Below are 72089 nucleotides of genomic sequence, written 5' to 3' on the forward strand. Positions count from 1 at the left end.
TAATTTTGCAAATATGTGTGTGTGTTGCCAATCCTAAGCTAACATATATTTGGCTCATATCTAGACCTGAAAAACTAAACATGTACAAATTGAACTCTCGATGATCAAAATTGCCTTTCTTGTTGATTCCGAGGGCGTGAGATATGACAAAGCTACACAATGTCTGTTAAGGCATCAACATGAGCAATACTTAATAAGATTGGACTACAAAACTAACATTTAAGAATCAAATGAATGATATCTTATAACAACATATTCTTTAAACGTTATATAGAACAATTTAATCTGAAAGAATAAACCATAGTTAACAGTTGCAATTTGAATCATCTGAATAGTATAACAAGACTAGTGATATGTGGTATTCTTTTCAACAAAATAAATCAAATCAGATATATGATTCCAAGATTAAAACAATAAATTTGATTCTTGTGATCAATGATATATTATATCCACATTTGCCGCTTCGTCAGTATTTCTGAATAATTTAAAATCGAGAATGGAAATGGGAAATATGTAAGAGATAACAATCCGACTAAAGATTGGTCTTCAATGCAACCATGGCAACGAAGTAACGCATCCGGAGGTGGGCAATAGCTGGCCAAATAAAAATGAATACTAGTTCAGTTAAAATGAATTCATCTCGTTCCTCAATGTCAATAAAAAAAACAAAGATTTTTAAAAAGATTTGTTTACATCAATTTCTGAAACTGAGCTAACATAAGAATAACGACCAGTTGATAAAATAATGCAAATTCAGGAACATACACAATTCATAGCTATATGTACATAAAAAAAAGGAATTAATCCTTTTTTTACTGACCTATTACTATGCAATAAAAATTTTCGTCATTGCATGTAATGGTCTAGTTCAAACCTAAAGTTAATTTTGACCTAATCCCAAGATTGAACAATTCGTGAATCATTGACATACATCGTTGTGATGGTCCTATAGCACATTTATGTATCGTGTTTTACGTGAGTTATTTTAAACATATTATTTACAGTGGATTTCAAAAACAAGTGATTACAACTTATAAGAATTCCTTTCCACATTGCTAGTGCGAGTGCTGCCTTGTAAAAGTATAATTCTCATCATGTAAGAAATCAACAAGGGTGTGTTTGCGTGTAAGATCTATGTTTCTGCCTTAACACGGTTCAGCCATATATCGCCCCCTTGCGACGGATACTCATCCGATGCGCTAACCACTTCACCACGGCTTTCTTGAGTTTGTCAGTCTATTATTGCCTTTTAAGTTTTGATTCTCCCTTTAATGCCCCTTTTAAACATTTTTTAATTCGAGCATCACTGATGAGTCTTTTGTAGACGAAACGCGCGTCTGGTGTAAATATAAATTTTAATTCTGTTATCTATAATGACTTTATTTGGTATAGTCTGCTTTTTTTCTGAAGTATGACATTTTATTGAGTCAACAACAAAATGGTGGCCGAGCCATTTCGTTATTTTCTATCACAGCTTTACCCTGCAATATACAGTTACATAGGTTATTTTCTATCACAATTGCGAGATATTTCGGCACATCTATAACTGAATACAAACGAGTTACAATAATTTATATTATATCAAAGAAAAGTAATAATCATGTTCAACAAACGGATGACCTGTGTAATTTCTCAAAAGAATATTTTGAAATATGCAAAATAACAAATACCGATTACGTTCGCAGTCATACTTATATGATCATAAAAAGTAAAATCACAAAAATACTGAACTTAGAGGAAAATCAATTCGGAAAGTCCATAATCACATGGCAAAATCAAATAACAAAATGCATCAAAAACGAATGAACAAGAACTGTCATATTCCTGACTTGGTACAGGCATTTTGAAACGTAGAAAATGGTGGATTAAACCTGGTTTTATAGCGCTAACCCTCTCACTTCTTTAATGACAGCCTCATCAAATTCCTTTATATTTACATTGATGTGTAAACTAAACAGACACAATAAATAAAATAGTCAAAATATGGAAACATACCTTTCAAAATAATATATCAATTGATATAAAGCCAAAAAGGTTTATGTCCCGAAGAGCGTTCTAATTTTGAGCCTCTTTGATTTGTGTTTATTTGAATGACGATGGATTAAAAGTAAAAAAGTAAAAAGTAAAAGTTTTACTAATTAATTTCGGGAATAACGTCTTCTTAAAGCATAACTGAATTTTATCATTATGGACACAAACAACTCTTGTACGAATATTTACGTTGACACTGTGTTGTGCGATACCCAAAGGAAAGTACTTGCAAATTATACACATAATAAGTAAAGCAAAATGTTTGAATTGTTCTGGCAAAAAGTATGTATTCTATAGAGTTTGAAATTAATACCATGTATATGAATACTACGCATAGCAAAAATAATTTCATAGTTATATAAAAGTACAAAAACGGCTTAATTGTTTATCAGCTATGCATTTTTGTTTTCGTCTGTCGTCTGATTGCGTCATAGTTATTTTTACTGATCATTCATCTTAGTGAACAGCTCGCAATCCTTTATTATAAAGTCTGGAAAGCTCCTGAAATCTGCACAATCACTGGAAACAGCGTGTTATGTTTTCACGTGGTAAGCTATGACAACGATAGATATACGTATAGTAATCAGCATTAAAATGGACCGTTCTTACAACTCAATTTAGAGCAAGTTCAATGTGTACTTCTTTTTTAACTGATAGAACACGAAGACTGTGCATAGTTATTACATCAAAAACATATTACTACTGTGGATTCATTATTAATCGTTGGATAACAATTTTCGTGTTTTTCGTTGGTTCAGGTAAACCACGAATTCAAATGTTCCACGAATATCATATTTTCAATAGGCTTTGTATACAGAGATTGGCAAACCACGAAATCAAATATCCACGAATATGCAAGTTTTCAGCTACCCACGAAATTTGGTACCCACGAATATAAATGAATCCACAGTATATCAAAGGAAAGCTACTGTCACTATTTTACAGAAATTAGAAAAGTGCATGTACACGCATGATGTGGATTGCTAAATTTACGAAATACACTCCAGTCAATGAAGGTCAAACATAAAAATTAAAAGCAGTCACATATGGATCTTAGTTTCACAATGGTAACTGTCAATTTGAAAATTTATAAAGAAATGTTGTAAAATCGAAAAGATTTCTACGGACCTATAGGCTATAGCATTTAGACTTATACGTTGAAAATAAACTGACAATGCTAAGGCTTAAACCTAAAAGACAAACAGACAAACAATAGTACACAAAACACAAAATATCAAACTAAAGACTGAGCAACACGAACCCCTCTAAAAAAAATGGTTATTCTGAGGTGTTCATAAAGGGTAACCAAATCCTGTTCCACATGTGGTATAAGACGTGTTAATTGAATAGGTAATGGTAAAGATAGTATTTACAACAAAATTGCAGGTATTTTTTAATTAAAGAATCAAAATGGAGGTTGTTAGACCACACGGTGAGTTTAGGACGATGAACAGCAAGAAGAACGATGTTCTTTTGATCCTGGATTTCCCGTCTGTTTGTAGAGTCCTTGTCAAGTATTTATACACTATAACTTATATTCTGTTCTATTAACTATGCAGACGTGTCATGTACCGTCAACCTTTATGATCTTCATTTTTTATTTTGTGAATAATCTAGTAGGAGATCGTTTGCGTTTGGCCATAGTATGATTTTGTTGAGCAGATAAGATAAGGTCAGATGAGCGCACAAACCGCCGATTCATTATTTTTGACAAGTCTGTGCGTCACTGGAACCTACTGAAGACTACAAAGCAAACATTCCCAAAAAGATATGTTTTGTTTGCAATCTGTTATAAGAGAAAATCAGAGCTCCAAACTGACATCAATTCGGGAGCTGGTCTCTATCGAACATTCCAAGAAGACCCAATATATATCAACTACTTAAGTTTTTGTTAACCTGTTTTGGAATTGGTGTCATATTTAGAAATCAATATGCTTATTATATTAACGATATCAAAATATTGTCTTTATATCTTATATCCATCTTTATATCGCTACTGATTGCATAACTATTTGTTAAATTAAGATATAAACAAACTCAACGTAGATATAAGGATGGTTACCCAGACTCAATACCCAATAATTTTTTTTTTAAAGTATTTCGATCCATATGCCAGGTGATTCGCTGTCAAAATTATACAATTTTCTGCTGCATGGGTGGGGCTTTTAAAAGAATATTTATTACTCAAAGAACATTCATATTTGTAGGCAATAGTGGGTGCCTAATACACGAATGGCACTTTCTTCGTATAGCGATTTTGTGATTATTATAGCTTGTCGTTATGTAATACATGTAGCTGATAACGACTGTCTCGAGGGAGAAAGTTAGATATGAAATTTCAAACTTCAATTTGGTAAACAAAGACATTTGGTATTCACAGTTCCTTAAACATTTATGATTATAAAATTTCCGTTGAGCAAATCTTTAGAACTGTATAATATTTGTCTTATCTGCGCAGTATCGGTAATCCAAGACGATCCGGTATATATTAAATTGCTAGTTGGTCCTTTTAAAGACTTTAATATAATTTCAATATACAGATAAGATCAAATTTTACTCTTTTCTATGATCATCTCTGTTATTTTTCGTTAGTTTTGGTAATGATTTTCTTGTCGGCTCAGTATAAGGTTATAACACTTAATATTATCTTTAAGCTACTATAAATTATGTCATTCACATCAATACAGCAAACAACGTAGAAACTTCCTTCATAATTAGATGCTCTTTATATAAAAAATAAAAAAAGAGAAGATTTGGTATGATTGCCAAGGAGACAACTCTACACAAGAGACCAAATTAACACATAAATTAACAATTATAGGTTACTGTACGGTTTAAACGATGACCAAAGCCCATACCGCATAGTCAGCTATAACAGACCCAAAATTGACAATGTAAAACAATTCAAACGAGAAAACTAACGGCGTAATTTATGATAAAATTGAACAAAAACAAATATGCAACACTTAAACAAACGACAAACACTGACTTACAGGCTCCTGACTTGGGACAGGCACATACATACAGTGACTGGATCGCAACCATCCCCCTAGTCTGGGACAGTGGTAAAATAGTCTTCCTCCAAATGCTAGTTTCATTGCTATAAAGAATAACCTAAATTCAAATTGAACCCCAGAATTGTATAAGTGTTACTCATTAGACAAGCACGTGAACCTATAGCATGTGTTTTACCAATACAAACTAGTGTAACGATTTTCAAGAGCATTATGTAACAGAGACGACAAGAATGTTTCATTTATCTTGATACTAAGATAAAGTAGCTTTTTAATTACATATCAATTTCCATCTGAAACATATCTTTTAACGAAGAATGTATGTTGTTTTATTTCTTCCGTTTATCAAAAACCTATATGCCACCAGCGCTAATAAGGTATCTTATTTCTCTATAACAAGAAATGCATTAAAGGATTTCGTTTTGTTTTTTATATATATCTCTACGCGAGTATTAGCAATGTTCAAGCATATAGGTCAACTACGTCGTGTCATTAAACAGCGCTAGTTTCTTTTTGGATACAAATATGAAACGTATAAAATCTATTAGTTTGAAATTCATAGTTCTTAATAGTTTCAACAACACTTTAATTGAAGACTTTCGAGGTGTTCTGCGGTGTAGATATTTTAATGTGCATGCAGTTTTAAATTGTTTATTTTTAATATACATTTCTCTGTGCAAAGTGTTCTTGTATTTGCATTGACTGTATCCTGTCGCGTATTTTTGTCATTTTAGCGATATGATTAAACATCACTATATAAGCAGAATGTTTAGCTAGCCATACAATTAGGTTCAACCAACCATTTTTTTCTTAAAATGTCCTATACAAAGTCAGAAATATGGAACTTGTTATCAAATAGTCCGTGTCTATGTACCTTTGGGTTTGTTTTTGTTGCATTTCGGTCTTTTTATTGTTCCGTTATTTTATGTCACGATTTTCTTTACATTATGCAACAAGTCGTTCTTTTATTTTATATAGATAGCAATGTTTGACAAGAAAATTGCTATCTGTGTTAAATGATTTTAAGTTTTAATTTTCAAAATAAAAACTTCAAAATTGGATTGTTTTAGCAATTATAGTATCAACTATATTACAGATACAGTGTCATATGTAGAATTAATCAATATCTGGTGAAGAATTTTTGAAAATTTCCCATTTGTCAAACAAGGACATTTAAGATTATAACGACTACAATTAACATGTGTTATACATCTTTAAAACAAACCCATATATGCACATAGTGCAAACGCTTACAATTTCAAGAAGAAATTATTTTTGCAAACTACTCTTTTATAAAAAAAAAAAAAAAAAAAGAATTAGCCGACCATACAACTTAATGTTTATTCCTTTGTCCGTTAGTAGTTTTTCATTTTTTTCTAATTGTTTTAGGCATTTCCACAATGATCGTCACCATTGTGAGATTTTGTTTCATTTGTGAATGTCAAAATGTAAATATTTGATCTTAACTAAATAACATGCATTTCATTAAAAATAACGCATCCAAAGCTCGTGTATCTGTACGTTTCTATTATCTGTAATTTGTGAGAATTGATTGTATTTGACACAATAATGATATGCTTATAAAGAAATAAACAGTCATGGCCTTCGTGTTCTAACAGTACAATACGAGAAGGTGCGATGTTTCTTGCTATTGATTGAATAGTATTCGGGCCATTTCATACTGATTACTAGCACTATATTTATATTATACTTTATCACAGGTAAGCACGTGAAAAAACAACACGCTTTTTTTTAACTGCCAATTACTATCTTGGCCAGATTTATTTCGACAAAGTTAGCGTTAGGGTTTTACAGAAACGACAATGCATTGACATCATGTTCTTACATTTAAATGGAGTTTACAGAACGAGGAAACTATTATATCGACGACATATTTCATGATGATAAAATGTGTATATATATTACTTTATAACAGTTAATAAAATGATTTTTTTTTAATATAATAGGCTTTATCTTATGCTATTATTTTTTTTTTTACATTTTTCAAGAGGTTTATATAAGCAAAAAGACACGACGGTTGACTTCAGTGGAATAAGGATGGCTGTTTCCAACTAAGTACAATGGAATGGAAATTTAAAAGTTAATAACCAGTGGATATTAATGCGACACAATGTAACGGTTAATCAACTTTGACGAAAAATTAGACCAGTTAAAGTTGGTTTTTTTAACTTTAATTCTATAATTTCTTATGACAATCATGTTTTTCTAGGATCAACCATGTCAACAGTCGAATACTTGGAATCAATCTTAATCCCAACAGAAGAAATATCTGTTCTGTTAGAATGTAATTTGTTTTCGTCAACTATTTTTGTTACATGATTTTCATTTCCCTTTGCTCATTATGAACGTAATTTCCATGTATATTCCACTAGGGATCTCCGTCATAAAATGTTAGCGTCAAATTGTGCAGGGATTGTTTGTCGTAATTTCTTTAAAATTCAATCATGTTAATAAAAATAATAATTTTTTCTATACTATATGCAGTTCTTAATTACTGTTTGGTGCATTATAATTTGAAATAATCTACCCAAAATCCATTATCACTCATACAACGACCTGAAACAACCTTTACTTGGAAATGTCGTCCAGAACGTGACCATTTACAAAGTATAATGGTATATCAATCGAGTATTGCCCTTTAGTATCAATATATTTTAATTTTTTTCATTTTTACAAAATATGACTTAGAACGAAATTGGTAGTTTTATTATTTTAATATTGAAAATATTCTTTTTCAGATGTTACAAAGCTGCAACCATGAGTAAGGTCATTGTTTTAAAAGAAGGACGAAAGAAACCAAAGGGACAGTCAAACGTGTATTGACACTTAGCACATTCATTAGTTTGATGTAATAGTTGTAAATGTAGTGGAGTTTTAATTCGTTGGGGGTATCACCAGCCCATGGTCACCACTGCCGTGCTCACATAAATTATCATAGATATGGTCATAAATTAACTGTTTACACAACTTTTGAATTTTTCAAATACTAAGGCTTTTCTACCTCAGGAATAGATTACCTTAGCTGTAATTGGCAAACTTTTAGGAATTGTGGTCATCAATGCTCTTTAACTTCGTACTTTATTTGGCCGTTTTAACTTTTTTTGGAATGATGATTCTTTTGTAGACGAAACGCGGAAATACAAAATTTTATCATGCTATTTATGATGAGAGTGTATTTGGTGCTGAGTCACAGTAGTGACGGAACAGTTTACAGTACTTTTGAGAAAAAACGGTTGCAGAGTATATCCAAGGAAGAATCGTATTTCAAAATCCAAAGAGAGTCTGACAATGGCATAGCAAGACACATTAAAGATGAGTAAGACTTTTTTTTATTTTTATTATCTCAGTTTGTATCATCGTTTAGTTTTGTTTATGATTTCATCTATCTAATTTGCTTGTCTCGCCATGCTACATTATGTATGTTACTCAGAGACGTTCAAACTAAGCGTTGGAATCCTGATTGTTAGTTTTCAACTTCGTGTTTTACGTGTACAAATATCAGTAAACTTATGTTGCTTTAATGATACAAAAATCAATGAAGATACTAGGATAAAGATTTTGATCGCCGGACGCTCATTTCGTTTACATAATTTACGAATCATTAGTTACACCAGAACCTAGAAATATAAAGTGGCAAAATAAAAAACGAATTTGAACGGCATTTATGACCAAAATTCAGCAATTTTTAGCCAAATACAAACAATATAAGAATGAAAATGATTTCATCTATCTAAACCCGCCGCATTTTTGCGCCTGTCCCAAGTCAGAAGCCTCAGGCCTTTGTTAGTCTTGTATTTTTATAATTTTAGTTTCTTGTGTACAATTTGGAAATTAGTATGGCGTTCATTATCACTGAACTAGTATATATTTGTTTAGGGGCCAGCTGAAGGACGCCTCCAGGTGCGGGAATTTATCGCTACATTGAAGACCTGTTGGTGACCTTCTGCTGTTATTATTGTGTTTTTTTTATATGGTTGGGTTGTTGTCTCTTTGACACATTCCCCATTTCCATTCTCAATTTTATGGTATGTTTTCCACTGAGTCAACTGTCCCCATGAGACCCTAATGATACGAAAATTAAGAAATATAGGTCACCTTAGGGCCTTCAACGACTAATTTTACCCATACCGCATAGTTTGCTATATAAGGCCTCTAGAGGAGCAATGACTTGTATACAATTAAAACGAGAAAATAAGTCACGGGCTGGTTTATGTTTTTTATCAGTTAATTTATAATTAAGACCATTTCGATGATAATTGATGTCAACAAAAGTGTTGCCTTATCAATACAAATAAACAAGATCCTGATGTTTATACTAATTCTTGAATGGCCTATTTCTTTAAGCAACAAAAACTACAATTGTCAACATGCATTTTATATAACCAGACTCGTGAAAAAAACAAGATCAATGTTCACGCGCCTCAAAATACTTTTGAAATGAAAAACAAGAAGTGTTATCTTCATGAGACGAATATTGATTGTTTCATTCGATATATTTTAACTCGAGAGTGCGATATTTGATAAATGTTTGTTATATAAGATTTGGCTTCATCAGCAATAAATATAAACTATAATTTTCTCGACTCTTCGGAAATAATCTTTCATTTTACTATTTGAAAGAATAAGAATTATTTTACTCTGGCGAATTGTTTTGAATGAAGCGCCAATAGAGTATAATGTCATCCTGTTCAGTCTATAACTTAATACAGACTTGGGTGTTGTTACGAACATGCAAACTTTTGGCTACTTTAACTTGGAAATTTCAGTCTCAAAACGATGTAACTAAATTCCTTGCTTTTTCTTCTCAATGTTTTAAAGCATGTTCCAGTCATTTTTAAGAACCTTATCATATGTTCAATGATATTCAATTAATCAATCAACTCTGTTTAATCGATCTTTTTACTTGTATGCTGTGATGTTTGTCTGGTATGATTTTTAATATTAATTCATTTATATGTTTAGGAGTTTTATATGAGGTCGAATTGTACTGAACTAGTACACATTTTTGTTTAGGGGCCAGCTGCTCTCCTTCGGCTGATTTGGTTTACTCTTTGGTCGGGTTGTTGTCTCTTGGACACATTTCCCATTTCCATTCTCTATTTTTATTTGGTGTTACACATTCGTTTGCTGTGTGTGAGCGTTCGCTTTTGTGATTTGATAAGGGACTTTCCGATTTAAATTGTCCTTGAAGTTCGGTATTTTTTTGTTATTTTACCTATTTATCCTTATTGTTTACTACCAATCACGTGAAAATGTAACACGCGTGTTCCTATCGAATTAATCAATTTTCAAGCGCTGTTATAATATCGTTACGGAAAAACACGAGAAGTTATATCTTGTTGATACGAATATAAAATTGTTTCATTAGATAGCATCCACCCCAAGTGTTATATTCAGTAACTAAATATCATATAAGATACGCTACATCATAGATAAAAAATAATACATATCTAATCACGACTCTCCTGACATAATATTTGGGTTTAACGATTAGAATTATGATATTCTAGTGAGCTATTTTGTTTAACCGCCGATATCAATTTTCCTTTTAACAACTAGATAAATTAATTCCCATGGAATTCAAACATTTAACAGTACATATATAGAGGGAATAAATATCACTCAGTTTATTTGGCAATGTTAGTCTTCATCTCGTTTATCAAAGTCATCATAGTTTGCCAATGGGCAATTGTGCCGTTGATATGCACTAACAAATATATGTGACAAATTGTCATCGGTATGCCCTTCCGTTATTGCAGCGAAAACAAATATAAAAGATCAACTGGTAAAATATGATGAAGATTTATTCATGATTATATATAAATGATAACATGAATTATCAAAATATTCGATAGAGCTTTTTAACTATCAACTGTATCGAGACATTAGGCGTACACTTCTATAAAAACAGCGAATAACACATGGCCCATATACATGTAGCATGCATTGGTACAGGTACGTGGGATGTATTTGGAGTTAAACCAGTTTTACTTATTCACAACTACCTCTTTTAATTTTTTTCCTCAATAATCTATAAGGCAAAGTGCACAATGAAAGAAACTTCTGAACATATACAAACATGATGACCACTAACTTGGACTAAGAGCACATTATTTCTATGTTATTATTTTATAGACGCTCTATTAACGTGAGCAGCAAAAGCTGCAGCTTTCATCATTGCATAAAAATAAGCAAGTGAACCATAAAACGCGGGCTCCAATGCAACAAAATCAATTAACACAAACTTTAAAAGGAACAACAAGAGAAATGTGACTAGTATTTTGATGAGACGAGTATCGATTGTTTCATAAGATTGAATTTCTATTCCAAGTGTTACATTTGATATTAAGTGAATGTGATATAACATTTTGCTAGATCAGCAATAAAAAAAAAAAGAATATTCTCGACTCTCCTGACAAAATCATTGTTTTCTCTTTAATTTTTAAGAATATGAATAATAAACTCTAGCGGTTTATTTGGTGTATAACTCAATTACAGAATTATGCCATACTGTTCACCCTGTAATGTAATACCAATTTTAATGTCGCATCGAACATGCAAACGTTTTATTACTGAAACTGTATCAAAATGATGTAACAAATGACCTTCCTTTGTAGACAAAATTTAGAAGTAAGTAATTTGCCCACCAACTGAAACACTTTTCCTTTTTAATTATAAATGGAGATAGTTGATATTCAACGAAAGTGCTGATACTAACAGTGGTTCAAAATATGTTCATCATCTTTACTTGACATTCTGTCTCTAACGTTTGTGATAGCGTATTCGATATGAGTGCGGAATGTCGTTGATTCGAAACCCGGCCGAATCTAAAATAGGTATGTGCTGCTTATCTGCTACCACTTTTATAAATTTCCTGTTTACCAAACTTTGAATGTTTCGAAAAACTAAGAATTTTCTTATCCAAGGAATAGATTACCTTGGCCGTAATTGGTACAACTTTTTGGAATGTTTGATCCTCAATGCTCTTCAACTTTGTATTTGTTTGGCTTTATAAATATTTTTATATGAGCGTCCCTGATGAGTCTTTGTAGACGAAACGCGCGTCTTGCGTGCTAAATTATAAGCCTGGTACCTTTGATATCCATTTACACCACTGGTTAGATGCCACTGCTGGTGGACATTTCGTCGCCAAGTAGTCAACACTTTGGTGTTGACATGAATATCAATAATGTGGTCATTTGTATGAATTTTCTGTTTTCCAAACTTTGAATTTTTCGAAAAACTAAGGTTTTTCTAATCCCAGGCATAGATTACCTTAGCCGTATTTGGCACAACTTTTCGAATTTTGGATCCTCAATGCTCTTCAACTTTGTATTTGTTTGGCTTTATAAATATATTGATATGAGCGTCATTGATGAGTCTTTTGTAGACGAAACGCGCGTCTGGCGTACTAAATTATAATCTTGGTACCTTTGATAACTATTTACACCCGTGGTTCAATGCCACTGCCGGTAGACGTTTCGTCCCCGAGGGTATCATCAGCCAAGTAGTCAACACTTCGGTGTTGACATGAATATCAATAATGCGGTCATTTTCATAAACTTCCTGTTTACCAAACTTTCAATTTTTCATAAAACTAAGGATTTTTTTATCCCAGGCATAGATTACCTTAGCCGTATTTAGCAAAACTTTTGGAATTTTGGATCCTCAATGCTCTTCAACTTTGCATTTGTTTGGCTTTATAAATATTTTGATATGAGCGTCACTGGTGAGTCTTTTGTAAATTATAATCTGGGTACCTTTAATAACTATTATCTGCTATCACGCGATATTAATACAGGTCGGCTCGTAGTCCAAATGATGTAATGGTATATGTAAATGTATACCAGTGGTCTCTTATACCTTTTGAAAAATCATGTTAAAACTTCCTCTCAGATGGCCAATCTAGTACAAAGCAGGGGAAATGTCCATATCACATCAACATGTTATCGTTCTGCAATTATTTGCCGCTGGACGTTAAACATTTATCTATTACCATCATCAGCATCATCTTTACTTGACTGATGTACAAAATATTTGTCAAATGTTACAAAAGATATGTCACTGATTTCTGATTTGAAAAATATATACATTTTCTGCTCTCCTCCTTCACAAGTAATCGCTAGGTTTTTACACGTATTGATCCACAGGTCTGATTGAAATTTAGATAATTTTCTATTAAATGTTTGATGGACTGTGTTTGGGGTGGATATTTAATTGTCTCGTCTCTTTGTAACCAGTGGTCTCTTATACCTTTTCATTTTTAGCCATGGCGTTGTCAGTTTGTTTTAGATTTACGAGTTTGACTGTCCCTTTGGTATCTTTCGTCCCTCTTTTTGTATCTTTTCATAAAACATGGTTCTGGGGTTACTCAATTAAACTAAATAACCGAAGAAAAAGTCAGATATTTTTTTTTTAAAAGACTAGGAAAATGTGGAATGAATGGCAATTAAGCAACTCCCTAAATTTTCAAAACGATGAATACTTACTGAAATATATTATCTTTATATATATGTCGATGATCATATAGTGCGCTAAAGCTAATGTGTTCTTCTTAACCAGTGCAAATATATGTCTGTTATTCATATAAATCACATAAGTCTTGAAGGTAAAACAGAAAGTACCCTATAATTGTTCAGTATTATTCTACATGTTCAATGGAAGAGAAACACAAATTCATTAAGCATCAAGTCCATTGTGTTAATATCTATTACAGTTCAATTTTGAAGTCTGTCGGCATAGCCGTTATATAATGTAAGAAAATTGTACGCAAAGAAATTAATGAAATGTCAGCATTCAACTTAATTGTACTTAAACTGAAAAGATGACAAACTTTTTTATGTTTATTGGATTATTTGATTATGTCTTTGAATTATAGTAGACTATCTGTTAGAATTATAAAATCCAGTGTCTGCTAGAGAAATGGAATTTGATGGAAAATAATCCCACGGTCTATAAAAAGAAATCGATTTCTTAGCTCAGCTTCAAGGATAATAAAAAATAAAGTATCAAATGGGCAGCTTACATTGCTTCTTATACTTTTCAAAGACAACCGTCATAAAGATGCAATATATACGATTTGCCAATAAAATATTCATTTGAGTTTTTAATGTGTAATGTACTAGACTGGTGTAGGTTGTCTTGTACATATAAGTTATGTGCCATTGTTCTAGTGTTTTCTTTATTCTGGTACACAGACCTATTTTATTTTATTTTTTGTAGCCGTTCTTTATAGATATTGAAAACTTGATACTTAAGTTTATTTGTTTTTTTTTAAAGTAGCTCAAGGGTAATGTCATTGGCTTTATAGGTGAAATGCTCCCCTACATAATTACAAAGTATAGAAAATATTTGCGGGATTTGCCTTTCCTTGAACGAAATTCAGAGGGAATTTAAATACATTTTGGAACCTGTAATAATTGCAAATTATATATTAGATTCTATGTAAAGGAAAGATGAATCTCACACCACTTGCAAAATAAATAGATTGATGGTACTTTGTTTCTTTCTAATTCATTTTACTTGTATTGCGCTTTTATAAAAACAAATACACTTCAAATCGACGATGAACCTTTAGATTGTGAAATATTGCTAAATTATGCATATATGAGCTGATTGCAAAAACAAATGCTTAGTATTTTTATACACAGAGAAGGAAACAAAGAACGTTCACCAAATATTTTACTATAAGCTATGATAATTTCGCCACATAATAGCAATTTCATATATACAGAGAGGCAAACAAAAGACATTCATTCAACCTTTTACTGAACGCTACAATGTTTACGCCAAATAATGATAACGACAATGACGATGAGATACACAAGAAAGGAAACAAAAACAATCCTACAACATTTTTACGCAAAATAATGGCAATGAGATACTTATAAAAGAAAACAAAAGACAATCATTCAAAGTTATATTGTACATACACTTTTAGATAACATCAACTGCAGCAGGATTAAACGATTTCTCATTAAAAAATTATCGAGTAGAAAAAAATGAATGCAAAACTTGTTCAATATGACGACATCCATGTGTCAAGCTCAATGTTATCAAGATGTTGTCTTGTATATGTATATGAAATATTTGCCATTGTACGTTCGTTATCAAGATGTTGTCTTGTATATGTATATGAAATATTTGCCATTGTACGTTCGTTATCAAGATGTTGTCTTGTATATGTATATGAAATATTTGCCATTGTACGTTCGTTATCAAGATGTTGTCTTGTATATGTATATGAAATATTTGCCATTGTACGTTCGTTATCAAGATGTTGTCTTGTATATGTATATGAAATATTTGTCATTGTACGTTCGTTATCAAGATGTTGTCTTGTATATGTATATGAAATATTTGCCATTGTACGTTCGTTATCAAGATGTTGTCTTGTATATGTATATGAAATATTTTCCATTGTACGTTAACCAACTAGAATGGTCGATTGTTTATTGTATGGCTAACGTCAATAAGTTGATATTTAAAGGACATTAAAGACAATCAAGTAAAAATCCAATTTGATAGTAGGATAAGAAATTTAGAAACTTTTCAGTGAGTTGCGTTAACTTTTATTCGAAGTGCTAAGTGCAAAGACGAGGTATAGCGTATTTCCATTGTTTCCGACCGAACATGATTTTCTTTGTTTGCAAATTACAAAAACGGATGTTCCTCACCACACGATAACCACAGCCGGACTTGGATTTCCAAGAAATAATATTTCTAATCCCTAACCACTTTTGGGGCATCAAGAAAATACTCAACCAATAAACAAATTCGTGTAAAAATCAAAATTAAACTTATAACGAGATATTATTTACACTAAATGTTCATAGACATGCGAAATGGGAATCAGAAAAAAAAAGAACTTTTTATTTTTGTTTTCGTCTGTTTGATTTCATGAAATACTACAGATGAAATACAGTTATTAGTTTATATGTAATTAAAAGATGTAAATGTAGAATTGTAATTCACAGAAATATGACGCATCAATACCAAGAATTAATCTAACACCATATTTAAAGTGCATTTCAGAAGTGACGTTTAAAACAAATGAACCAATCAATAACCTACTTTAAAAAAACTATATTTCGTCCTTACAGGCATACATATAAAATAATGAGATGTATGCTATTATGTTTATGCTATACATAAGCAATGAGAAACTGAAATAATGGAACAAAAGAAAATCCTTCAGCATTGAGAATTTCTACTGTACGCTATAATGTGAACGCCAAGTTAGAGCAACGATATACACAGTGAAGGCAACAGAGACAATCCGTCAACATTCTTCTGTACGCTTTGGAAGATAACATCAACTGCAGCAGGATTAAACGATTTCATAATATCCGTGAGACCTCTTCTTGTCTCATAAATAAAATATCGAGTAGAAGAAAATACATCAAAACGATAAAAATGTAAACAGCATAAGATCAATCCTTTCATATTGCATAACGATATGAAAAAATGATCAAAGGAATAAATATAACTTTTTTTAAATTACATATACATAACTTGACTTCTAATTTAAAAGACATTGTAGAAAAATGGCTTATTCTAGGTATCTCGATATCCGGGGAAATGTTACAGAAAAACTTAAAGAGAAATAAAGTAATATAATCGGATTATCTGCTTAGTAAGTCTCGTCCCTTGCGTTCTATTAACCGATAAATATACAAATTTGACATTTTATGAATAGTTTGTAATTCACTTAGATATGACATATATATACGACGTGAGATCTATGGCATTAGATGACACTCAAATCTCACAATGAACGTAAAAAATCATAATTGTTTTTATTGTTACAATTATTGTAGGAAAGTATTGTGCCTACAAAAACAATAGTCACATCTAATTTGGCTCTAAATCGCAAAATGTATAAATGATTTTTTATCGACTGTCACATGAAATCGTTCATTATTCGTGTGAACTGTAAGTGTTATGACTCTTTAACACACTTTTTATAGACCTTGTCGCATTACTTTAGTCACCAACCACTCATTTTCATGTTATTGGGGGCGTTTGTTCGACTTTTTTTTCAACTGAAATATGTAACACAAATGCTGTTTGTAGTAATCATATACAGAGGACAGGAATTCTTTAAATAGTCGCTTATGTTTTTTATTAATATTTACACATTTTCATTGTACATTTGTACATGTTTATCCAAGAAATGCGTTAATACAAAAATTATCTTTTTATTAATAAGTTGGAAAAAAACATGCTTTTCTACACAGAAGATGGATAAAGGGTGCCTTTGAATTGCTATTACATCAGTTGTCCCGTATTAGTGTTCTCTTCTACATTGGTAGCCGAGTTCACATTTGCTGTATTGTCAACGCACATACGTTTTTAATTTGACTTTGAAAATTATAAAAGAAAGAACGGTTTTGTATTGAGCATTTATTAAATTTCATTTACAAAAGGTGTTTCATTTTTTAAAGAAATTTGAATTCATTGTAAAATATATACAGACAGTACCTTGACCTTAAATGGTTTACTCTTATACATTGTGACTTGGATAGAGAGTTGTTTCATTGGCACTCATGCCACATCTTCCTATAACTGTATGTTTCAGATTAAATTTTTTTCCTAATTATTATATTACAATGTACGTAGTCATAATGTCGAATTATATTAGTAAATTATTATTAGATTTTCTTTTTTCATGAAACTAATTATTTAGTATGTTGAAGGCCCTTTTGTCTGATTTATAAACAATACCATTGTAAAAATTTTGGAAATAGTTTACGGCGCGATATCGTGACTGTCATGCAGTTTTTTTTTGGCACGGGACGTTTGCGCTTTTTCATAGGACATTTGCGCTGCTTCAAATCATAGGACATTTGCGCTTTTTACATAAGACATTTGCGCTTTTGCAATATTTGGTTTTTATGACTATTCTTACCTGGCTGAGTTAAAGTTATATTTTCCTTTATGGTTATAAACATCAAAATCACTTCATAGCACATTTCATAGCACATTCATGTCATAGCACTTTGACATATATTTAAAGATAATATAGAGCTAAAAGTAAATATTTTAAAGATATTAAATCACGTATAGCCATCACAGATCAGTTTTCGCTTGATATCTGATGTCCAAAGAGTGAACAAATTTAGCCCTTGTTATCTGTATTCAACATTTCAAATAAATAATTAAGTTTCTCTTTCTCAATTCTTGCATGACTGGGGTGCCGATCATCATAAGAACGAATCTTAATGTAATTCGCCGACTGTTGTTAAATGATACTCTTCAAATATATATTTAAAAATAAATTGGATGAGTTGAGTAGAACTGTTCATTATAGTGGACATTGAAGGATTCTGGACCATTTGTCTACTAAAATGAATTGATAAATACATGTTTCAGTTAAATATATTTGCAGGTAGACTACTGTAAGGAAAAAGCGCAAATGTCCGGTCAATTTATTACAGGTGAATCGAAATTAAAAGCGCAAATGTCCATAGTATTTGAAGCGCAAATGTCCTATCGTTTTACAGGTAAAAAAGCACAAACGTCCTGTGCCCGTTGTTTTAAGGAATGATCGTAAAAAAAAAGAAAAATTTGCGACAAGGTTAAGAACGTTCTGGTACGTGAGCGTGAAGGCTTACTGAGAAAACAAGTGCAAGATCATTTAAAAGAAAAGAAAAATGTAAACGAACATGATTGTTTTCGTGATTTGTGAGTACTTTTAAAAATACTTGGACCTTTGGTCTAATTTCAAAAACAATACTTATTGTAGAATATATTTAAAATGGTTCGTGATATCGCGACTGTCATTCGGTTTATCAAGGAAAATATTCGTCAAGAAGTGGGGTATAACATTTGCGCCCTGTTTGTGAATTACACTTTTTTCATTTGCGCAAACACAAATTTTCAATTGTGCAAATTGTGATTTTTTTTATTTCTGACCAGTTAATTTGAACAATATCTGATACATTTTAGACTTGCATTGCGAAAAAAAAAGATACAAAGATGGCGGCAGGGGTAGGAGTTGTGAAATATTGTGTAGAGACTAAAAGTAATATAAAGAAGTTATAAGTGGTGTTATAACACAATGATCAGTTATTTTGTGTGAAACATTGATCGAACTAATGATCCAACTATATTATGAAGAACTTTATCTGGTATGAATCATAATAAACGAAAAACAACAGATACTCCGTCCCCAAACAAACTAAACAAGATGGCCGACCTGAACGACTCAGGTTCAAAACAGTACTCCTTACCTCCAACACTAATGCAAGCATGTAATAATCAATATTCAACACCGAACTTAAATGATACTCCGCTATCTAGTAATGTAATTTCCACATCTAGACAAATTCTTTATGGAGCAGACAATGGCTATGCATTCACCCCATATCACTTACAAGCCCCACATACAACACCAGCTCAGATGGGACATCAGACAGCGTCAGTGCCAATCCCTATGATGCACCCTATATCAACTCCACCTCATCCTGATTTAGTAATGTTTATGCATGAAGTTAGAGAAAAATTGCAAAAACTTGACATTTTGGAAGATATACTATCAAGGCTAGTAGATATGGAAGAACATTGTAATAAGCTGGACAGTGAAATTTGTGGCATCAAAACTAATTTAAAAGCACAAACATCAAATATTGTGTCATTAGACAAGGGTCTTGGTGGTCTACATTCAAAACTACAAGAAATTGAAACACAAAATATAACATTAACTGATGAAAATTATATAAACTACAGGAACAAATCATTGATCAGCAAAAAAGGTCTATGAGAGACAATCTTATATTTAAAGGCATTTATGATGATCATGATCCAACAGAAAACACAGAAGAAACAGTAAAAAACTTTATTAAAACAGAACTGGGACTTGAAAGTAAAGATATAAATTTTCATGTTGTGCACAGGCTTAGGCCCAGACAGGACAGAGGTCCACGCAATATACTTGCAAAGTTTGAAAGGAGAAAAGACAGAAATAGAGTTTTGGAAGCAGCAAAAAAAGAACTTAAACAAAAACACCAATATTATGTTCATGAACAATTTCCAGTAGAAATAATAGAAAGGAGGCGTGAACTTATACCAATTCTGAAAGATGCTCGTGAAAAGGGACATGAAGCAGTATTGGTAGAGGATAAATTGTTTATCAATAAAAGGCGTTTCGATCCACGTCAATGTGTGCCTCAGATAAACCAACAACATCAACAAGGACCCCGACAACCACCATCTGATCATGGACCTCAACAGCCACCATCTGACCAACACACTCCGATGTCTGTAACTGGGAACAACAGGACCATGCCGATCAATCCTATAGAGTCTATACCACCACAGAACACCACAGGACACTAGGACAGGCGTACAAAAGGACAAGGGAAACGAAACAATATTGTATTGAATCAAAATAAACACTTATCTGGACTGAATGTTTACTATCTTAATGTATGTGGTTTACAGTCTAAACTAAAATTTACTGAATTTTCAAACATATTTCAAACATATGATGTATTAGTTTTTGTTGAAACTAAATTAGATGATTTAGATATAATTGATCTTCCTGATGGTTTTTCATATGTAACAAAGAATAGAAAGGGTGCAACTAAAAAGTCAGGTGGAATTGTAATTATATACAAAAATATTTTGAAACAGTTCATCAGTTTTATTGAAAGTGAAAGTCAATATGTACATTGGTTTAAATTCCAAAAATGTCTACTAAACTGTGAAAAAGATGTTTTATTTGGTGCTGTTTATATACCACCGGAAAATTCTAAATATGCAAATACTGATGCATTTGAAGAAATTGAAATTGAATTATTGACATTTGCTGATAAATTTGATTCATATGTCTCTCTTATTGGAGATTTTAATGCAAAAACGGGAACACGAGATGATTTTATTGTTCCTGATGAGTCATTGATTGGTATTTTTGAGTTAGAAAGTGATGATGAAATTTTGTCATACATGTTAGATTATGAACAATTGAAGCTTCAAAATATACCGTTATCTCGAATGTCAGAGTGTCATTGCAATATTAATAATTATGGTCATAAACTGTTGGATATGTGTAAAAAACTCAATGTTTATATAGCTAACTCCAGACTTGGTTCTGATATAGGTATTGGACGTACTACTTGTAAAGATATCAGTGTTATTGATTATTTGCTTTTATCATCCAAATTGTTTTCTTTAGTATATGAATTTGAGATACTTGATTTTGTACCACTTTTTTCTGATGTTCACAATGCAATACACATTGTTTTTAAATCAGTATTACCACATGATGAAATTACACATGATACATCACAAAACTCAACTTCAATCAAGTGGAACGACAATAACAGAAACGAATTTGTAAATACATTTCACAATAGTCAAGATCAGCTGACCAATATAATGAATGACCTTGAAAACATACACACACGTGATACATGCACTCAACAAGACATAGACAACATCACCGGAGAAATAAATGAGCTTTTCCAAAATACTGCAAAGGCGACACTTTCAAAACCGCACTACAAATCAAGAAAAAAAACGAACTCAAAACCCTGGTACACAAATAAATGTCTCACTTCGAGAAAACAATTTCATAAAGCCAGAAAACGTTATAACACTCATAAAAATGAAGTAACACGCAAACAACTACTAGAGACAAGTAAATCATACAAGATGGTTACAAACCAAGCATACACAAACTATCAATTTGACTTTGAACAAAAATTGAGAAATACATCAAAAAAACAAGGGAAAGAGTTTTGGAAAATTTTGAATAAATTTGTTAAAAATAAAGATCAGAAATCTGAAATATCTGTAGAAACATTACATGATTATTTTAAATCCATGAATGAAAATAATGTACATGATGAAATTGATATAGATATTGATGTTAATAATTTACCACCAGATATAGAAGAATTGTTAAATTCTCCAATAACAGTAGAAGAAATAAAATGTGCTGTAAAAAAATTAAAGAATAATAAATCTGCTGGATATGATAATATATTAAATGAATATATTAAATGTACATTAGATGATATGATTAATGTGTATGTAATGTTATTTAACATTGTGTTAGATACAGGTATTATACCAGAATGTTGGACCAAAGGAATAATGGTTCCAATTTTCAAGAACAAGGGTTCCAAATCTGACCCGAATTCTGACAGAGGTATTACTCTCAATTCATGTCTTAGTAAAACATTCACTGCTGTGCTCAACAATAGATTGAATAAATTGTCAGATGAAATAGGCTTAATTACAGGAGCACAGGCTGGGTTCAGAAAAGGGTTTTCTACTATGGATAATATTTTTATTTTACATTCACTTATTTCTCTATATTTTTCATTTGGTAAAAAAATATTTTGCTCGTTCATTGATTTCAAAAGTGCATTTGATACAGTTTGGAGAGCTGGACTTTGGCAAAAGATGCTACAATATAATATTCAAGGCAAAATATTGAGAGTTATACATAATATGTATCAGAATATCCAGACATGTATTAGAATGGGAAAGGATATTTCTGCATTTGTTAGTTGTAATATAGGAGTGAAACAAGGGGAGAATTTATCTCCCTTTCTGTTTTCTCTCTTTTTGAATGATCTGGAGAAATTTTTACTAGATAATGATGTTAAAGACCTTGAAAATATATCTGATAAATGCAAAGAAACCTTATTATGTTATGTAAAAATATTTATAATATTATATGCAGATGACACAGTTATTTTATCTGAGTCAGAGGAGGATCTGCAACATGCATTGAAAGTTTTTGAGCAATATTGTAATGAGTGGAAACTCACAGTTAATACAAGTAAAACAAAAATTGTAATTTTCAGCAATAAGAAATTCAAGGTTAAAGCAGATTTTGAAATCTATGGTAAAAATATTGATGTATTAGACTCATATACTTATCTGGGTATTGTATTTAATTATAACGGCTCTTTTTGTTCAGCTAGAAAGAAATTATTGGAACAGTCCAATAAAGCATTGTATGCACTATATAGAAAGATTAGAAATATTGCAATACCCGTAGATATACAGCTTAAGCTTTTTGATTGTCTTATCTTACCTATAATGATTTACTCTAGTGAAGTATGGGGATTTGAAAATAAGCAGCGATTGGAACGGATGCACTTGCAGTTTTGTAAAAATATTCTGCACGTGAGGAAAAGTACGCCAAATTTCATGGTTTACGGGGAACTGGGTCGTTATCCCATTGATATTACTATTAAGCTACGTATGGTTATGTTTTGGAATGATATGCTCTCAAGTGAGAATAAATTATCTAATACATTATATAGACTTATGATACAACTTCACCAGAGTAAACCCACACATTTTAAATGGGTTACGTACATTAAATCCATTTTTGATGAATGTGGTCTTACTTTTATATGGAATGATCAAATACCTATGAATAGAGAAATATTGAAATCTCTTGTCAAACAAAAACTTGTTGATCAGTTTATACAACAATGGTTTTCTGTAATTAACAATTCTTCTAGAGGAGAATTCTATGGTAAATTCAAAAGTATATTTGAATTAGAACCCTATCTACTTCGATTGGGAAATACTGATAGATTGTATATGGCTAAATTTAGATGCTCAAATCTTAAATTCCCAATTGAAACGGGAAGATGGAAAAATATTTTAAAAGAAAATAGGATATGTCATCTATGTAATCAAAATATTGGCGACGAATATCACTATTTGTGTGTTTGTTCACATCCTAGTATATCACTTCTTAGACAAAATCGTGTACCTAATTATTACCTACAATATCCCTCAAGGCAAAAATTGATCGGTTTACTCTCATTTTGCAACATAAAGGTGTACAGGAAAGTATGTACTTTCCTTAGAAAGATTACTTATTTTTTGTAGATGCAATTTTTATACATTTATATATATTTATGTACTCACAATCACTGATAAATAAGAATGAATTCTGTACATATGTAATCCTTTAAACTCAATAGGTAATATATAAAATGTATAGACGTCTCAATGTCATGAAAATCACGTGCTATTATCGTACACTACTCTGCTGTCGATTTATATGTATACTTTATTATGTTTTGACCTCTTGTACACGTTCGTGTCTGAGGAAATAAAATATTTTGTCTTTGTCTTGTCTTGCGACAGGATCGAGAATGTTCTGGTGACCTTGAGGGAAATCTTACCGGGAAGACACATACACGGTTAATAAATAATCTAATCAGGACAAATTTTGAAGAAGAAAAAATAAAGCTGTCTGTCAAAATGGTTAAATAAAATTTTCAGTTTCTTAGAAAATTAGAGTTTTAAATATACCCATGTAAACAAAATCACAAAGGGTACCGTAGATTGCTCTTCAACATTTCAATGTTAAGACATTGAGGTCGTGCACAAAATAATGCTAAAATCCTTAATTATTAATTATATGTATGACAAAAATCAGTGCAGACAATACGAACTTTTCCATGATGACGATATACATGCATCCATGTTCTTGTGATATCCAATTTATCAAAATGCTTCATGTCTAACATGAATTATTACTGATATGCTAATATTTATAAATAAACTGTTTACAAAACTTGAAATTTTTAAATAATAGGGATTTTCTACCTCAGTAATTTATTACCTTAGAAATTCTGGTTCTCAATGCCCTTCAACTTAGTTTTTTGTCTGGCCTTTTTAACTTTTTTGGATTCGAGTGTCACTGATGAGTCTTTTGTAGACGAAACGCGCGTCTGGCGTAGACACAATTTAATCCTGGTATCTATGATGAGTATATTGTATATATCTGAAATCAACTAGAATGATATATTGGTTGATGCTTGTCTAACGTTTAATATGTGATAATAAAGGTACATTAAAGACTAGAAAAAAATGGTATGGAGTAAGATTACAATGATATTAACATTCAAAATGTCATCTAGAAACCTCTCATTAAGTTGAATAAACTATCATCTAAAGTGCAAACAGGTCTAAATCGATGTAATGAACTTATTGTCTTTATTGTCGAACGGACATGACATTGCTTATTATAACATACAAATTATAGAAACGGATGTTCCTCACCGCATGATTCTCGCAGCCGGACATGGAATTCTATTACCAAGACAGTTGAATTCACCTTTGTGCACCAGGATACCAAGGAAATACTCAACCAATTAACATTTTTTTAAATTATCCATTTTGGTAAAAATGTAAATTAGACTCATAACGAGATATCATGTATACTAAATGTTTATAGACATGCGACATGGGCATAGGAAAACAAGAACTTCTTTGTTTTCGTCTGTTCGATTTCATAAAAACACTACAGATGATATACAGTTATGCGTTAAACATAGATTACCTTAGCCGTATTTGGCACAACTTTTTAAACCTTTTGATTTAAATACTCTTCAACTTTGTTCTTATTTGGCTTTATAAATATTTTGATATGAGCGTCACTGGTGAGTCTTATGTAGACGAAACATGCGTCTAGCATACTAAATCATAATCCTGGTACCTTTGATAACTATTTATATTTAATTAATAGATTCAAAAATATAATTGTAATCCGAAAAAAAAAATGACGCATTAATACAAACACTTAATATACAATCATACTAAAAGTGCGTTTCAGACGTGACATTTGATACAACTAACCAATCAATCAATAACTTAACTTATAAATTACTATACAACTAATGAGGGACTGTAAGTCCATTTAGGCTTTAATTGAAATGACAATTACAAAATGGGTTTAGTTAGATATTTGATCATAAGTGGTGCTTTTAAGGAGGCTAGCGGGTATAAGATTTTCAGAAGAAAAAAAAAACCACATTTATTTTTCATTACAAATTTCATTTATTACCTTGAGAAGTTGTTACTTTATCATATGGTACAAAAAAATAATTCCAAAAAACAATTCGTGTTGGCCCCAGGTGACTTTTACAATGTAGATATCATTGCAAAAGCTCCAAATTATCTCCCTTTGGTGCAACCATGCCATTTTTGGACATTGAAATTGAAATATATTTTTTAAATCATCGGTGACCTATATTTTTATTGTAGTTTTCGAATAAGCTGTACATAAACTAAATAATTGTAAAATATAAGCGATTTCTGTAAAAAAAAATATTTTTTATTTCGATATTACCGCTATTACTCCTATTAGAAAAAAAAGGACATAAACAAAAATGTATGCTTCTTTCAAAGGCAGATTGTGAGCGTAAATGAATGGTGACCCACTTGTTTTATTTCATTTTTCAATACGTATCACATAAAGTTCGTTTATAGAAAAATAAAGCAAAATCCTATTTCAAATATAAAAAAATGTTTAGACCCGCGAGCCCCCTTAACAGATGTGTTTTTCTCTGATGAAAGCGAGATAATTCAGACTGATATTGCCAAAGTCTCTAAACAGAATTTCTGACGAAGAAAAAAACATATATTGTAACACCAGAACTTTCGTTACAAAAAAGAAATTGAAGTCAGTCAATTCAACATCTCAGATGGACCAAGGACTATTACATCTTGAGGCTATTGGTGTAGGTATGCCACAACCTTTGGCCGTAAAAATTTAATCCGTAACTAACAAACAATACAAATTACTCTTATGAAAGACATTTAGTTGAAATGACTTGTGTGTATTCAATTCAATCTTGTTATGTCGACACCCATGAACCCGTTCTTCTGAATTTATCGAATTTATCAAAATGCTGTTCTCCTGTATATATTTGAAATATTTGCCACAGTGACTAAACGACAATTAAAGTTAGAATGGTCGATTAATTGTTGTTTTCCTAATAAATGTTCAGTATTTGAGTCATTAAACATATCGAGGACTTTGAAAAACAATAACAATAACTCATTGTTGAGTAAGATAAGAAATTACAGCCTTACAAAGGGTCACCTATTTACATCTCATTTAGTTGCATCACTTATTCTTTAAAGTGTAAAAAGGTCAAGCGCGAGGAATTGAACGCATTGCCATAATTACTAACCGGATATGACATTGTTTACTGTAACATGCAAATTATAAAGACGGATGTTCCAAACCGCACGATTCTCTCAGACTGATATTGAATTCCAAGAAAAAAACATTTCTGATACTTAACAACCTTTAGGCAACGGGATTTCAAGAAAACACTCAACCAATAAGCGATTTTTAAAATGTTTACAATTTGGAAAAAATGTAAATTTAAGGCAAAACAGATATCATTTATTCTAAATGTCTATAGACATGCGAATTTGGAATAAAAGCAAGAACATTTTACTTTTTTGCTGTCCGTTTGTCAGATGTTATATTTTGATAATGCGTTTGCATGTAATTAAAGGATGTAAATATAAAATAACAATTCACGGAAATATAACGCGTTAAAACAAATAATTAATTTCCCACCATATCAAAAGTGCGTTTCAGACGTGACATTTGACACTTTTACCTGACCGATCAATATTCCAACTTATAAAAGACTTTAAAATAAATAGTTTGATAAAATAAATTCTTTGTTTAGATAAATTCACTGTTTTAAAAATAAAAATGAAAGAATGCAGTCATCGTCTGGTTTCTTCAAGAAAAGCACATGATTATTTAGAATATACGGGTACAAATATAAAAAATAAAGAGATGTAGAATGATTGCCAATGGGATACATTTGTACCTATCAAAAATTCCCGACGGACAAGGATGTGAAAAAATACAGATCACCGGCCGGCCTTTAACATTTAGAAAAGCCCATATCGAATAGCTATAAGGGAGCAACCATTTAACTTCCAACGGAGCGGGGATATATTTGTTTTGGTCGTCAGAAAAAATATAGAGCCAGACGCGCAGTTCGATAAATGACGCCTCTTCGTTGATGCTCGACCACAACTATCGGAATATCCAAAATTCAATGCGAATTCCTAATAGGCAAAAACGTCCCAAAAAAATCTAGAACAAGGATTCAATGCATACATGAAGCGAATCTCTTAATTTCAAATGATTTTCTATAATTGATACCAATATGTTCGTATTTTCATGCAAGTATACAGAAGTATAGTGTGTCCCTGATATTCCCGAAAATATCAATTATAAATGAGATAAAATGCTAAACCCTGATCAATCACTGTAAACCCTAAGTCGCATACGTTCTTGCCAATTTGATATATCTGAAATAACATTTTGTACTAAATCAGAAACTTATAATCCATTTATGCATTGATTCAAAATATCATATCGTTTGTTGTGTTTTTACTTAGTATATTCATTCGCTTTTTGAAAGTTGGATAATTTGGTGTGGACAAATGTGCCTCGTAAAAGGACCATACATGTATGTCTGTATGTTTCTAAAGGGATGCATTATATTATAAAGCATATAATGAAGCCTATCCAACAGTGGGCACATTTTGACAGGTATATATATTTTTTCCTCTGGTAGAAGCGAGATAATCCAACCTGTTATTGCAATACCAAACTTATCAAAACAAACTTTCTGAGAGACTTATTTCAACAGCAGTAATTCCGTTTCAAACAGTGAAAATCATCTCACTACCAAACCAAAATCACAGATAGACAAAACACTAGAACACTTTAAGGCTGATGATATGCCTTTGACTGCAGATGATACAACAGTACGTTAATATAAATATTCTCAGTAACAATACTTTTAAGTAATAGCTTCCTATACAAATTTGTGTATTTGCGATGTTAGGCAAACAACAATAAATCATGCAGTCAGTAGTCATTACAAATTTTCAAGAAACAAAGAACCTTCAAGTTATAATAATAGTTTGAAATCAAGTCGTAATTCACAGAAGTGGAATTGGGATTCCTTCAAAATAAAAGGCTCTAAAATAATAGCTTTCGAGTAAGTAATACACACCTTGAACACACACAACACCAAGCTTAAGGTGTGAGTTGGCATAAAAAAAATCAAAACAATTGTCCTTTACTGTGCATGGTTTATGCATACATTTGTATTTGATAAAATGGTCTTTTGAAAAGTCTCATTGTAATTGTATTTGCTGTAACTCGTTTAAAGCCTTTTTCTGTAACGAAAAAGGAAAGTATGCTAGATACACTTACTGGGAATGTGAGGATATGATTGAAGCTTTAAATTTTCTGTTAAATAACATTTATGTACGTTTCTGCAATAAAATGTATCTTCAGGTAGTAGGTATTTCTATGGGCACTAACTGTGCCCCTTTAATAGCAGATTTATTTCTATATTGCTATGAATCTCAGTTTATGACCAAACTTTGTAAAGACCCATCATTGTTATATTTAGTGGATACATTCAAAAATACCTACCGTTCAATGGATGATATTTTTTCGTTGAATAATCCAGAGTTACTGCATACTACAATTTACGACAAAAGAGACCGTCACCGTCACGATGATTCATTTCATATTGTTAATTTTCCTTTTTATGCGATGTGCCTTTGGTTCCATCATATGATGTTTATACATGTATATTCAAACTCGTTCGGTATCTCTATGTGTGTTCTGATGTCATATATTTTAACGAACGTAATCAATGGATCACTGAGAAATTATTGTGTCAGGGATTTTGATACCATAATTACTTAAAAATTTTACTAAACTTTTTATTTGGCTGTACCTTAACAATGATATTTCACATCCTAAATTTTACGGTAATATTGGACTTAAAGCGAATCTTTAAACAAACTTATAAGTAAGGGTTGTCGTACCAATATTATAAATAGATCTCTGAATATAGTTAACATTGGCACTTATATCGATGTGCGAAAAATACAGCTCTTAAAATCAGTCTAGTACAATTCAGACAGACCGCCACTATTTAGCCAATAATATGGGTATGCAACGTTTACACCAAAATGTTAACCATCAACCAAAAACTTATAGCAAGCACAGCATCTTTCGTGAACAATTTGAGATTGAAGGATAACCAATATTTTGTTCATTTTGTGCAACAGTACTTTCTTAAGTTCTTTGCATCTTTATACATGTATACAATGTAGAAGATGTGGGTTGATTTCCAATGAGGTAACTATATACTACAGGCTAAATAAATAGGTGGTTCGGGACAATTCGACTGTGCATAATTTTACGCTTGAATTATAAAAGTATTTGTCGTCAATTCGATAATTTTTTTATAAATATTTTGATTGATTAGAAATAGTAAATCATTGTAGTTATGTGACTTATAGAATATTTTCGTTATTATCCGTATTTGTTAAAGGGACAGAATGACATTTCGACTATTTTCACCATTTTCGCGCCAAAATTTGGGTTTTAAGGCAAAATAATGTTATTCCTTATCGGTGACCTATGTTTGTTTATTTGCTCATCCTTTGAAGCTATATTCCAGCTTTTTATATGATAGTTTTGGACCAAGTGTGATAGAACGGTTTTTTGATATTCCGATAAAAATATGTCAACATCTCTTTGTCATTGAAAATGGTCTCTTTTACATACCGGTTTTTAAAAAAGTAAAATTTTGTGCTTAAATGGTGCGTGACCCCCAATTTTTGTCGACCAGTTTGATTCATTTTCTATAAAGAATAAAATAACCAAAAAAAACGGCACTTCTGATAGAAATTTCGAATAGGCCCGAGCCACCTTAAGATTGTCAATGGTTCATAAAAAGAGGTCAAGGTCAGATGAACCATGCCATATAGATCTCTACAGACATACCGTACACAAAATATAGGTGTTACTATCTTTGCAGTACCTTAGAAACTGACAAATATAAAAGTTATAATAAAAACGAAGACGTGGTATGATTGCCAATGAGACAACTGTCTACAAGAGACCAAAATGACACAGACACGGACTCGACCACAAAACTAAACCTTCATCCATAAAATATCAACTATCATTCAATTAAAGGATAATTTGAACGTCTTAGTAGCATCATATCTTTCACGATACTTTTCACGATCTTCAAAAAGCGGCATGTGATCTTTCAGGATCCGAAAAATCAATTTTGTATAAATATTTCCTTGTTTACCAAGTTTCAGCTCATGTTTATACAAAATAGATATGATAACCATTTTATTCATTCAGAGAGAATGCCCTTATTCGGAGAAAAGTAGTTTATTTTATTCGAATTTGTGTTGTTTTGTAAAAACTATGTACTTTAAAAACTGGATTTTCTCACATACTTATCATTTTGACAGACAGTTTTATTTTGTTGTCAATTTGTCTGTGTAATTACTTAAATTAGATTATTTAATTACCTTTCATATGTCTTCTCGATTAAATGTTTTTCACGATCCAATACCAGAGCTTTCATGATCGTTTCGCAATACGAGGCCACCGTTAGATATTCTTTCACGATCAATTCTCTCGTTAAATCGAATGACACCCGTGTATCTTGTGTCAACTGGCCTTTCAAATTAAAACATAGACAACGCAAATTCATTATAAAAGAGTCTTTATTGACTAGTTTGAATAATTCTGCCTGCAGAACAAATGAACTGTTTTATAAGTAGTTTGTATAGCACCACAATAATCTCACAACAAAACTTATAAAATGTCACAATTAGATCATTGATTATCTATAATATTCAGTATTTTGATTCTTCGGGTGAGTCTGACGTGGCATTGTCTTGGTCGTAGACAGGAGCATTTCCAGGAGGTTTCCGTTCTACACCAACGAACAGCAACACCGTGTTTTCAGTTGGAGGATGGTCTCTTCTCAGGAGATATACATTATACGCCAACTCAGCTCCCATTATAAAAAATGTTATGAATCCAAAAGCCTGTAATTGAAACAAATAAAATATGATACTTTCAGAAATATTTTTGTACACTAAGTCCTCTAGACTTCTAATTTACTAAATCGGGGATCTTCACTAAGATAGCTGTGTCAGTAGAGTGTTTGTTGACAGCGCGTACAATATGGATGTTAAATAACACAAACAAAATATTATTTCACATTTTATAAAGATAGACCTTTTGGAGCTGACTATACATATTAGGATTTGATCATTGTTGAAGGCCGTATGGGGACCAATAGTTGCTCAAATCCATATTTTTTGTACATCTGCTGAATACAAAAATGTAGCAATTTCATAAGAGACCATAACCGTGCTCCCTATTTTGATATTGTCACTTTTCTATGATTAAAATGCTACAATGATATAATAATGAAGATACTTTATGTATACTTTAGAATTTAAAACCATCACAATCTGTAAAGGTATTTTAACAACTCTTTTTATTAGCCTGTCCTCCCCTGTGTTCTGCAAAAGTAAATTGTCTTAATCATTTTAGATTATGCACTTATAAATTCGATATTAGGTACAATAAATTTTTATGATAATGAACATGCAAAAATAACAATTTCTAGTTATCGTGGACAATTTACTAAGTAAAATCTAATATCATGATTATAATCATTTACGAATCTGTTAAGGAATTAATTTATATAAGAAATTTTAAAATTCTTTGACACGTATATCAGTAATCTTTGCATCGAATGTACATAAATTTCGTTTTTACGAGTTCGAGAAAGATGACCTATGATCGTGAATTCAAGAAGTACGTTCTGCAATTCGTTACATGTACAACCAATGTCATTTTGGACTACACAGCTACTTTTGCATCGGATATATTTCTGTACCAAAAAATATATAGTACTGGAAATTTACTTTTAATAATAATTAATTATTTCTTTACTTCAAAATTATTGTTATACTTAGGTAAAATTGAGAAAGAAAATGGTGAATATGTCAAAGCGACAACCACCCGACCATAGAGAGGTACTTGTATTTTACAGTACTTGATTTGTACTAAATATGTTTGAACAGAAATAATACAATATTCCATGTTTGAAAATCATGATTTTAAGAGATTTGAAATAGAAAAACTTTCAAAATGCTGAAAATGTAACGGTAGTAACCAAAAAACTGTAGTAACTAAATTTCAAGTAAAAGTTTAGTACTGTAAAATACAGGTACCTAAATATTACAATAATTTTAAAGTAACAAAATAGTACTAAATATTAAAAGCAGATTTCCAGTACTACAGATTTTTAGTACGGAAATAGTACCTATGCAAAAGTAGCTGTGTAAGCTATGAATAGACTCGTATTTCGATTAGCCATTGGCTATATGAGGATGTGGATGGGGGTCCTTCGTGTCGGTATTCTTTTTAAGACTATTTTTTCTCTATTTGCCCATAACTCTGTTCTTTTTATTTAATCACCTCTCCTCTTCCTCAAGGAATGAAACAAGTCAACCAAATAAATCGAACATTAAAAAACCTAGTGTCTGAGTTACATGAAGTAAAGAGTACAGTTTCTAAAATAGACAAAGATGTTATAAGCCTTAACATAAGGTGTGACAAACAAGACAGCGAAATAAATAAAGTAATAACAGACAATTTTAACTTGAATAAAGATCTTACGCAGCTCAATAAAACAAATGCAGAAACGGATAAGAATCTACAAGGAATCAGTGATTTTATGGATGATTTTAAACTGAAACATGAACAAAATACAAAAGATGTGAAATACGTAAAAACAACAGTAACTCAAGTGAAAAACGATTTAAACGATCAAGCAACCGAACTTAGACATGAAATAAAATCAACGCTTAGTGACATCAGAGAGGAAAACGAAGAGCTAAAAGACACAGTATTAGATTTACAATGTAGATCGATGAAGAACAATCTAGTTTTCACGGGTCTACATGAAATTCAAGAAGAAGACACTGAAGATGTAATACGAAAATTCATGTTAAACGAACTTCGTATCACACACAGGGTTGAACTCGGTAATGTCCATAGATTCGGGCACGGAGCTATGCCTGGTAGGAGAGGAAGACCTAGACCGATCGTCGCACGATTTATCTTTTACAAAGATCTGGCCAGAGTATTATCAAACACATACCGACTGAAAGGAAAACCATATGGAGTAAACCAACAATTCCCTGATGCCATAGAACAGGCAAGGAAAAGTCTGTACCCGATCATGAAACAGAAGCGAGCTGATGGCTGCCACGTAAGACTAGTGCGGGACATTCTGTACGTAAATGGACAAATGTACACTCCACAAACAGTAGATGATTCCAATACAGTACCGGCACCGAATAGCCCGATGAACTTCGCTACCCCAGAACAACGACAGTCAAGTAAGAGACGTCGCACTTCTTCAACGCCCAAAGGTTACTAGGATCCCCACGGAGAGACAATAAAAAATGAACAAAAAAACAAAGTAAACGAAGTAATATGTAATGTGTTATCATTAAACTGTTGTGGTTTAAAAAATAGGATGCAATATCCGGAATTTGTTGAACTTATTCATAAGCATGATTTTATTTGTCTATCTGAGTCAAAAACAGATGACTTTGATATGATAGATATACCGGGTTATAAATTTATTATGCAAAATAGAAAAACTAAGTCAAAAGTAAAATCTGGTGGCATAGCTTTTGGTTATAAAGAAAAATATGAAAAACAAGTACATCTTATTGAAACAGAAAGTAAATTGGTACTTTGGTTAAAAATATCTTCAGAAATTTTTGGTACTGAGGAAGATGTTTTAATTGGCTGTATTTATATTCCGCCCGAAAACTCTATATACAAAACTAAAGATGCTATTAACGATCTTGAGCAGGAATTTCTAAATTTTTCTCTGAATTATAAATATATCCTGCTCACCGGTGATTTTAACAGTAGAACCAGTACTGATTTAGATTTTTTTGAGATTTCAGAAAGTCATCATGATAATTCCGATAATGTTGTTGTAGATTATGCTAGTTGTTTAAACCAGTTTAACATGTTACGTAAGAGATGTAGTAAAGATGTAACAAAAAATTCATATGGCAACCAATTACTTGATATGTGTAAAAATAATAATTTATTTATATTGAATGGTAGAGTAAATGGCGATAAAGAAGGCATGTTTACATGTAGACAGTCAAGTGTTGTCGATTATTTTATTTGTACATATCCATTGTTATACTGTATTAATGAAATGCTTATTCATGATTTTTCGTCATTATATTCTGATGTTCACTCGCCTTTATCGTTGACTATGTTATTTAAACAAACTTGCGCTATAGATAAAAATATAAACGTAGAAACATGCGCTGATCAAAATGTAAAAAAGATAAATAAATGGGATACTGAAAAAGAAAACGAATTCGTTGAGAGCATTGACAGAAATAAGATAAGCGAATTAGAATCAGAGTTGAACATGCTAGAAACTAGCATACTAGCTAAAGAAAACATAAATAAAGTGGTTGAACAGGTGAACGCTATTATTCTAGAATCAGCAGAAAAGGTATTGGGATCTCATTACAAGGGGGGAAACAAACACTTCAATAAAAAGGTACACAAGCCATGGTTTAACAAGGAATGCTGGAAAACAAGAAAATGTTTCCGTATCGCAAAAAGAAGGTATAAATCCATTAAGACGGAAAATAATCGAAAACAAATGAAAAACTCAGAGAGAGATTATAAGAGACAACTAGATAGATCCATAAAAAAACATAAAAAAGAAATCAGACAGAAGATGAACACATTAAAAAACAGCAACGCAAAGGAATTTTGGAAGATCTTGAATGCAAACAGGGGGGTAAAAACAGCTAATATTTCTGTTGATGTTCTTTACGAATTTTTTAAAAGTCTTAATTCTTCAACTTCTGAAGATGAAAACATACCTATTTCAGAAGAATTGCAAGAATTGAATGAAATTATTAACAGTAGTATTACTGAGGTAGAAATTTTTACATGTATAAAAAAACTAAAAAATAGAAAAGCATGTGGTGATGATTTAATTATAAATGAATATATAAAGTCTACATGTAATATTTTTATGCCTGTTTATGTTAAGCTTTTTAATGTTATATTTAGTTCGGGAAATGTACCAGAATCCTGGCTTATTGGAAATATTATACCTTTTTACAAGAATAAAGGAGATCAGTGTGATCCACAAAATTATAGACCCATCACTATTTTAAGCTGCTTGGGTAAACTTTTTACTTCAGTACTCAATCTTAGAGTAAGCTCTTTTTTAGAAAATTTCTTATTGCTTAAGGAAAACCAGTTTGGATTTAGGAAAAAATATTCTACTACCGATAGCATTTTTGTACTTCATCTATTATTTGAACTGTTAAAACAGAAAAAGAAAAAACTTTATTGTGCCTTTATTGATTTTGCAAAGGCCTTTGATACTGTTTGGCATGCAGGACTTTGGTCAAAATTACTTAAATACTCTGTGAATGGTAAAATGTTTAATACTATTACAAATATGTACAGTAACATAAAATCTAGAATTTTTTATAGTAATGAATATTCTGAATTTTTCCCATGTAATGTTGGTGTTAGGCAAGGGGAAAATTTATCTCCTATACTTTTTTCTTTATATGTAAATGATCTAGAAGATTTTCTAATAGAAAAGAACATAGATGGTTTGAAATCTCTATCAGATGAATTAGAAACTGAACTAGATTGTTATCTTAAACTTTTTATTATATTATATGCAGACGATACAGTCTTGTTATCAGAGTCTCAGGTTGACTTACAAAAGCAACTGGATACTTTATCTGAATACTGTAAATTGTGGAAACTGAAAGTGAATGTACAAAAAAGTAAAATTGTAATTTTTTCTAAAGGTAGACTACCTAATAATGTTAAGTTTAATTATGAAGATATTGTACTAGAAATTGTTAATGAGTTTACTTATCTAGGTGTCTTATTCAGTAGAACAGGAAGTTTTTTAAAGGCTAAAAAGGCACAAGCAAATAAAGCAATGTGTGCTATGTACGACGTTATCAAAAAAGGCAGATTGCACAATCTTTCTATTGAATGTCAAATTGAATTATTTGATAAGATTGTTAAACCTATTTTGATTTATGGGAGTGAAGTCTGGGGTTTTGGTAATAATTCTGTTATAGAAAGGGTTCATATGAAATTCTGCAAACTTTTGCTTAAGGTTAAAAATTCTACACCTAATTTCATGATATACGGAGAATTGGGCAGATATCCTTTGGAGATTGATATAAAACTCCGTATAATTAACTACTGGACTAAATTGTTGTCTGGAAAACAAGAAAAACTTCCTGCAATACTATACAAGTACTCATTGTATAAATATAAAAATGATATTACATGGTTGAAACATGTTAAATCCATTCTTGATGAATCTGGTTTATCATTTGTGTGGGATACCCAATATTTTGTAAACGATACATGGCTTTATACTATTGTTAAACAAAATCTTGTTGATCAATTTAAACAGAAATGGCACACTAACGTGCAAGAATCGCCAAAAGCTATAAACTACCGTATGTATAAAGAAAACTGTCAATTTGAATATTATTTTAAACATTTAGATGATAGAAATATTATTACATTATGTAGATTGAGAACAGGAAGTCATAGATTTCCTATTGAGACTGGTAGATGGCAAAACGTTGCAAGAGAAAATAGAAAATGCTTACTTTGTAATTCTGGTGACATCGGAGATGAATTTCATTATATTTTTATGTGTTCTGTATTCAATGATGATCGTAAACAGTTTTTGAGAAAAAAATATAGAAATCAACCAAATGCATTGAAATTTAATGAACTGATGAATAGTAAAAATCTTTCTGATCTTAATAACTTGTGCAAATATATAAGAATTGTAAATATTCATTTAGGCTCTCCGGGGTAATTCATGTACTTGATATCATTTAGTTTAATATGTATATCGTAATATATGATATGTACCTCCTCTTACTTTCGTATAATTTTTGTATGTCTGTACATATACACTATGTAATTATTGTGTGTATCTCTATACCATTGTAATTTGGTTTGTTGAGAAATAAAGATATATACCAACCTCTCTATTCTCTATTCCTTAAATTTTGTTCATGTTTCTCTTCTTAATATTTTTTGCCTTTTAATCTCTTTTTTTGTAAACCCCCTTCCACACCCTCATATATTGTCTATATCCAATTGGTAATAACTCATTGGAATTGTTTTACATTTTGTCACATGACTGTCATGTCACGGACTTGCATAGCTGACAAAACGATTAGCAGTTTGCTTATCATTGAATGGCATACGGTGACCTTTAGTTTCTTACATCTACGTCATTTGCCAAACTGTCTCGATGGCAATCAAACAACAGCTTCTTATTTTATGTGCATGTGCATGTTCTTTGGATTTTGTTTTTCTTATTTAGACATAATTATTGTAACCGGAAAGCATGATTCATCATTCAAACTCATCTTTGTTTCCTCCGGGACCTCTGTGTTACAAGGCAGCAATCCCGGGTTAACCGACAGAACTAAGCAGGTACATTTTTGTGTACTTTTCTAATCCATCCGCTTACGGATGGCTGTGTCTACAACATGTTCTAAGGGAAGCAGTCCCGTCGCATGCTTAAAGGTAATTCTATACATTGCTGTGAAATCTTTTTGATACTGAGTATACTTACTGCTGCCGCTTTGTATCCTCCCACATTTTTACCACACTCATTAGCAACAACTGCTATAGACGATATAAAGAATGTTACTGCGAAAAAGAGGCTTACTGCTGGGTTCTGAAATAAAAGTGAAATTTAAACACGGTATAGTATTTTTTACAAAACTAAAGAATCAATTATGGAAATAATTGTAATTTAAAAAACGTTTGATGATCAAATGATTTTTAAAAAAAATACACATACAACTAATGCAATTTATTACAAACGTTTGTGTGACAATAATGCAATCATAATTCGTTCATATTTTTAAAATACACATCTATATTTCTATAATAACGAACAATTCCAATAACATGTTTAACCCCACCACATTCTGTATTTCTGTGTCTGTCCCAAGTCAGAAGCCTTTAATTCAGTGGTTGTTATTGCTGTGTTACATATTTGTTTTTCGTTAAAAAAAATTGTACATACAAATAAGTCCGTTAGTTTTTCTTTTTTAAAATGTTTTACATTTGTCATTTCGGGACCTGTTATAACTAACTCTGCGGTGTGGACTTTGCTGATTGTTGAAGGCCGTATGGTGACCTATAATTGTTAATTTTAGTGTCATTTGGTCTCTTGTGAAGAGGTAGATAGTTGTTTGATTGGCAATCATAGCGCATCTTCATTTTTTGTTTATATATATACGTCACAGTGTCTATGGAATAGCCGCAATCAGGTCATGAGTGACCAAAAGTTTGGGAAGACAACACATAAAACAATCATAAACATAGAGAATTTACCAATACCAAGTGACCAGTCAGTTTTCAATGGACAAGAATTGAGTAAAACTAGATAAAATGTAAAAGGGAATTCAAATTGCATGTTATATATTGCGGAAAAGAAGATAATTACTTACCCATATAAGCCAAGGGAATACCCACAGCAGACGTGTATTCAGATTGAATATATATATTATGTATCGAAGTATATATGTCAGGATGCAGGATCCAAAAGCAAAATTGTAGAAACCATAAGCAGATGTATACGCTGCGTAACAGTCAACTCTTTTTGCTGCTCCTAATACTATACAACAAATCAACGAAAATCCCTGTAAATAGAAATATTTGCATATTATAAATAATACTAGTAAATAATATTATACTGCATTCGTTCTATTTGAGCAATCAAAAGTCGTTGGCTGTATATTTCTATGTCATATACAGTCACTATCCCGATATAACCAATATATACTACCATGCGTGGAACGACTCAAACTTATTTCGTTTACAATTTAAGGAAATTTAACATATTTCACTTGTTCATACTTTTTGTTTGAAACCTATAAATTATTATGTTTGATGCTTATTTTAATCCATTCTCATGCAAACGAATTCGTTCGATCACCCTCAATTGCGGGTTTCAACAGGAAATGTACATTTAATTGTGTTGTATATTTCTCCGACTGATGTGAGGCCAAAAATTTAAATAAAATAAACAACATTAACTGTTACACATTAAACAACAGTTACAATTGAAAATTACTTTTTTTCTAGATTACAATATAAGGACAATAACAGCAGAGCCTCGCATTTCACCGTTTTAAAGCCTCATCCTCATCCTTATATCGTTGATAATTATGTCAAGTCAATGCACTATTATTGTCTATGTCGATTGCTCTTCTTTAAAGGGAAAAACCAAACAAATGTTGATCTAGTGTTGTAACCTTAACTTACTGTCAAATATTGCATGCAATTCAAAACGAGGACTAATACAAAAATTAATAGGTAGATTTTGTTTTTTAATTGCTCGACCGTATTGAAGGGTAGAAATTGAAAGTGACCAGGATATATACGGTGTGTTTGAAAAGTACACATAGCTTTCAGCTACATTAAAAAGTCTCACATATTCTGCAATGATTATGTTTACGTGCAGATAGACAGTGTTCACGTTCACGAGACAAAACCGGATTTATGTTGTATAAATGTATACTGTCGTTGAAAATGACATGGACTAGATAAGTCGTTTTCATACAAATGAAGTTTCCTTTGTGGAAAACCTGCACACGGAGAAAGTAGAAAATATCAGAGAAGTCGCATATAAACTTTGTACATAAGAAAGTAGAAAATATCAGAGAAGTCGCATATAAACTTTGTACATAAAAAACAAATCATTGATCATCATCGACTCTGTTTTCTTAGTTCTGAATTCTTTCAAGGTTTTGTCTTCCATGTTGTTTTGTCGCTATATATGTTTTTTTCTATTTTATTTCGGAATCAACTTTTATAGATATAGGAAGATGTGGTGTGAGTGCCAATGAGACAACTCTCCCCGGTACGGGCCATCCAAATAACAATTAAAAAAAAGTCAACCATTATATGTCAATGTACGGCCTTCAACACGGAGCATTGTCTCACACCGAACAACAAGCTATGCATGTAACTTACAATTTACAGTGTATATACTTACTATTAAAACAACATTAAATATTCCTCCTATACTCTTCATAAAGGTCAAACTAAGGTCAAATTTCCACACTTTGATCTTCTCATCTCCACTTGCTTCGTTTTGTGTTGCATTCTGGGTTGTTTCATCATACGAGGGTGGTTCATTTTCCATGGCTAAAAAATCAATGTTATGAAGCACTGAGTTTTTTTCTGTCTTGTACATGTATACATGTTATATCGAGGAAGGAAATAATATGGTATATATGACAATAAAACAGCAATGAGCCAAAAATGACATACATGTAGGGGCTTCAAACATGTTACTTTGTAATAACATGTGTCTATTATACAGCACGTCAAGCTCTTAATTTTCCCGCGTCCGGAAAAGTCACTACTAAGGTTGATTAGAAACTATATTTGGTTTCTCTTATTCTTTGCAAATAGGGAGTAATTCCAATGTTTACAATGTTTTGTTTCATCTGTTATTTGGTTTATGAGCAGAGTCATTTTGTTTCACCGAGTTTTTAAATCTGCATATAGATTCAGTCTCACAGCTTTCAGATTGTGTTTAGGGAGCTACCATTTGATTTTTATGGGGGGCTAGTATGAAAAATTTTGTCCTGCATTTTTTTTAGTTGTAATCTCTGTCCTGCCTTTTTATTTTTTACTCTATTCGGTCCTGCTTTTTTTTACTAGTTTCTCCTGACTTTTTTTACACAAATTGTCATCCTGCCTTTTTTTTACCAAGTTGCTCATCCTGCCTTTTTTTTTACTCAAAACTCCTGTCCTGTCTATTTTTTTCAAATTTCATCCTAGCCCCCCCCCCCCCCCCCCCTCCAATTAAAAATCAAATGGTAGCTCCCTTAAGTTTGACCTTCTGACAACATTATATTATTTTTCTGAACAATTATTCAAACTAAAACAGCATGCATACATTTAAATAGTTTAAAACTGTCATTGGGGCATTGTTTGTATGTATTGTTTGCATTGATGCATGTTACTAAAAGGATGTATGGTGTTTATACATCAATGTGACTGTTACATAATGACACACATAAATCGTAAGACATCAATGCGGTTTTAAACAATGAAAATGTATAAACATGTACAATATGTTAAACGCTTATCGTTCCGAGTGAAAAAGTGTTCTTAAATTTAGATGAGGTTTGTAAATAAACATATATGCATGTCATTGATGCTAGATTTCCGAACTGAAAAAAAATAGATATAGGAAGATGTGGAACGAGTGCTAATGAGACAACTCTCCATCCAAATAACAAATTATAAAAGTAAACCATTATAATAGGTCAAGGTACGGCCTTCAACACGGAGCCATTCATCACACCGAAAAGCAAGCTATAAAGGGCACCAAAAAACAGTAATGTAAAACCATTCAAACGGGAAAACCAACGGTCTAATCTATTTTTATTAAAAATATGTTGTATTTTCTCATAGCTCATTTTATGTCATTTTAGAATGGATGCTTTATGTGTACGCTTTTTGAAAAGAAGAGGTGAGACTAAAATAAAATATTGTCTTGTCTTGTTTTGCCAAATTTAAGTTGAAAAGCATTTTCTTATCTAAAAAGAAATAAAGTAAAGTAGGTAAATTTCAGTTATAGTCGGGCATATATATACATAAAAACAGACAAGACATGAGCTCTGGTGAGCCCTTAACCGACTATCACATAAAACAAAATCAAAAAAAATCATGCAGCATCATGCAAATACTACCAAATGAAAATGAAAAACAACATGCAAATATAATGAGAGCAAATCTATTTGATGTGTGAGCCTCCAGAGTTCACGTGACGAGCGCCTCTATGTGCATTGAACGGGGGAGTCAGCAAATCACTTGAAAATCAAAATAATAACTTTACTAAAAAATTAAAGCATAAAAACAATAAATAAATAAATATAATCATTAGCATTAAATGTCAGATATATTCGATAAATGCATAAAAAGCAGAGACTATGATAAAAAGAAAGAATAAAATATGTTGTCAGAAAATCTAATATATTACAGAAAATATTGAATCTACATCTGTACGAAAGGAAGTATATTAATATAATGAGATCATTATTAATTAGTGAGAATCAAGTATTAACAAATTTTCTTTATGTAAAAATCAATTAATTACAAATTAACACATGTAAATACAACGGACGTGAAGGTAAATGATTGCTTAATTAACTTACCTATACTGTCTATAAACAAACAAAATAGTTACAGGCAGGTGTAATTACAATCAATTAATTATTGAAGGGTGTTTGCATGTCCCTTTGGCTGAATTTGCTAATATACTGCACAGGAAACAATTATGCACTATTTACTTTTGTTTAACATATAAAACTCGAGGATTCCATCCAACTTCACTATGTACAGAAGTATATCATATAAGAAGATCGTAGGTAAATATATGTATACATTTGTGATAAGTTTGTTCATAAGCATGTGACATTGTTTGGGTTTTTTTTGCCTGACTATTCGTAAGTAACTATTCATAACTATTGGGACAATTTTTAGTCATAAGTGAAAGGCATAGATAAAGAAAACGTTTTTAAAGTCTGTACACATAATTCGATTTCTAAAGTAACCGAGCTCTGTCAAGATTTTTTTATCATCACCAGTAAAGGAAGATAACTCTAGAATTTCTGTCAAGAATACGCCCATCTGATTATGGGAATATCACTTATAATTCATTTTTTATATATTGAAAAGTAGTATACTATTGTTTAAAGATGAAACTAAATAGAAATACAACAAAAAATAAAAAGAAACACATGAGGAAGATAAATGCAAATCAAAACTCCAAATACATGAAAATATATAAACAACAACAGTGTTCTAAAGATGAGCAACCGTTTTAGTTAAGTTTTCAGACAAGAAATATTGTAGGAATATTAAAATAGCTTGAAAGGAAAGGACCGAAATGTCCGTATTTTTAGTATTAACCTTGATATCTTTGTTAAATCAATTTAAATTCTTTTTGTTTCAATTCCTTTGAAAACATTTGTTTTTCCCTGTTTCTTTCGATCTTAAAACGATCATAGATAATTACAAATTACAAATAACCAAAAGTCTCTATGACTTACATAAACAAGAAGTCTTACCTCACACGGGTTCAGAGTTTCATACACAATTCATTGGTCATGAACCCGTTCTATGGCTGTATCTTTTAGTACGGTGTACGACCTATATTTTTATCATTTTGTACCATGCCGTGAATAATAATCTTTTGTTTACCTTTGGACAGTATATGATATCTTCATAAACAAATAAATATACATCTATAATGCAGATTTTGAAGGTAAAAATTTCGATAAAACCATTCCTGATTTTACACTTTACAATACTCTAAGAAGAAAATGCAAAAGACTATTTGAAAAACGTATAGTGACGAATAAGAATTTGATTTCCGTATCCCAATAAAATGTAATTAGTAAAATATAATTCCAAAATTCCCAAACAAATACCTCTTTAAAGAAATAGGTCTATGGTTTTGGTTACTAAATGTTTTTCAGTAATATAAGAGTAAATACTCGAATTTGGATAAATATTGTCAGTGTATCCAAAGGGGAGATTTGTAGCGCAAGAACCCTTTTCTAAAATATCTTTAAAATCGCGTTAAATAAGACAATATTAGTCAGGAACCCAACCTGACGCCCATTTGTGTCCAAGTGGAACCCATTTACGAGACATTTGTTTAACAATATATCTTGATCCTTGCATAAACACCATAGTTAAAATATTAACTTCATGGCCATTTTGTGACCTTGCATATCATCTAAAAACTGTCACCGAATAGAGTTCAAGTGTTAATCATATCGGAGTACATAAAAATTGCACAGAAAAGATTATTACATTTCTAATTGTTATCTTTATTGAAAAAAAGATATTATGCGTACTCGATTTATACATGTGGGCAGAAAAAAATAAGAATTGATATATTTACAAATTAATCCCCTAAATCGGTTAAAACCATTATGCATGATCTGATTATACCCAAGCTGACTTACATCATTAAAAAGCGCGCGCACCAACTGACTGACATCAATGCACGCGCTAGCATCGCGTACAGTTCAGAATGACAGAACACGGACGCTGACACACTGAACAGATCTATATATGACGTCTATATTACATATATATTTAAATGTAGGCAATGACACTAACGGATACAGTTCACATGAACTACTGACAGGATATGAGTTGAACATTTCAATTTAAAAGTATATAAAATATTTCCGATTTATAATTGTTGATTATTTTTAGAATAAGTTGTTGACGTCTTTGTATGATTATTTAATATTTTAATAATTTATTTATTTGATAATATATCATTTCCATTATGGGAGGTAAGTTAATATTTCTTTAAAGAATGAATTTCTTAAATAAAAAGAAGAATGTATTTGAAGATGAATGAAAACGCAGCTAAGTATCATTTTCTAATATACCAAACTTCCATTTAGAAGAAAATTTTAAAGCAAAATGATATGTTTAATTATTATAATTGTTTCGTTGGTGGTTGTCATATTTACGTATACCCAACATATCTTAATAATTTCTGGGTTCTTTTTATTGTTTATGTGAATTTAAACTGTGTTGTTTACATGACTACGCATTTCTGTAATTTGTCCACTTCACCTTTTCTAAAGTCCACTATAAACTAATCTAAACTATTTATCGAAATTTGTGGTCAAGAATGCGATTATTTCGGTTGTGGTTTGATTTAGACTTCGATCGTGTATTTCACTAATTTTCACAACAAATACTCTCTGAGATCAATGTTTGTCACTAGTAATTGTAAACACGATCATTTTAAGGTCCATCCACATCTTATTACAGTACTTTACGTGAACAATTAACCTGCATCTTCATATTTGCTAAGTTGATAAAAATAAAATAATTATTTGATAACGTAGATAATCGGCGATGTTGCCAGTAGTTGGCCAGCACGGTTAGATCGTACCTACACAGGTCACATGACAGTTTTATCTTTATTTTCAGAAATATACAATACAGATTTATATGTGAAACAGGTTAATGTTGTGGACAGTTCACGAATAAATTTATTAACAATGGTTGGATTATCGAAATCTGGATATCTCGAGGTTAAACAACCGTCAAATATTAAAGGACGAAAATTAAAGGTAAGATTTTTTATAATTATTTTAACAATGGTAATTCAATTCTTAAACTTAAAATTTGAATGAAATGTATGCAGCAGCACTACTATGATATAGGTTGAATTAGATATTTTACTTTCCTTAGAAGAGAAAAACTCTAATACTCTGTGCCTCAATATTGCGGGCTTTTTGTCAGATTGGTCTGGAGATGGTCAAGGCGTATTTCTGACATACCAAATGTGACCTTATTTTCCATACTATTTTCAAGACACCGTGCATCGAATCTTTTTTTTTTGTAAGTGTATAATTTGATCTTGTCCTGGATATGCATGAGATATTTCTTCTATGCGTTATGGAAACACACATCAATCAATCAGTTTTAAAAAAAAAAGCATTCATGAAACTTGTACGGGTATTAGGTATTCCTACAAGAAATTAGAGCAAACATCAAAACTATTACAAGGACTGGATGCCATAAAATACCATAAGAAAAAAGATTTCTTTCAAAATGTGCATCAGTATTGGTAATTCCTTGTTGAAAAATGGTCCAAGTTTGCTTTCGAAATATATGTGACTCATATATCTTACGGATTTCACAGAAAGATTTCACCAATGACAATAAACAATTACATAAGAAATAAAATACTCTTCTCTCAAAGACAGTAAAAATTTTGAGCATGCAAACCACTTAATAATCTTGATGCAGTATACAATAAACTGCACCTTTTAATCTTACAAGAAAAGATATTTTCCAACCCTCTGCTTCCTGAGAGTGTTCCTTGTTAAAACTATATTAACATGAAACGATCATCACCAGTGTGGGGTTCGAGTGATACTACTTAAATTATAATAAAACCATCTTAATACAATTTGACTTCAAAAGTAATCTTCCATTGAAAGCCACATGAAATCGCTCTGAAAAAATAACGGTTTATGTAATTATGAACCAGTAATCTTCTAAACATCTGTGCAATTATCAAACATTTAGTCGAGGTAAAACTATAGTGTATAAAAATAAGTGAATGAAAACAAATATAAACATAGCTATAATAATGAATAAGTTCAAATAAATTGATGATAAATCATTTTATCAATCAATCAATCAAAAACAAAACAAAACAAAAAATCCGTATTTCTGCATATATAATAAATTCTTATGTCGAAATTTTAAATATATAACTAGGTCGTGAAATTACTCATTTCTCCATTTACATGTATTCGTCTTTTATTTCAGACATGGAAGAAAAAGTTTGTTGTAGTTCACAAGATGACAGACTTAGCAGCTGGAACCTTTGCAGCAAAGTTCTTGCTCTACAATGACGAAGATGATTCAAAACTAACAACAAGTGACAAGCAAGCATACATATTTGACCATGTCACCTCAGTAGAAACAGCCAAGTCAAAGACACGCCCTCTGGCGTTCCAAATTGTACAGGAAGCGCCTGCTTTGATGTTGTCAGCAATGACAGAAAAAGAAACAAACGACTGGATGACTTCTTTGAAAGAACTTTTCTGGCCAGATGAAAACAAGCCACCTGGTGGTACGTAACTTTTTCGGACATGCATTGCTTATTTGGGCTCAAGTTGAATTGTGGTTTTCGGATGTCTTTATTTATGAACTTTAAAGAAGTGGGGTCCAACCCTCGGAACTGCCCCTCCCTGGATCCGACACTGTGATATCACTGACGTTCTAAAGTATTCGATATTTTCACACATACAATTTCAAGCTCAGCGACAAAATAAACGTTATGAATATAATAAAATGATTCATTTGCAAACTTTTAAATTAATTGTTTTGAACTAGTGAAAAATGAGACGCCCATTGTTAGTATAACAACATTTGACACTTATAACAGTTTTATAACAAACAAACGATTAAAAATTGAAGAAAGTGTTAAACAAGAGTCATCATCAGTTAACACCCATTACTTACTTACAACAAATAATTGACATGCCAATTAATAACATAATACATAACAGTCTTAAAAGCATTTTTTTGATTGAAAAACAAAATACAATAGGTCTTTACTTTTGAATATTTTTTTGGATCTCTCGTTTTATTATCAAGTTTATATTTTCTTACAATGTTTTAACAGATAAGATCTTTTTTCAGATACATTTCATGTGACTGCTGAACAGAACGATGACGCAAAGACTTGGTCATTGTCCGGAGATTATTGGTTGACCGTCACTCCAGAAATCATCACCATCAAATCTATCGAGGACAATTCTATACACGAGTGGAACTTAAACTTTATAAAAAGATTCTTCATGGATAAAATTGATGTTAACATTCTCATCATAGAAACAGGATCGTAAGTTTTATTCATAATGTATTATTCTTTTAATTTATAACGATTTTATGATATTAGTAAGTCACTAAGACATCTATTAACAACTTACTCAATACATGTGAAAGTTTGCTTGTTTTGTGTCCGTTTCATCATCTGAAGATGACATTTCATGGCAAAAGTGTATTTGCAACAATTTACATTCAATTTGAAATTTGCTTTAGTTAAACACTTCAGTGTTCTACTTTGTGTGTGAATGTGGTGTCGAGTCAGAAGAGGATTTTTTTTTCAAATGTCGTACGTATCAAATTTAAGAGTCGAAAATTGGTAGTTGCGACTCTTCAACTAATAGGCTAGAAGCAGGACCAAATGTGTCTAGAAAAGTATGCCTGATTAACGGTCACCCGCAAACAAGCACATTGACTGCTTTGAAGTTCAATATCACGTCAACTTGGTGTTGTCCTTGTAAAATTTCATGTCATAGTTTAAACAATTTCAAAATTGAGTAACATTAAAAAAAATATATTATTCTATTTCAGGATTTCTGAATTTGGAGAAGCAAATTTCCGGTTTAGATCAACTTGTGTACCCGATATATTAGCTGTCATAAAACAGAACATTCAAAAAGCGATACAGTTGAGGACGCAAAGAAAACGAAATCCTAATTCTAATTCTGAATCATCGTATACCATTGTACAAGGCAACTCATCCACCTCTTCAAATGATAAAAGTTTCCAAAGTCTCCTTATCAGGAGTAACGATACACAGAATAGCAGCACTATGAGTGTCTCAACAGTCGACTCTATTCCCACAAGAAGCAGGAGCAGTAGCGAAAATAGTTCTACCTCTGCGGATGAATACAATTCTTTAAATATTACAAACAGTCGTGCAAATGAAACAAAGATAGTATCAACGCTAACAGTGAGTAAAGACAATGGAAGAAACATTGAAGTGAAAATCGATCAGTCAGGATACAGTCATGTAGAAACAGTTCAAAATGAAAGCGAACAAACAAACATTGATGTCAAAGCCAGATCCGCGTCAGGTTGTGTAGAAAATGGCGACGACTTTCACAGATCGACATCTGTCTGCTCTTGTGATTCTGGTTTTGCTCAATCCGTCACAGACTCAACATGCGTAGATGAAAACAAACGGCGAACGCATATAAGTAACAATTCGTTTGATAGTGGAATATCAACGTCGATTATCAAACCAGAAATTTCAGCATCAATAGGGGGTATATTTGTAGTGACGGAAAATTCACAAACGTCTAAGGACACCTTCGTGCCGTATTCAAAAGTTATAGAAGAAGCATCAGTAAAAGACGATACTATACCTGTAACCCGAAAGATCAGTAACAATAGCAATTATGCAAGTATTTATTGGGATGCTGAAGTTGACACAATACATGTTCCGAGCGAACCGGAAAAGAAGGAAAATTTATATGAGGATTTAGACAAATATAGGAAAAACCTAAGTAAACATCTCGGTTATGATCCAAAAATAAATCCTTCTGAAGTACCCCCATCACTACCCGACAGACCTTCTACGTTGCCAGTGAGGCGAAAAATTCGGTCTAAAAGCACGAAAACAAAAGATAAGAAAACAACAGCAATACAAGAAATGTTCAGGACTGTAACACGAGGTCGAACAAGTTCGATATCATCTACTTCATCAAACACATCAGAAGGCGACGAAGATAAACTGAATACCACTTCAATAAGCAACAGACCAAAATGGCCGCTACCAAGCAGCGCTGTTTCCGGCAACAATGAATTGTATACATCTGTTCCAGACGCAGGAGTATTCTCTTCCGTTAGACCTAGAGCACGTTCGTATGAAGACAGACCTTCAAAAAAGCCTGAACTTTTTAACGATAGTATTGTTACAGTACAGAATTGGCCGATGGCTGCTGCTTCTAACATGGGTTTGAACTCAGTGTATGATCCGATTTATAGCCAAGTAAATAAAGACGAATCTGGAACGGACACTAATGCAATATCAAAATGTCGCTCTTTTAGGAGAAGTAGTAGTTCTATTGATTTAATGGTACAAGACAGGCGTCGTTTAACACAAAGAGCTGTCGATCTTTTGACAGGAGATTTAAACGACGAGTTAATTCCAAAACATTCAGATATACTGACTCCTGTTTCAATATCACAGCCTGAGGAGCCGGATTTTATTGACTTTGCAACTGATATCAGCGTCCCAGAGGATCAAAAAGATATGAATGCTGCTGAAAGTGGTGACGTTTGGAATCCATTTCCAAGAATAGCAGATTTTACAAACGCTATACCGCCCGAGGATGAAAATTCAGAAACACTTGATAGTATACCGGAACTTAATGCATCGGATCCATTCGATATATTTCACATTGGAGTTATAAGCTCAAGTTTTGGTTTATCTACAGACAACTCTTTTATTCAATCGGATTTCGTAACAGAACCATCAGACTTAGATAAGACTATTTATAATCCGAACGAAGAAATTTACATGGACATGGGAAATCAAACATTACGTCATGAACAGGCTGTTGAATATGTACTTCCTACGGAAGTGTCTCGGACTTATACCTCATAATTCATGTGTAGTGCTATTTGTGTTTAATATGTATTGGGATACCAAAGTGCTTTCAAATGTACATGTGAGATTAAAACATAAAAAAATATCATGAAACTAATATCTTGTCTTAATTTCCTTCTAGATATGAATATGAAACGTAATAAGATTATTTATCAAAATACAAATACTTAAACAGCAAATATATCTTTAAACACATGTCCTGCCAGTAACAATGTGATAGTATTCATACATGTTTGTTTATTGATTAGCTTTTTATTTTATAAAAGTTGAAATCACAAAAATACACCGAGGAAAATTCAAAACGGGAAGTCCCTAATCAAATGGCAAAATCAAAAGCTCAAACACACCAAACGAAAAGATAACAACTGTCATATTGTAGTTTTGGACCAGGTATTTTCTTATGTAGAAAATGGTGTATTAAACCTGTGTTTTAGCTAGCTTAACCTCTCCCTACTTAAATCAAATGCCATTATATCATGTATATTGACAAAGATGCGTGAACAAAACAAACAGATATAATAGGTAAAAATGTCAAAATAGAGCTCAGTCAACATTGAGTTATAATCTTAATCACAAAAAAAAAACAAAGGAGCACAAAATGTCATAAGGACCAAGCATATTAGCAAAGTTTAGAGTCAAGAATACACAAATTTACCATAGTACAATCACACAATGACAAGAGGTATAAGAACAGAAGCACAAAAAGGCATAGAGGCAAAGCACATAGCAAAAATTAACGACAGGCAACAAACAAGTTTACAATAGCACAAGAACGGGATGTATAAGCACAGTGCCACGCTATATGTATCGAAGTATCACCAAAAGGCATATATAGAAAAAGCACATTAGCAAATACGAAAGATAAGAATACGAGAATATCATTAAAGGCTTAAGAAGACAGCAACATAACAACAAAACAAAACAAATATCATCCAGAGAAGAAAGTTTACAAGGGAAAGTTAACCGTTTTCTTGCTAGATTGACAACCAGTAAATTTAAGGTAGACCTTTTATAGTTACAACTTTTGAATGTCTATCTTAGCTTTTAGATGTCGACAATTGCAATGAATAATAGAAGTATTGGGGTGTTCATCAACGAGACAGCAACTAAACTACAAAGAAGACAAAACATCTAGAGATCAACTAACAGTGTGAGACATGTACTATTGTCTATACGATAAACGAATTTCTTAACCGTACATACATGACATAGTCTAAGGGGGAAAAATATATATGAGTGGTTCCAATTACTCTACCTACCCCATTTTTTAATCTTAATGATAGCTTAACCTAAAGCTTTTTTTTTGTCATTGCTCATTTTGCACTGTTAAAATCAAATGTTGCTCTCATACATGTCATAGACTCGATGTAAACAAAAATAACCATAAAATTAAAAAAAACAAACAATTCCTTCCTTCCCATCCTAGCATTTATTTTAGATATTACTGTAACCACACATACTATTTTATTTGGCCTACAGAAAGAAACACAATTTAAAAAATCTCATCAATATTGTATTCCAATCAAATAAAAACAACATAAAATGTGACATACTTCAACTACTTATGTGGTCCTTGAAATTCGACAAACATAATAGGTGGCGAGATCAAAGTACTGTATGGGTTTTTTTTTATTGTTAAAGACCCATACGGTTGTCTATAATCGCTTACATCCACTTGAACTTTGGTTGATAGTTGTCTCATTGGCAATCGTACCATACGTCTCCTCATTTTTATGTCCCATCTATAGGCATTATGTTTTATTGTATGTGCGTTCGTTCGTCCGTCCGTCCGTTTTGACCGCTTCAGGTAAAAGTTTTTGGTCAAGGTAGTTTTAATGGTGTTGAAGTTCTTCTTAAAACTAAGTACACATGATATGATATTTCTAATTTAAATGCCAAATTAGAGTTTTGGCCCCCATTTCACAGCCCAATGAACTTAGAATATGATACTGCGATTGCGGCATCTAGGTGGGGTGCCCGTTTGGCTGTGCGGGATGTATCAAGTTTGTAGCCACGTCCGGTCAATCTGATGCCTCGTGTAAAGAGATTGCCACGCTCTTTGCACGTTATGTATCCTGTCAACAACTATTTGGGGGTTCCGTAGGTGGCATGTTGCACGGCAAAATTCTAATATGCTAAATGTTTCAAGGGCAGTTAAAATTTCCCATGCCATCATACCGGATGACCTATATAACAAGACCTACATATTGTATTTATTGTAAATTTTTTTCGTCCTGAACCCGCATGAAATATTTGCCACTGGATATTTAGCAACCAAGATCAATCAATCAATCAATCATTGTCATGTTTAACCCCGCCACATTATATATGTGCGTGTCCCAAGTCTGGATCCTTGTCATTGATGTTGGACGTAGAAAACTGCCTTTCGCATTTTTGTTCGTTTCTTACTTTGTCGTTGGTATTCTTTTTTTGTTTGGATGTTTTACATGTGTCAACGACATAAAATAGTTATCAAAGGTACCTGAATTATAATTCAGTACGCAAGACGCGCGTTTCGTCTACATAGGACTCATCAGTGACGCTCATATCAAAATATTTATCAAACCAATCAAGTACGAAGTTGAAGAGCATTGAGAATCCAAAATTCAAACAAAATACGGTTTTATCCATGCATGCATAGCAAGGTACGCATACGCTGACAACGAAACCGTTCTCCCTCACTTTCAAGTTGTTTTGGTGTAATTTGTTTGAACATTCAATATCTATAAACGAGAATTGAATATCGGTAAACTTCGTCGGTCTCTGCTAATCACTATATGTACAAGTTTTGTATGACGAATTTTAGAAACATCGAATCCGACGGAAGAGATACCATATAAATCGTTAATCTCAACCCTACATCGAAGATATGATTTACATGGGATACGTGACACCTTGTGTACCACATTAGTACATTTATATCGAAACAAATATAGATTATTTTCTATAAGGTTATTGATCATAGTTACATGTATGACATTTTTAGTTATCTTTTTTATGGCGTAATAAAGTTAAGTCGTATCTTAAGTGTTATTTACTTCTTGTCTTTTCATTTGACATATGAGACTCTACTTACCATAACAAAATCACAGACACTTGAATTCTAAAAATATACTTATAATGGTGTCTAGGTCAAAATGTGTTATGAGGGGGAATTACAGCAGTTTACTTACTTTTATTCTTTAACTCTATGCCACAAAACAAAACTATGATAACAAAATGAATCAAAACCGATTCAGCCCGTAAAATACATTTGAAACATAGATATTACGAAAACTACAGAACATGTCATAACGATAAAGAGTCATTTAATAGTCTTTTTCATAATCTTTATCAAAATATAGTAGACGTCGGTCCGTCTATAAAATCAAAATTTCATAACGATGTTATTTAAGGACCACATTTAAATAATGTACCTATATATATAAGAAGATGTGGTATGAGTACCAATGAGACAACTCGCCATCCAAGTGCAACGTATAGCAAACACTACTTAAACTTTCAAATCACTTGATTTCACCTCCAGTGTTTGTTGGATTCGTGTTTTTTCAAATTTACTTATCCGGTTTAATGAGTTGTAACTCCGTTGTTGTTTTGTCTTTTTGAGTCGGACGTCCTTTCAAAATGTGATTTTCATTACCGAAATATATTTTTTTGAATTCTTTTTATACAATTTATGATTTTAAAATTTGTCTTCTTCAAACATTCATGTTTTCTAATTTAGATACAGCAAAGCCTTTAACTTAAGCCAATCACGTTGATCATCTGTACTGTTGCTAATTTCGTTTTCTTCCAAAGCCATTTCAATGAAGCATACGTCATTTGAAATATTCACAATTTCGTCTGGAATATCTTCGATTTGAATATTTTGTAAAATGACAATTATTTTTCTAAGGTTTGTAGTATATTTTTCATATTTTGCTCTATCTATTTCGAATCTTCCCCACTTCCCCTCGGTAAAATGTTCAGTAATTATGAAGACGATATGTCTACTCTGCTGTATTGATTCTGCTTTTGAATCTGCAGTAATATCTCCAGGAAGTAGATCTCGATCATGTAAACAAACTTTAAGTCCCCATTCTTCTTCAATTTTTGGAAGGAGAAACTTCTGTATCCACAATACGCTTCTTTCTTCATAAGAAACATATGCGTCATATATATAATTTTCATGCAAATTTTTCTCAACAACTCGTCGGACTTTCCTATACATGTAGAGAATAATATTCCATCTATAGTTATAGAGAAGAGAAAGAGGTACAAAAATACCGAAGGCACTAGCAACTAATATTATACCAACATGAAGCCATAAAGTTGCTTTGCAGTCTGCGAAGTATTTATTGGTATTCTTTGCTACCTCCTTTAATAAGATTTGCTTGTTTTTTGAGAAAGTACAGGTATAGTTATCTCCGTTATAAAATGTTACGTTTGTATTGTCAAACCACAGAAGAAAATCCAGAGTATCACACGAGCAAACAAAAGCATTGTTATCCAAATATAAGATAGGATGTGAACGGGTCATTTTATTCAACCAAATCCTTATGTTGTCGTCAATAGAAGTAATTAAATTATTGGAGAGATCCAACGATTTCAACTTTTGAAGCTTGGTTACAAAATTAGGAATGGTCCTGAATAAATTGTTGGACATATTTAAATGCGTTATATGTGGCTGTTCGAAGAAAGTTGTTTCCTCCAAAGTCCAAATATAATTAAATGAGATGTCTACTTCTCTCAACGCAGGGGCTCTAAAAGACATCCATTCTCTACCTTTACGTACAATTTGGTCTATTCTTGCATTTGTCATTTTTAGCACAACGAGTTTAGGTAAGAGCATTGATGGAAAAGTGATGATTGCTACTGAAATTCCTGAAATGTCCAAATATTCCAGCTGATTTAAACAGTCCTCTGACAATTTTGGATAACGTTTGTAAACACCATATGATACATCTAGATATTTAAGAGATGTGTTTTTGCAAGTTACAGATGCTGAAGAAGGGGTGCTTTGTATATGAGTGAATCTAAGAAACTCTATAGATGATGGAAGCGAGTAGTTTATGTTCCAACGTGGAGATATGTGAAAAAAATTCGAACTTTCTGGTAAATGATAAAAAGATTCGGTGTCGTATACGTTGATAAAGACAGGATCAGCATAATCTATAGTCATGTATGACAAATCATAAACTTTAATGTTAATTGCTTTCATTAAAAAAGAATAAAGTTGTAATGAATGCTTCGCAGTCGTTGCAGGTAATCTGTTAGCCGATATGATGAATGTTTTGAAACATTCTGGATGCTCGAACGATAACAAAGAATTATGCTGGTAATCTACGATTCCAGTTTTTGACAGGTCTAATGCTTCAATGCAGATAGTTCTTAAATATGTCATTAATTCTGCTGTTAATACAACAGAGTATGGAAAATCATCTTCATTGATTGACTTATCGCTTATGTGGTGAAAGTTTATAACAGACATGTTCTTATTCTGAAACGGATGTAGAATACGCAGTGCTTGATATAGGTGCACGTATGATTCGGAAAGATCTAAAATCTTTAAGTGAGGAAAGTATTCCAATAGTCCATATTCCAGTAGAAAAAAATTACGACAGCCGCTGATATAGAGTTCTTTCAGGTTTGCCGAAAAGTGTTCGAATGTTGAATTAGATAGCCGAAAACGACTACTATTTCTCAAATAACATTGAGAAAATTTCAAAACAGTAAGGTTTTTAAGAGAACTGAATCCTGCTCCAAATTCAGGGAACATGAATAAATCTATCGAAAGATTTTGCAAGGATCTCAATGTAGAAAATGCATCATCAGGGTAAACAAACGCAGTGTTTTCAAATAATGACTTCTTATTGCGACTTATATCTAGATCCATTAGATTACTAAGATGTCTGAAAACTCCCTTTTTCAGGGTTGTAATGGTAATCAAATTATCATTTACCTTCAAAACTTTAAGCAAATGTAGTCCAACAAAGGCATCCTCCTTGATTTCAGATATACGATTCTTATTCAAAATCAAGATTTCCATTTTCGTATAATGGAGGAATGAATCGTTTTGCAGCATGCGTATCGAGTTATTGGAAAGAATTAGCTCACTTATATCTCGACTTAGATTCCCTGGCACAGAAGTAAATCCTTGATTTTCACAATGTGCAATCAGCTTATGTTTTCTATTTCTACTGTACGTACAAGGCATTGCATGGTTTTCGTTTAATATTGTTAACATGATAAGTAAAAGGAACATTCGTCTTATCTGATTCATTTTCATCCAGATATAATTATCCAATTATGATTTCTGCTCCATATAGAAATAAATCCGTTTAATTTCTTTTTCATGCATCGCGGAAGTTAAAATCATTTCCAACTGTAACCGTAACCGCTATATTTATAAATTTATACTTGAATTTTGTTTACTGAAATGTTCACCAATATTTTTAAGTGGACGACCTTGTGCACTCTATTTAAAGAAAATTTATGAAGTACATGTACAACCATAAAAATAGTCTTTTATACAGGTTATAGAATTTACATTATTATGCAAAAAAAATAGCATCAGTGAATTAATCCAATAACTGCATACATGTTATATGATTACAAACAGTTTTATCATCGGCGGAGAATGACAACACATAATCAGGAAATATCAGCATTATATTTTTATGAATAATGAATCTTAACAGCAAAATAAAGGCATATATACCTTGACTGTTAAGCTCTTTAATGTTATGAATAGACAACAATTGTATAAATTTTTAAACAAGATTTTTTTCTCCAATAAAATAGTTTTATATAAACAACTGTATTGTAAATATAAATGAATTTCATTGCATGTTAATTTACAATCTATTAAAAGGTTATTACGACTTTACCATGTTTACATTTGTCGTGTGTGTGATATATGATTTTTTTGTTAGATATCGAATCTGTATCTAAATATATGTTTAAATAGTTTTCTGTTTTCATTTTGCACATAATAGTAGGGTGTGTTCACGTTTCTCAAACATTTGAGATTTTTGTATATAATAACTGTTCAATTATTTCTTTTTAGTGAACCATAATAATTATGTAATAGGGATAAATGATTTCACCTGTAATTAGAGTTAAAGTTAACCCATTGTAACTTTAACAAATAAACTCATTATAGATACCAGGAGTAAACTTTATTATTTCTTATGCAGCACAAATACTGCAATCTGATTGGTTAATAACCCCGGTGTAAATAACACCCCACCCTGGTTCTGACCCGGGATAAATAAAATTTTGCCAAATTAAATATTACATTTTGACCAAAATAAAGAAAAAAAAAGAAAAAAAAGAAACTAATAGAAATGAAAAAAAATAAAAAATAATAATGACCATGATGACAAAAATTAAAAAAAAAAAGAATACAAACATAGAAAGAAAATAGTCTCTGACAATGCGCAGCAACATGGCCGTTGAAATAATGGTACGCTGTAAATTTGTCATTACAATTTTTCAATTATACCCCCTGGTTTCAAAATGAGTAAAGGGATTGTTCATAAGAAATAAATTCGTTATCTTGGTGTAATCAGGGGTGTACGGAATTTTACACCGTTGTTGAAAATTCATACACCCATTCGGCTGCGCCTCAGGGTGTATGAATTTTCGACAACGGTGTAAAATTCTGTACACCCCTGATTACACCAAGATAACTAATAATATTTCCGCCAGACACGCGTTTCGTCTACAAAAGACTCATCAGTGAGGCTCGAATCAAAAATGTTATAAAAGGCAAAATACAGTACGAAGTTGAAGAGCTTTGAGGACCAAAAATTGCCAAACACAGCTAAGGTTATCTATACCTGAGGTAGAAAAGCCTTAGTTTTTCAATAATTCAAAGTTTTGTTAATAGTTAATTTATAATTATGAACATATCAATGAAATCTCCAGTCAACACAGCAGTGCTGACTACTGGGCTTGTGATACCCTCGAGGAAATAATACCCCACCAGCAGTGGCATCGACTCAGTTGTTGCAAATAAACTCATCGTAGATACCAGGACTAAATTTAGTATATACGCCAGACGCGCGTTTCGTCCACAAAAGACTCATCAGTGACGTTCGAATCAAAAATGTTATAAAAGGCTAAATACAGTACGAAGTTGAAGAGCTTTGAGGACCAAACATTCCTAAATGTTTTGCCAAATACAGCTAAGGTAATCTATTCCTGAGGAAGAAAAACCTTAGTGTTTCAAAAAAATCAAAGTTTTGTTAACAGTTAATTTATAATTATGAACATAACAATGATAACTCAAGTCAACACAGAAGTGCTGACTACAACCGATCTAGGAGAGGGAAACAAATCTAACCCTATTATTTTGTTAAAACATGTTAACGTAATAAAGTTTCATATTTTCTTATCTGAGAATGTTGTTGAACTACAAAAACAAATATGTAGATTTATACGATACACATATATATATATATATATGAAAGTATGTCTTCCTGTTTTTTGTGACACTATACTAATATATTGTTATCTATGTTCCAACAATGATAACAAAATGTTATGTGTCATATAAGAAATGTGACCATGTACTTAACAGAAGAACAGCGGGTTTAAAGGAATATTTATACATTTTGTCAAAAAGCATTCACACACATCAACTGCCATTACATGTACAACAAAAAACTATAAAAAAAAAGGTATATATACAAACTGATAATACAATCCTGACAAATTTATCTGAATGACCAATATTTGAATGCAATAATAAACAAAATGCACTATTTAATTATAAAATTGAGCAGAGGTATGTGTGTTCATAGAAAAAATAACCAAGACACAAATTATAATGAACAAATAAATATGTACAGGAATAGGTCTTTTAGCACAGGCGCATGATGCAATAGTAACATTTAGTAAATCGTAGACCTTAATCAATCAAAGTCTAATAAATCAATTCATTAAATACTTTAGATGTATGCTCGTCTAGTTTGTAAGGCAATAATATCGAGAAGCTTACATCAAATCCACCGAAGAAATAGAGATAGAGATGCATAAATACACAAGGGCACCGAAACACACACAAAAAAACTGAATCAGATGCTTCACTGCATTATGAATCTGTTTTGTTCTTAACATCATTTGCACAACCGGTACACCCAGCACAACTTTATCTGGAATAAGCGCAATGGCATACATTCCTTTCAGTTCGTTGGCTTTTCTATTGGTGTTAACGTAGCTGTCAAAACTTAATTATATACTAGTATATATCAATACAAAATTGGTAACCTTAGCTGTTAGTATTTCCTACATATCTTACATTCAAGGTGCAACCAGTAAGGTATTGGAAAATGATGACTTCGATAAGACAGAATTTCCCGGAGCTGATAAATGCTTAACTTTTACCACCACAAGAAACAACAACATTGACAATCTTCAGTAACGTTTATTAAAGGCCTTGTATTCCCAACAGTCCAATTTTAACATTTTGTCAATACAAAGTACCTCACCTCCAAAAACTTCCTATCAGTTATTCAATGGTTAAAATCTTTGAAATAAAATATGGTTCTTCGAAATTCCTTAGACGAACACTTCAGATATATGGTAATTATACCAAGTCTTCATTGATACCTTCCTACCATCATTAAAGTTCCACTTAAGTCAAAATATAGGACACTTCATAAACATCTAAACTTTGCCTTTATCTATCAACCTAAATCCATGGAACAAATTTATGTTCATTTAAACATACTTAAGATATACATATAACATTGAAACACCATTGGTGGCCTTCGGCTGTTGTCTGTTCTTTGGTCGAGCTGTTGTCTCTTAAACACATTCACCTTTTCTATTCTCAATTTTTACACTGTGTATATGTTCAGTATATTTAAAGGAGAAAATGTCCCCATAGTTTAAGACTGTATTCATTATAGGTTGAACAAGAATGTGTCTAAAGTACACGGATGCCCCACTCGCACTATCATTTTCCATGTTCAATGGACCGTGAAATTGGGTAAATAATCTAATTTGGCTTAAAAGTTAGAAAGATCATGTCATAAGCAACATGTGTACTAAGTTTCAAGTTGATTGGACTTCAACTTCATCAAAAACTGTCTTGATCAAAAACTTTAACCTGAAGCGGAACAGACGGACGAACGAACAGACGGACGGACGAACGGACGCACAGACCAGAAAATATAATGCCCCTCTACTATCGTAGGTGGGGCATAAAAATACAGGCAAGGTTTCGATGTTTATAAACTGTCCTATATCTTTATACTTTAGTGAAATCTTAACTATTTCAAATCTGATTTTCAGCTCTGTGTCCAGTTCCTCGTTCAGTCTTTCACACTTCAAAACTTTACATCTTCCCCCTTCTTACCCCAGGGATATAACTTTAAACGAACCGATTTTCAGGTGTACTCTTTGATATTCAAAATTGTTTAACTTTTGGTCGGGACCCAGTTCAAGACAGATTGTGACTGAAAATAACTAATTCAGCTTTTTAAAATTTCAGAAGATTTCAAATTAACGTTTGTGTTTATTAGAAAGTCAAATACCGATTATACCTATAACACTAACAAAATGGGGTCACTATGTTATCATTATAAAGGTGATTATTAAGATCAGGCTGCTATAATTAGTTCAGTTATAATCAAGCATACATGTACCTGTTTACAACGCATGTTACTTTACTGTAGGGTCCTATATATAGACCATTAATATTGAGCTGTAGGTAGGAAACGTATATACCTTTTGATCTTCTGAACAGATGAAAGGTTTAAACTTCATCCGACACAATTTGCCTGTTCTGTTTATGTTTTGGCTTGCGATCATCATGGCCAATAAGTACCGATCGTGGTGACGATATCGCTGAATTTGACTTTCCGATAAACTTATATTAAAATTATTTTAGAAATTATTTTGGAGGGAATCACCAGCCCAGTAATAAGCACTTCGAAATTGACATGAATATCAATTATATGGTCGGGTTTTTTTTTTTTATAAATTTCCTATTTACAAAACATTTTTCATAAACTGCGGATTTTCTTATCCCAGACATGGATTACCTTAGCAGTATTTGGCGCAATATTTGGGGGTTTTGAGTTCTTGATGCTCTTCAACTTTTTAATTGTTTTGCTTTATAACTATTTTGATCTGAGCGTCATTGATGAGTCGTGTTAAAGACTCAATATGTATCCTTAAATCCAAAGAAGTCGTAAGCTAGGTTTGGATGGTAGATTTGAAAATGAATAAGTAATTTACTTCCAATTTGGTATCAACGATTTTGGGACGGTAGCTAGGGACAATTTAATTTTTTGTTATGACCGCACTATTTCATAGCTCCAGAAAAGCCAGATGCCTGATCCCCAAACCACAGTAAAAAAAATAAAAGGAAAATATCATCTTCAAATGTAAAGCCCGGTAAAATATAAATTGAAAGTTAATCAATCATTTACAAATTATTAACTGCTTGTAGATGGTTCCTTCATTTTTCTCTAGATTTATTTGAACAGTGTTGACCTGTCATGATGACGTTTTTATGAGGCCAAGGTATAATACACTTTATTTATATAGTTTTTACACATTTTCTGTCCAAGTTTTACGTATTACTAATTGCTTGATGTGAAATTTATTTAAACTTGCATAAATGTATAAAAAAATTAAACCAGTTCTGCTTTATAGATTTTCATTAATATATTTTACCTTATATCATTATAATGTACCGTATCAAATTTATGTATGTAAACAACTTATAAACTGTTACGACTCACCTGCTTTGAGGTATAAAATTAAAATTCTGAATTAAAAGCCAAATTAACAAAATATATCAATTTCAATTCGACAAATGTAAGACGAACTTCTTAACATCAAGTTAAAAATCACGTTTTACTGTAAAAAGCGACAATTGAATACAATAATTTTGTTTTTAATAAATTAGCGTGTTCGTTAATAAAATTCGTCATTGAATGCAATCTCATTAAGATGATACAAAAAATAAAATATAAAAAAATAACGAACTGATAAGGAAAATTCATAAATTTCTTTACTAATTATATGTAACAATATTATGACAGATTGTTATGTCTCGTAAAGTTATGATGAGAATGTGAAAAAAAAATGACAAGGTACCCCATATCCTAATTGCTAGTCACATATTATCAGGCTACCTATTGGCATCGGTATCTCAATTGATGAGACCATAACTAGCAAATAGTGTGAGAAGGAGTTAGCTTTAAGTCCTTATTGTAAAATCCTAAGGTATGACAAAATTAAGAAGGAACCAATAGCTTGAATGTCCATGGTAGGATCCAGTCATTTTTAAATGGAGTTTCACCATATGTATCAATTCTAAGGCATTGATCGTCAAAACACCAGCATCCTGCAAATATTGCAGCAGACTTGCAGATACCATTTATGTGTATTTGCATCAAGCTTGCAGAACGGTCCAAGAATATTTGCTGCAAACAACTTGAAATACAAACGAGTGTGTGGTGCATACGGACAGCATGACCATTTTAGCAAATTTAGTCCGTCTACTGCAATTTTGCAGCAAATTTGAGGTACTACAAAATATGAAATATACCCTTGTCTTGTAGTCTACATATCATCTTATTAAAATTACGCAGCAAATTCTTAATTCTCATTATTAACCAAATTTCTATAACAAAATTCCTTTATGACAATGATCAAGATATTGAACAAAATTCAACATGTAGAGGTTCCTGAATAAGGACAGGGAAATGTAGTGTGGCAGGGTTATGTTTTATCAATCTGTCTTAAAGGTGTGACATTAATTCTGAAACTATTTTACATAAATAACATTCAAGAAGTTCTCAGCATGTTCTTAAAAATAACTTTATTAATGTTAAAAATACATGTTTCAATCCTTTTATTTACATGATATATAAAACAATGGAATGTTAAAATTATTATACAGCAAAGTCAATCAATGTAGATCTAAGGTGGGATTCTTTTGTTTTCTATTATTTAATGAGGAAATAAATATGCTTAAAGTTTGGTTCTTTGACTGCACAGGACACTATAATATTCATACACACAATTTTAACAATTATTTTTAAATTAAACAATAAAATAACATATAAAAAGCAATATAGCAATAACAGTTCAGCCTTAACATTAAAAACCATCTCATTCTATATGATTCTACATAATCAACATTCTTAAATATACATGTATGTACTTAATTTATACAGAATCTATATATTTGTCACAAAAGTTGTATAACATGAGATCGTATTTTGTTTGAAACGATGTTTTTGATTTTTAGTAATTTTTTGCATCTACTCCAGACGCATTTTATCTACATAAAACTCATCAGTGACGCTTGAATCCCAAAAAGTTAAAAGGCCAAATAAAGTATGAAGTTGAAGAGCATTGAGGACCAAAATTCTTAAAAGTTTAGCTTAGTTTAAACATTTGAACTGATATATATTCTTATTTCTAAAAAAATATATAGAGAATCAATTAACTGTACTGGTTTATTTAGTTGACAGCTTTTTATAATATAAGGAAACCAGTAAACAATGATAATTTTAATTAAACTTCAACATATATCAATCAATTTTATAAAACACAATATTGTACATCTAAATTACTTGTTGAAAATTTTTGATATACAAATGTATTAAATGTTTCAGGGGGAAAAATACATAGTATTTTATAGGCTTATAATTTCAGATAATATTGAGCTTTTATATGAAAAGGGTATGTTTACATTATTATAGTATGTTTTAGTATATAAAAATTGAAAACTCTTTTTAAGCACTGAATGAGCAATACAAATGTTAAGATATGAAGTATATTGTAAATGAATCCTATGAATTCATCTGCTAGGCTATGTGTGTTTTTTCTTTCCATATAAAGCATAATCAGCAAAGGGTGATAAACAAGCTTATATCAATCATTAAAAGACTAGATATTTTAAGTTTCAACATATATAACACTACTTTTTTTTCAGTACTGAATCTTATTAGTAAGAAATTTTCATTTTGACATAGATGTTTCCTAAAAGAGAGAAGGTAAGTTACAAAATACATGTTCATGTTATAATATAGCCATAAATACACAAATTACTTTCCATGAATTAGTCATGGTGTAGATGCTTTGCTCACACTGAAGAACACATGATTTGGATGAACATCATTGATTTATTTATCCTATATGTAGGGTTGCTGTATTTTTATTGTAACACCATGTTATGTATTTGATGCTTAAACTTAAAACAAAGACCTCTTGGTTAATATATAATTGACTTCAATTAAAAATGTTCAAACAAAAAAACTGGTATGTTTTGCAGCAATTTAGAAAAGAGATGTTGACTACATTTTCATGGAAGACATCTAATGAGTCTATCACACACTGACTCAATGCATGTTCAATATTTATATCTGCAAAGTGAATAAAAGGAGAAGACACACAATCATTTAACATTATAAAAGAAGCGGAAATAAGAATTAGGAGAGCAACTCATCAATGATTTAACCATTGGTAACTAATAAAAAGATGTATGTTTTATAGAAAGCTAAAAAGGCATTCAAAATACATTACAACAAACTATTGGTCAATAGTAATTCCAACCTAACCCCTGAGGATCTGAAGATACTAATAAGTACTCCATATCATATATATGTATGTAACATCAACAAGTTCTCTATTTGTTTGTAACTTTTAACATTTAATAGAAAGGTTTTACAATATAACAATTTTACAATTATAATATACAAAACAATCCACAATGGTCACACAAAAAGCACAGATAACTTATTGTGACCAGGAAAGTTTATTGATAATATTTTGATTATTGAGCATGATACAATTTGTTTGTAGAAAACTTTTTCAATCCCAATAACAGCATCTTTAAATTTTTTGCAATAATATCAAATGTACAGGTCAAAATAAAGTGATTGGCTAACAAGGTCCTTAAAAATTGTTTTCAAATCCATTAATTTAAGATATTTGACTTTTAGAAAATAAACAAAAAGGTCATCTATAAATCAAATTATAAAAAAAGTAAATCTTACAGGAAGTGCAAGAAATCATTTGCCTATTTTGCATCAATTTAGAAGGTTAATATCATATTTTTTTTAAATTGAAACATTAAACTGCAAAAATTATCTTATGTAATAGATAAGTATATTACAATTCAAAATTCTCCAGTATTAAATCTTAAGATTAACCAGTTTTTGGTCATTTTAATAAATGTCTTGTTGCAAAACTTTGAATATAGATTACCTTAGCCTTATTTGGCACAACATTTTGGAATTTTGGGTCCTCAATGCTCTTCGACTTTGTACTTGTTTGCCTTAATAACTTTATTTTTATTTGAGCGTCACTGATGAGTTGACAAAACATAGGTCTGGCATATAAAATTATAATTCTGGTACCTTTGATAACTATTTGATAAGACATCATTAGCTATCATCAAATCTCATTCAGCATGTTCAGTAGCAATAAAATGTTAAAACAAATAATGGCAACAACATTTATGGTTAAATTGTTTGGTCAGAAAAATTAAGTACTCTGCCTTAAAACCTGATAGAATGTATATATGAATAACTATACTAACTAACTGCACATTATAGTTGCAACAAAATTGTTATTTTACTTAGTAAAAATAATGTTAACTCAAATATTAAGTTGGTATATGGTACATGACACTATCAATATGCCTTGATAACAAAACTATACCAATGTCTCTTAATAGTATATTGTTTCAAAAAGTTAACATTTCCATAATATTAGGCCCATTGCATTATTAAGCATATGAAAACAGTAAATGTTCACATATTTGTCAATTGGCTATAATGAATATTCATACATGTCCCTATTTTTTTTAAGAAAAAAAAGGTTCCCTTTATTATCCATCAAAACTTTCATTTCACATTTGTCCTTGGATAATGCCTATTTGACCTTCTTGAATATACATCTACATGAAATAGCTATTGCAAAAACTATCTGTGTGATTAGATATGATAATGTTCAAAAATATAACTAGAGTGGATTGATGTTAATTAACACTGCATAAACACACATAGCTTAAATATCAAAGTGTAGCCCATAAAATTGGAAACAAATATGAGTTATTTGCCACTTGGAAATATTAGCTGACATTCTTTAACCCCTTGAACCTAAAATCCTGAATCCTGAATCCAAACTTGACATTAAGTTACTTATAGACTTTTGACTAAAAATCTGTACAAACTATGGTTATGAACTCAAAAAAATATAAAAACAATCTATTTAAAAATAAATCAAATCAAATACTTGTTTTGTTGAGGCCGCAGTAAAAACTAGTGGCTCTAAAGAGCCTGTGTCGCTCACCTTTGTCTATGTGCATATTAAACAAAGGACACAAATGGATTCATGACAAAATTGTATTTTGGTGATGGTGATGTGTTTGAAGTTCTTACTTTACTGAACGATTTTGCTTCTTACAATTATATCTATCATGAACTTTGCCCATTATTAACAGAGAACTATATTTGGTAAAAATTTACATAAATTTACCAAATTAATGAAAATTGTTAAAAATTGACTATAAAGGGCAATAACTCCTTAAGGGGTCAATTGACCATTTAGGTCATGTTGACTTATTTGTAGATCTTACTTTGCTGAACATTATTGCTGTTTACAGTTTATCGCTATCTATAATAGTATTCAAGATAACCAAAAACGGCAAAATTTCTTTAAAAATTACCAATTGGAGGGCAGCAACCCAACAACCAGTTGTCCAATTCATCTGAAAAATTCAGGGCAGATAGATATTGATTTGATTAACAATTTAACTTCTTGTCAGATTTGCTCTAGATGCTTTGGTTTCATAGTTATAAGCAAAAAACTGCATTTTACCCCTATGTTCTATTTTTAGCCGTGGCGGCCATCTTGGTTGAATGGCCAGGTCATCGGACACATTTTTCAAACTAGATACCCCAAAGATGATTGTGGCCTAGTAGTTTCAGTGGAGATTTTGTAAAAGATTACTTAGATTTATGAAAAATGGTTAAAGATTGACTATAAAGGGCAATAACTCCTAAAGGGGTCAACTGACCATTTTGGTCATGTTGACTTATTTGTAGATCTTACTTTGCTGAACATTATTGCTGTTTACAATTTATCTCTATCTATAATAATATTCAAGATAATAACCAGACAGCAAAATTTCCTCAAAATTACCAATTCAGGGGCAGCAACCCAACAACCGATTGACCGATTCATCTGAAAATATCAGGGCAGATAGTTCTTGACCTGATAAACATTTTTATCCCATGTCAGATTTCCTCAAAATGCTTTGGTTTTTGAGTTATAAGCCAAAAACTGCATTTTACCCCTTTGTTCTATTTTTAGCCATGGCGGCCATCTTGGTTGGTTGACCAGGTCACGCCACACATTTTTTAAACTAGATACCCCAAAGATGATTGTGGCCAAGTTTGGATTAATTTGGCCAAGTAGTTTCAGAGGAGAAGATTTTTGTAAAAGATTACTGTAACGAAAAATGGTTAAAAATTGACTATAAAGGGCAATAACTCCTAAACGGGTCAACTGACCATTTTGGTTATGTTGACTTATTTGTAGATCTTACTTTGCTGAACATTATTGCTGTTTACAGTTTATCTCTAACTATAATAATATTCAAGATAATAACCAAAAACAGTAAAATTTCTTCAAAATTACCAATTCAGGGGCAGCAACCCAACAACTGATTGACCGATTCATCTGAAAATTTCAGGGCAGATAGATCTAGATCTGATAAACATTTTTACCCCATGTCAGATTTGCTCTAAATGCTTTGGTTTTTGAGTTATAAGCCAAAAACTGCATTTTACCCCTATGTTCTATTTTTAGCCGTGGCGGCCATCTTGGTTGGTTGACCGGGTCACGCCACACATTTTTTAAACTAGATACCCCAATGATGATTGTGGCCAAGTTTGGTTTGATTTGGCCCAGTAGTTTCAGAGGAGAAGATTTTTATTAAAAGTAAACGACGACGGACGACGACGACGACGGACGCCAAGTGATGAGAAAAGCTCACTTGGCCCTTCGGGCCAGGTGAGCTAAAAAGTCAATATAAAAGGTCTGATAAGCACAAATGAACAATTATTTGATTCTAAAATGAATCTATCAACTGTTTCTTCAACCAAAAAGGATCCTTTTTTTTCAAATGTCTTTTAATTAAACCAATAACCTTTAACCCTCATGACCTTAATGTCAGATGGTCTACAACCATGAAAAATATAATTATTATCCTGTCATGCTAATTAATAATTTGGTAACAAAAACATAACATATTAACATATAAATATTCTTAACCTATATATCACAGTAGGTCATGAAGGTGAACTTTGACCTCCACAACAACCAGATTTTGGCTTTGACTGTGTATGTCTGAGATTCAAAGTACTTGTAGCTCTAGGAGAATACATATCCTCTTTTGGAAGGCTTCTAGCTGCAATGAAAAATCAATGTTTCTTTCATTAGTGTGGCTTCATATGTGATATATAAACATAAAAATAATGGCAGTTCATTTAATTTTGGTTGTTTGACTGTTGCCTATCTTAAGCTTTTTTATTTTAATTTGTCTTTTATTTACCTAAAAGTAAGAGATAGGAGCATTCTATCTGATAATACAATAGACCACCTGAACAATGGATTACATGTAAATATTAAGGCTCCATATGTGAAATAAACAATGCGACAATTTTAAATATAACTGTTCCGGACCATACGAGTATTTAGACCATATGAGTATTTGGACCATATGAGTATATACTCGTATGGTTATTAACAGGCCGGACCAATAAGAATTTTGACCATATAGGTAATTTTCTTCAAATATGCATTCCAAATGTTTCAATAAAACAATAAACTTTGTTTGAAAAAACAATGATGGTTACACATGACAATGTATTGATTTAAAGGCTACGTTAAAATTAAATATTGATGCAAAAGTTAATTTTCATGGCTTATTACATTATTGCATGTAGACTTATGGTGACATTTACTTCCACTCGGTAACAGAACTTTTTTCGCAATTGCACTTCATGGATGTGCACGATCCTTTTTCAGTTACACCTTTTGTTTGCAAGTGAAAAGATCAACTTCTTTGCAGCTGTGTGCAGCGGTGTCGAGTTCTTGGGCCATACCAATGTGTCTATGGTGTTTATGCAGCTCTAGATTTCAAATATCGTAATATGTACTACAATACACCATATTCACAAAACACCTTAAATAAAATATGTTCCTTGCCAGTGACTTCTTGTGTAACAGTTTATTGAGAAATTTTTGGAAGTTATATCTTCAAGTCAACATATTGCTATTCACTCTTAATAACAAATCGTCTAGGTACTAGGTAGTAAAATTAACAATGTGAAACTTCTTATTTTTATTTAGTTAATGTCTTCATTATATGATAACAAAATGACCTATATGAAGAGTTAAGAAGTATTAAAAGTAAACTGTAACAGAGTATTAATAACCCTGACCATACGGGTACAGTCAGATCATACACGTATGGTCGAAACATATGAGTATATACCTATATGGCCCAAATACTCATATGGTCCGGAACATAACCATTTGAAATCATTTTCTTTTCTTTTTCTTTTTTTGTTGTTGTTATTTTTAACTTGTAACATTGTATCATGGACTAAACAGGAAAAGGTTATGTTGTGTGTGATAGGATGATGGATTGCACTTTTTCTTTCATTATCAAGATATTTTTTTTATAGTCAGGAATGGAGAAGTCACATTCACAAAGATGCAAGTTTTCCTCAATCCTCAATCCATGAACATTGATACTCATGATTATAACTGAATCCACAGTACCAGAACTACACTAAACATAATTATCTATAATTATCAATCATACCTATTTTCATAAAAAGTTCAGGAACATTTACAGCATTCAGAGCACTGGTCTCTATAAATATAGCATTTATTAGGCTGGCATACTCTTCTGCATCTAAAATACAATATATATGTTCCTTTCTTCAAAGAGTACAAAACAAATATCAAATACAACGAAAGATGTTAATACTTTTTTTTCCAATAATTAGTATTAACAATAAACATGATAAAACAAAGATACCCTGGAAAGGCAGAAAATTAGCTGATGAACCACTAAATCATCTCAAAACTGCAAGCAATTTCAAAGTTGATGGAGCTAAAACAATTGTTTAAGATATGTATAATGATGGCTAAATTTAACTGAGTTTTTTGTCACTATTTTCCAGGTATGTTTTTCTTCCTTTTCCACATATTTAAGTCTTAGTGAATAATCAATTCAAGGTTTAATTGTCAGACTCCAAGCCTTTTAATTTAATAGCTACAGGGAGAAAAGATTTTGGGTAAATAAACACCGGAGTGGCTGAAAGTTGGACCAAAATTTTGAACACAACTTTCACTGTAAGGTGTTTTCCATTGTATGTGTGGGTCCTCGGTGGCCGAGTAGTCCAAGTAATTACTTCATGTACTGTAATCACTAGCCAGTCAATACTGGGGATGTGAGTACGAACACCACGCGTTCAAGTGCATTCAACTTCTATCTTAATTGACTAGGATTGTCAGTTTTTCTATCAAAGGACGGTGGTTTTCTCCGGGCACTCAGGCTTCCTCAACCAATAAAAACTTACCACCTTGAAATAGCCTAACATGGTGCTAAAAAGTTGCATTAAAACACCAAAATTCAAATCAAATCATTGTATGTCAAAAACCATTTAGTAGTGGTAAATAATCATTCCAATCGCAACTCTTAATTGTAAGTGAACTTATAAACCTATTTTTTTAATGTTAGACCAACTTATCTTGGAGTAAACCTCATAGGTGAAGACAATATATAGGATTGTGATAACATGATTAGCAACTTACACAATTATTACATACTGTTTTAGTCTCATACATGTCATAAAAATATATTATCATTTGTCTTTCTTTATATAGATATAGGAAGATGTGGTGTGAGTGCCAATGAGACAACTCTCCATCCAAATAACAATTTAAAAATTAAACCATTATAGGTTAAAGTACGGCCTTTTAGTTCTCATTTAACATGTTTAATTGTTTTTAAAAGAAGTATATATATATATATAACAATTCTGTAACAATAAAAAAAAAGATACTCCTTAAAATTATGAGGCTCTTTGGACTTTTCACAAAAAAATCTAAAGAGTAAAAATACTTGTAAGTCATACACATTTCAGTGTTACTTACAATCTATTCTAATAGTAAGACTTTTGTGAAAAGAGTCGCAGATACA

General features: G+C 31.6%; 4 protein-coding genes across 7 annotated transcripts in view; 1 reads left to right on the forward strand and 3 right to left on the reverse strand.

Moving 5' to 3' along the window:
- Window positions 1-31442: 31442 nt before the first annotated feature.
- On the reverse strand, window positions 31443-44081 carry LOC134698947 (uncharacterized). 3 transcript variants are annotated; one of them, XM_063560630.1, is made up of 5 exons: window positions 43959-44081; window positions 40868-41019; window positions 39318-39509; window positions 38432-38536; window positions 31443-31757 (listed from the first exon to the last, which is right to left on the reverse strand). In XM_063560630.1, the coding sequence occupies exons 2-5, from the start codon at window positions 41015-41017 to the stop codon at window positions 31563-31565; spliced, it is 642 nt and encodes a 213-aa protein (XP_063416700.1). In that variant the 5' UTR covers window positions 41018-41019; window positions 43959-44081; the 3' UTR covers window positions 31443-31562. The 3 variants fall into 3 exon arrangements, with proteins under 3 accessions (XP_063416700.1, XP_063416702.1, XP_063416701.1); XM_063560632.1 differs by having other exon boundaries at window positions 43941-44055; XM_063560631.1 differs by lacking the exon at window positions 43959-44081 and adding an exon at window positions 43044-43240.
- Window positions 44082-45010: 929 nt separating this feature from the next.
- On the forward strand, window positions 45011-50908 carry LOC134698950 (uncharacterized). 2 transcript variants are annotated; one of them, XM_063560635.1, is made up of 5 exons: window positions 45011-45077; window positions 45856-45998; window positions 47209-47515; window positions 48088-48289; window positions 48805-50908. In XM_063560635.1, exons 2-5 carry the CDS (start codon window positions 45927-45929, stop codon window positions 50843-50845), a joined length of 2622 nt encoding a protein of 873 aa, XP_063416705.1. In that variant the 5' UTR covers window positions 45011-45077; window positions 45856-45926; the 3' UTR covers window positions 50846-50908. The 2 variants fall into 2 exon arrangements, with proteins under 2 accessions (XP_063416705.1, XP_063416704.1); XM_063560634.1 differs by lacking the exon at window positions 45011-45077 and adding an exon at window positions 45110-45203.
- A 2959-nt stretch (window positions 50909-53867) lies between these two features.
- LOC134698887 (toll-like receptor 2) lies at window positions 53868-57443 on the reverse strand. Its single transcript, XM_063560564.1, has one exon. It carries the CDS (start codon window positions 57114-57116, stop codon window positions 54564-54566), a length of 2553 nt encoding a protein of 850 aa, XP_063416634.1. The 5' UTR covers window positions 57117-57443; the 3' UTR covers window positions 53868-54563.
- Window positions 57444-68897: 11454 nt separating this feature from the next.
- The window catches only part of LOC134698912 (ras-related protein Rab-22A-like), a 14358-nt gene continuing 11166 nt past the window's right edge, over window positions 68898-72089 (reverse strand). The window contains exons 6-7 of the mRNA XM_063560590.1: window positions 70704-70796; window positions 68898-69281 (exon numbers count right to left, since the gene is read on the reverse strand). Coding sequence (XP_063416660.1) covers window positions 69163-69281; window positions 70704-70796 — 212 coding nt within the window. The 3' untranslated portion in view covers window positions 68898-69162. The remainder of the gene's footprint in view (window positions 69282-70703; window positions 70797-72089) is intronic.

Source organism: Mytilus trossulus, unplaced genomic scaffold (genome assembly GCF_036588685.1).
Source record: "Mytilus trossulus isolate FHL-02 unplaced genomic scaffold, PNRI_Mtr1.1.1.hap1 h1tg000024l__unscaffolded, whole genome shotgun sequence".
NCBI classification, from domain to species: domain Eukaryota; kingdom Metazoa; phylum Mollusca; class Bivalvia; order Mytilida; family Mytilidae; genus Mytilus; species Mytilus trossulus.

What these genes read in the sequence shown, in the direction of transcription:
- LOC134698950 (XM_063560634.1), top strand. An exon ending in TTAAAGGACGAAAATTAAAG is followed by an intron (nt 45,999 to 47,208) that starts GTAAGATTTTTT and finishes CTTTTATTTCAG; the next exon opens with ACATGGAAGAAAAAGTTTGT. An exon ending in CTCATCATAGAAACAGGATC is followed by an intron (nt 48,290 to 48,804) that starts GTAAGTTTTATT and finishes ATTCTATTTCAG; the next exon opens with GATTTCTGAATTTGGAGAAG.
- LOC134698947 (XM_063560630.1), bottom strand. Translation starts at nt 41,017, where the DNA reads ATGGAAAATGAACCACCCTCGTATGATGAAACAACCCAGAATGCAACA. An exon ending in TATTCCCTTGGCTTATATGG is followed by an intron (nt 38,537 to 39,317) that starts GTAAGTAATTAT and finishes CTTTTATTTCAG; the next exon opens with AACCCAGCAGTAAGCCTCTT. An exon ending in GAGGATACAAAGCGGCAGCA is followed by an intron (nt 31,758 to 38,431) that starts GTAAGTATACTC and finishes TTTCAATTACAG; the next exon opens with GCTTTTGGATTCATAACATT.
- LOC134698887 (XM_063560564.1), bottom strand. Translation starts at nt 57,116, where the DNA reads ATGAAAATGAATCAGATAAGACGAATGTTCCTTTTACTTATCATGTTA.